This window comes from Schistocerca piceifrons, chromosome 5, assembly GCF_021461385.2.
Source record: "Schistocerca piceifrons isolate TAMUIC-IGC-003096 chromosome 5, iqSchPice1.1, whole genome shotgun sequence".
NCBI classification, from domain to species: Eukaryota; Metazoa; Arthropoda; class Insecta; order Orthoptera; family Acrididae; genus Schistocerca; species Schistocerca piceifrons.
The window spans coordinates 156,783,245-156,855,333 of NC_060142.1; the positions used below are offsets into that span (position 1 = coordinate 156,783,245).

Here is a 72,089-nt window from a genome sequence, read left to right on the forward strand (position 1 = left end):
GTATTTGTTAAATGTCAGTGTGAATACCTCAACTGCCAGATGGTGTTCCCAGTAAAACAGAATACTGCAAAAGCATATGTAAGAGGAAGAGTGCTTCATGATGGGTATGGCAAACAGAATGGAACACAGGCTTTTGGAAAACACAGGAGCTCATGTGTCAGTAGCTAGTCTGGACCTACTGGGCAGGAAGAAAGTGAATTCTCTACAATATACATAAAATGCAATAGTTTGCAATGATGTGGCATCACTGGGGCCAGCATGCTCAATTTCTGTATTGGAGCAAGAAATTTTTGGGAATATGTGGAAGTGTTACTCCCTGTCAGTGAAGGGTACTGTGCAGTCATAGTCTTGGACTTTCTGAATAAGCAGAATGCAAAACTGATCTCTTTATGAGGTGGAATCCAAAATTTTCGGGACTGGTGCCATCATCTGGAAAGTAGGAGCTGTGTATCTGATGAGTCAGTGTGCGGAGCGGCACTCAGCTGGGAGCACGTGTTGCATGACCACAGTGATTTGAGTAATACTCTGTGTTTGGTGTGTGGCAATTTTATGATGGATCCGTGAACAGAACAGTGTGTGTGTATCAAATTCTGTGCAAATCTCGGGAAAAGTGCTACGGAGACCCTTGCAATGGTTCGACAAGTGTTTGGGGGACAGAGCATGGGCGTATGTGTGTATTTGAGTGGTGTGCTCAGTTCAGGGTCGGCCATACAGATGTCTAAGATGATGCTCACACTGGAAGTCCTATTAGCCGCACAACGCCAGACATTGTTGTCGAACTTCAACAATTGGTTCATGCGGATCAACATCGAATCATTCAAGACCTTGGGGATGAATTGGGCATGCATCGTGTCACTGCAAAATTTGTGCAAAGGATCTTGACTGCCGATCAGAAAGCACACTGTGTTGAAGTGTGTACAGACCTTCATCACATTGCATCTGATGATCCTACCTTCTTGTCACGGGTTATCACCGGTGACAAGAGCTGGATTTGCAATTAAGACCCAGAGACAAAGCAACAGTCGTCCCAGTGGAAGAGCCTGGGCTCTCCAAGACCCAAAAAAGCGAGACAGGAGAAGAGCAAAGTGAAGAGCATGATCATCGATTTCTTTGATACCAAGGGAATTGTGCACAAAGAATTGGTCCCACCCAACCAAACAGTGAATTCCACATACTACTGTGACATTTTGCGATGGCTCCGTGAAAATGTGCGGCGACGACAGCCCGAACTTTGGTGTCAAGGGAACTGGCTGCTGCATCACGACAACGCGCCCTGTCACACATCCTTGCTCACCAGGACCTTTTTGGCATAAAACAACATGGCGGTTGTAATCCACCCACCATACTTGCCAGATCTGGCACCTTGCGACTTTGCACTATTCCCAGAACTGCAACTCAAGTTGAATGGCCATCTGTTCGACACTCTAGAGAGGATTCAAGAAGCATCGTTAGTGGTGATAAACACCTTCAAAGAACAGGACTTCCAGAAAATGTTTTACCAGTGGCAGAAGCACTGGGACCGGTGTCTACGTGCAGATGGGAACTACTTCAAGGGTGATGGTGACCATTAGTCCAAAGGTAAGGTTTTCAACAGATGGCAGCACCAGTCCCGAAAATTTTGGATAGTACCTCGTACTACTGAATTCATCGGATGTTGTTCCAGCTGGGAATGACATCTGCAAGTGGTATCTTGTCACCAGGTTCGCTGATCATGAAGGTGGAACTGAGTAAACTACAGACATGTTCATTAAAGCTCAGTTTACATGATAATGTGCCAAGAGTACAGGAAAATTATTCTGAGGGAATGTTTGTACTGACCTACTGAACAATGTGTTGTGTGTTATAGAGCCACTGCAACACACTGACAAGCTGGATACTTTGCTTTATTTTGTGAATAGAAGTGTGGCATACATGTTGGAAATGGATGGATGTTACATGCTTCTGCTGAAGTGGATCTGCCTAAAGGGTTAGTGGCTGCTGAGTTAGATGTCTTATAAGAGGACAATTTGGATAGGTCAATTGGAGATCTTTTCCACAAGCAAACGGTCAATGTATCTGCATTGTGCAAGAAAGTAAAGCAATTAAAAGGAAGGGATGGGTCAACTATGGAGGGTTTGTTAATATGCTTTGCAGATTTGTTCAGTCCTAGTCGACTATTACCAGCAACACCTGTGACACACCATAAAACCCCTACAGAGTATAAGCCTCCAGTCTACAAGAAACCACACAGAATTCCCAGGCACCTGGAACCTTTAAAGGAACAATTCATCAGTCAGCAGTCATCTGATAGCATTATTGGGGGAAGTGACAGTCCACGGGACGCAGCCACCATCATTTCTCCATATCTATAAGCCAGAACAGTCATAGATGCAAATCGTTTTCTGAACATAACAGTGACTTTAGACAGCCTAGTGTAATGGAAGTACTTCTTCATGATAGATTTAAAGAGTGGGAGCAGTTCTAGAAGACTGTCCAAGGGCCAAATTTACCACTCCATTGGGACATTATCAGTACTGATGGATGCCATTTACGCTTAAGAAAGTGCTGGCCACATTTCAGAGAATATTGGATGGAGAACTGAGGGGTGTGGTCTATATGTTCGCTGCGGAAAGACACCACAAGATAAGCATAAATTACATATATCTAATAAAGGAGAGAGTATGTGTCTTGCTGTTATTTTTATAATATAATCTGGAATATCATCAATTTCAATTGAATAATTACTCTTCAGAGAATTGATGGCCTTTAGGAGTTCTGTTGGGCCTATTAGACTGAGGAACGTGTGTTTTCTAGAAATCAAGAGGAACCTACACAATAACTGGAGGTTAAGTGATTGTGCTTGGAATGTTTAATACACACATCAAAAAATTTTTTTATTATCTCAGTTCCGAGATTTCTGGAACCTGTACAGAAAATTGGAATAGAGATCAACATAAACATCATTTCTGGCCTTTTTATTGCTTATTAAAACCACACACTGCATGTTGTACCACGATACAGCGAGACCTTTGGAGTTGGTGGTCCAGATTGCTGTACACACTGGTAAATTTAATACCCAGTAGCACCTTGTCTTGCATTGATGCATGTCTGTATTCACCATGGCATACTATCCACATGTTCATCAAGGTCCAGATTGTCCCACACCTCAACGGCTATTCGCTGTAGATCCATCAGAGTGGTTGGTGGGTCACATCGTCAATAAACAGCCCTTTTCGAATGTTCGATAGGGTTCATGTCTGGAGAACACACCACCCCAGTTGAGCGATGTCGTTATCCTGAAGGGAGTCATTCATAAGATGTGCACGATGGGGGTGCAAACTGTCATCCATGAAGATGAATGCCTCACCAGTATGCTGCCAATATGGTTGCACTATTGGTCAGGGGATGGCAATCATGTATTGTACGGCTGTTATGGCGCCTTCCATGACCACCAGCGGTGTACTTCGGCCCCACATAATGCCACCCCAAAACAGCAGGGAACCTCCACCTTGGTGCACCTGCTGGACAGTGTGTCTAAGGTGTTCAGCCTGACCAGGTTGCCTCCAAACACATCTCCGACGATTGTCTGGTTGAAGGCATATGCGACACTCATCAGTGAAGAGAACATGATGCCAATCCTGAGCAGTCCATTCGGAATGTTGTTGGAGCCATCTTGTCATGGTTGCAAAGATGAACCTCGCCAATGGTGTTGGGAGTGAAGTTGCGCATCATGAAGCCTATTACGCAATGTTTGAGCTGTAACATGACGTCCTGTGGCTGCACGAAAAGCATTATTCAACATGGTGGCGTTGCTGTCAGGGTTCCTCCAAGCCATAATCCATAGGTAGCAGTCATCCACTGCAGTAGTAGCCCTTGGGGGGCTTGAGTGAGGCATGTCATCAACAGTTCCTGTCTCTCTTATCTTCACCATATCCGAACAACATCACTTTGGTTCACTCCGAGACGCCTGGACACTTCCCTTGTTGAGAGCCCTTCCTGGCACAAAATAACAATGCAGACACAGTCAAACTGCAGTATTGACCACCTAGGCATGGTTGAACTAAAACACGAGTCGTGTACTTACTTCCTGGTGGAATGACTGGAACTGATTGGCTGTTGAACCCCGTCCACCTAATAGGGGAATAGGATTGGCGTCATGTTCTCTTCACTGATGAGTGTCGCATATGCCTTCAACCAGACAATCGTCAGAGACGTGTTTGGAGGCAACCTGGTCAGGCTGACCACCTTAGACACACTGTCCAGCGGGTGCACCAAGGTGGAAGTTCCCTGCTCATGCATGGTTGTTTACATCTTTGGGTGGGTTTAGTGACATCTCTGAACAGTAAAAGGGACTGTGTCTGTGATACAATATCCACAGTCAACGTCTATCTTCAGGAGTTCTGGGAACCGGGATGATGCAAAACTTTTTTTGATGTGTGTATTAGATATTGAAAAGTGTCACTATGTCTCCAGAGATAAAACTATCTAGGTCATGAGATAAGCCAAGATGGCATGAAGACTGACCCAAGGTTGATACGTACTGGCTGTGATTTCTTACCATCATAAACAAGAAGACAACTTTAAGCATTTTTGGGCCTATGTAATTATAGAAAATTTGTCAAAGGGCTTTCTGAAATTGCTATATCACTGACTCATCTGTTAGAAAAGGATGTGAAATTCCAGTGGTCAACCAACTGTCACACACATTCATGAAACTGAAAGAGGTGCTAATAACTAGCCCGGTATTAATATTTCCAGATTATGAGAAATAATTCATACTGTTCTGTGACACAAGTAATCAGGTGAGTTGATGCATGTTCGCTGTGGAAAGACTGACTCTGATATAAGCAACTGGGGAATCCATTGTGTCAAGTGACGGATGAATGGGAAAGAACACCCAATGGCATATGCTTCAAGACAGCTGAATAAAGCTGAACAGAATTACTCAGCCACAGAGAAAAATATGTTGAGTGTTATATATGGTATTACCTATTTCTGTTGTTACCTGTACAGTAGGAAATATAGTATTCAAGAGGTTGTTAGGACTAAACAATCCTTCAAGTGAGTGAATTTGAGTATAAGGTAGTACACAAGTCTGGCAAGAAACACAGCATTGCCGAGGGCTTGAGCAGAAGGATTAGAGTCGTATAGGCACTTTGGCAGAAGCCTTGCAGAATTCCAAGCAGTGTAGACCACTGACACAGACAACCAATTATCTAAGACCCAGCTGCAGTTCACTGTCACTGATGGGCTGTTGAGTAGGATGACAAAATTTGAGCCATGTCTTTTGAAACCTGCAGCTTTGAAAGGCAAAGTGTTAAAGGACGTGCATGATGATATGTTAGCAAGTCACTGAGGGCAAAGAACAACTGATTGTTGAATAGCTGAGCAATATCGGTGGAGGGTGAGGAGACCAGATGTTGGACACTAAGAAATTGTGTACCACGTGTACGACATGGTGGTCTTAGTCATCATCGCAAACTACAGACAGATTAAAATACTGAATTACATCAGGCATTAGAGTATCATGCAAAAGAAAACAGGAACTTTATCTGCTCTCAAAAACTGACAGCAGTCCAGAATTGTTTTGTTATTTCAAAAAATACAAGTTAGTTTTGAAACATGTCACAAAAGAGGCAAAAATTAAGGAAAATGACAAACATATTATGAAGCCCTCCAATAAAACTAAATCCATGTGGAAAGCTGTGCAGGATCTTATGAGGAAGAAGACAACCCACTAAAAAAATTGTGATAGCGCACAATGGCAAGATGTCACTGATCCTAGTGTAGTGCTTCGAGAATTTCGACATAAATTCTAGAACCACTCGGCCTTCCACCATCTTGAACACACAATATTTTAGATGTGAGTGGGGAGAAATGAACCCTATCTACTGCACGTCACCTGTCTTGGTGTGCAGGTCTGAAGGTTATCATGAGAAGAGTGTAGACACGGTGGTCAAATGGCACCGATAAGTACTGGTCGGTTGGTCCATGGAAGTCATAATGAAAGTGCACGGCAGAACCAAAGAACTTCTGTGTTATTCTGTGCTGTTTTGAACTGTGACTATTGTTAGTGATGAACAACTGAGTGAAAAAAAAGATTTTTAATAACTTTTAACTTGAACTTGCTGGAGGCAAGACATGCTTATGATTTCTGTGGTTGTTAAACCATCTCTGTAGTAAATATGTCTTAATTGTGTCTAATGTGAGATGACACAGGTGACTTACAAGAAGTCAAATATTTATGTGAGAAAAGACAATTTGTTCTTATGAAAGTTGAAATATACCGGCAGTGAACTAAAATTATTCTTGGAGTACCTACTTATTTCACAAGTAAAGAGAGAGTCTTATATATTCCTTTAACTAGCATCATTCTTCAGAGAAGAAGTTTTTGGAGGCTGACGTAACTGGCTATCCAGAGAAGAAGATTGGCTGTGCATAACAAGTAAGTCAACGTGTGTAAAAGAAGTGGGAAGGTTGCAATCCAACTTCACACATTCTGTCGTCAAAAATGTTATGACTAGGGCAGTTGCAAACTACTTCAATTCTTATTATGCAACTGTTGCTGGAAAATCAGTGATGGAAAAATTTGATAATCCACCTAATACAGCATTGAAAGAACGTTCATCTATTGAAATAAGTAATATATCCATGTTCCTCATTCTAATATGTGCAACAGAGCTCCTAAATACCATCAATTCACTGAATAGTAATTATTCAACTGATATTGATGATATTCCAGATTATATTACAAAAATAACACGAAGACATATACTCTCTCCTTTATTAAACATATGCAAGTCCTTCTTATCATGTGATGTCTTTCCACACCAACTGAAAATGATGAAAGTAGTACTCATGTATAAAATAGGTGATCAACAGTGTATGGGTAACTAAAGGCCTGTGTCACTACAGTCAGGGTTCTTGAAACTTACTGAAAAAGTGTTTCTTTCACAACTAACAATATTCTTCAACAAGAATAATATTACTTCTAGACATCAACATACCTTCAGACTACAGTAGTCAACTAAAACAGCCACTTCCAACCTGATAAACCATGTCTTAAACACAGTGGACAACCACAAAAAAATCTCAGGTTTATTCTTGGACATAACAAAAGCTTTTGAGAAAGCTTGAACAGTATGGTGTAAGAGGTGTGCCAAATCAGTGGAATAAATCATATTTGGAATATCACTCTCAGGTAACTGAAATTAAGTGCATGGAAGGAAATGAACTTCAGGTACACATTTCAAAACGATGCAGACTAAGTCATGGTGTTCCACGGGGCTCTATTTTAGGTCCCTTTCTTTTTTTGGTATACATTAATCATTTCCCATTACACGTTAGGGATTTGGAACCAGTATTGTTCGCAGATGACACCAGTCTATTGATTGAAGGAGGTAAAGAAGAAAATCTTACTGCCTCTGCAAAAGATATTACGAAAGAAGTGTCAATGGTTTACCAGAAACGGGCTAATAATTAATCCCGAAAAACATTACTCATGAATTTCAGCACAAATCAAAATAGAAATGCACTAAACCAGTAACATGTATAGATAATCAAAACATTAGTGCTGTCACTGAAACTAAATTTCTTGGGATTCATATCCAGCTCTATAAGACATTCCTAAATTCAAAACTAGCAAAAATGATCTATTTAGTAAGAATTCTTTGCAACAATACTAGTGCAGAAACAGTTAGGCTGCATAATTTGCTCATGTACGTTCAATACAGAAGTGTGGTATTATATTCTGGGTAACGTACACTAGGCCGTAACAGTTTCCAGCAAACAAATAGCAGTTATAAGAATAATGAAACAAGTGAGCAGCATAAAATCATACAAATCTTTCTTTAAAGATTTTACCCCTTCCCTGCATTTATGTACTGGAAGTAGTCATACATGTCAAAAAAATTATACTGAGATAAGAAAACCTTTTTCCTCAAAACAAGTGTCCATGATTACAGTATGAGGCCAGACAGTGACATACATGTTAGTCAATTTAACATCACATTATGCCAAAAAGGTGTCTATCGTGCAGATTATCAAGACACATAAAATCTCTTCCTGAACTGCAGAACTTCAAAAAGTCTGTGACAGTCTATCTTCTGCAAAACTGCTACATTCAGTCTCACAGTATCTTATGCTACGAAAAATGTAATTCGTATATTTAATTGTATAAATAAGTTATAAATATACAGTACTTAATCAAATTTGTAATTATTAACTTTGTAGATCCAGTTTGTTATAAAAATTTAAAGAATGTATGTTTGATGTTTGTAAAATCAATAGTTAAAAAGGTTTCCTGTCAGATAGCCTGCGTACGATATATGTACTGAAAAAGCGACTTTTAGGGACAAAATAAACAAACAAAAATAAATCACTCCAAAGATTACCAGAGGCATCCAAGTCATTTAAATAATGCAATGGTCACTTTGGGTCCATTCAACTTAACACTGACAGGTAGGCACTATGTGTTAACCATCAAAGACCAATTTTACCATTATGTCACAATCTTGGCAATCCCAAATCAACAAGCAAGTGTTGTGGCACAGGCCATGGTGAGCAATTGGTTATTAAAGGTTGGCATTCCCAACACAATAGTTACAGATCAAGGCACCAACTTTATGTCCGAGTTGACTAAGCAGATATGCCACATACTGCAAATTTGGAAGCTAAAAACTAGTCCCTTCGACTCTAAATTAAATGGAATAACAGACCATGTCCATTTTACTATCAGTAAAATGTTAACTTGTGTGTCAACAATCATCATATCGCACTGATCTGCGTCTCAGAGTATCAGGGTTGTGACTCTGATATAAGCAACTTGGGAATCCATTGTGTCAAGTGACGGATTTAGCACCACATACATTGTTACTATGGAAGAGGGAATGGTTAGATGAAGGCAAATCAGGTACTAAATAATACAAAAAAATGGTTCAAATGGCTCTGAGCACTATGGGACTTAACTGCTGAGGTCATCAGTCCCCTAGAACTTAGAACTACTTAAACCTAACCAACCTAAGGACATCACACACATCCATGCCCGAGGCAGGATTCGAACCTGCGACCGTAGCGGTCGTGCGGTTCCAGACTGTAGCGCCTTGAACTGCTCGGCCACTCCGGTCGGCCTAAATAATACACTGGTACAAGTAAGAGGAGTAACAGATACTGACAGAGCATCTGTGGAATGGCACACCACACAGTTCAAGAAAAATGTGTTCCTTAACACCAGAGTGATACAGAAATTGACCACAGAGCTAACAGGATACATGAAGATGAGTATGGGAATAATTAATTGAAATCTGGACAAAGCACAAACTCGATGTAACTTACTGGATGGGAGAATGGCTGTAGCAAAGTTGTGTGATCCTTGGCAGACAGCCTAGGTGATGCGAAGGTAGAGGTGACAGCATTGCAGGAGGCAATACATCATGTGATACATGGACAACTAAGTCCCATGTTGCTACCCCCATTACATTCCTAGTGGCAGGCAATGGCCTGTGCTGGGAACTGCATGTAGACAACTTAGTTCCTTTGCACCACAGGCCTACAGGAGGTGTAGCAGGAATTAATGGCAGAGCTGCAGCACGTAGTAAAACCAACAGAACACAGTTTCTCATTGTTGTATCACATGTCAATCATCAAGATTAATGCTGACAGAGCTAAGTTTTGTGTACTGGTTCAGTTCCACATGACAAGTGTGAATGCACATTACTAGTACTTCATGATCTACTCTCATCTGGTGAAATGGAGAACCATGTGCAAATTTTTATGCAGGATCTGCTGATAGTCTCCTAAAAGAGAGGGGAAACTATATATTGATGCCAACAGATGAGCTACACTTGTGTTGGAGAGAATCGTGAAATGCCCATCCAGGATGGTCCAGACTGGCACATGAACATGTGAAATGCAGTTATTCTTGGGTAAAACAGTAGTGATAGGGTGCCAGAGGGAAGTGCTGATATCTCTCTCTCTCTCTCACACACACACACACACACACACACACACACACACACACACACACAGTGTTGGTGTACATTGGGTTTACTCTGTGTTTATTCTGGAGGTAGCGACAGTAAGCTGTTGCAAACAGGGATAACCCAGAGGAATACAAGGTTAGAATCACAGAATAGTGGAATGCTAGTCAATGCTATGACCTGTGACAGCAGGTATGACATTCCATCTCCCCCTCACCTACACTGGAAAAAACACAATAAACCTGATACAACCTTTGTTGTATTGGTCACAAAGGCTATTAGGCACACATACAACCCAGAATCTGCCCTATTTACATGACACCTTGAAATCAGATCTCCTAAACTCGGATTTTACAGCTTTGCAGAATGGACATACTAGTGCTGAGCAAAGATTTCAACATGTACAGTAGTATCATGATAGGCAGCACAGTAAAATTAAGATCCCAAGTGTCTCACTCTCTGGTATGGGAGTGACTCTGATTTTGCTTTGTGTGACCTTCACTTACCTCTGGAAGAAAACGACACAGCCCCGTGAACTCCCACTTCATCATCTACCAATGGACTGGGTAACCCATAGGGAATGTAATAGAATTTAATAAGCTACCTGGTAAACAAGGAGGGATATGAAGTATGAGGAATAATTGGTTGGAACTATTTTCTGTTAAATGATTTGTTAAGGGAATTTGCCGAGAAAGAAAAGTTTTGGTGATTTTATTGTATTAGTGTTTTACACAACATAACATACACTAAGGAACAGCCAATGTACCATGTGGCCAATTGAGTAAGACAGAGAGGAGGAAACTTCTATACTTTTGTATTATTATGTCAACTTGTTAACTTCAGTGTTTTTGTCCAGACATTTAAAAAGGTACAAATCCGGAGGTCAGATTTCTTCAGAGAGTAGTGCCACACCCCTACACTGGAGCACTGAACTGCCTGGCACCAAATCAGTGAAATGACATCATTGGGAGAGAGGTGCTATCCTAGTGGTGACCATGCACTATGAAGTAAGAAGACATATTCAGAGTACAAGAGCACTCTTTCAGGAAGCTGACAAAGCTAGTCAACACATCTTAAGGGCAAAGTTGGAGAACACAACAGCTCTGGCTGAACTGCTTCAGGGGCTGTCTTAACTACATATGAAGTAATCACCACCCAATGGGGACACCAAGCTTCTAAGGCCTGTTGTGTCTTTCAGGGTGGGGTGCTGCTACTGGAGAAGTACTGGCCAGGAGACAATCATAATTACCACTCCACATCAGTCTCTCATTCTCAGGTGTTTGCTTATGATCTCTGTGCACAACCAAATCAACATGTGTTCATGGCACCAGCCACCACTGACTCCATCAGCTGCTGATTTTGAGATGGGACTACTGCACAGCTGTAAGAAGTATCCAGTTATCTACCAAAGGACCTCATCTAAAGTAGCAGCAGGTAATCACCTGTGCTAGGGTCAGTACGCACAGGACTTAGCACCTTCATACCACTGGGTCTCATCTGACTGATACACAGTGCTGGTGGCCACCTCTCTGGTGGGATGACTACATACTGCTAGTGACCATCCCTCTAGCAGGGCACCTGTTCAAGCCTGACATGGGGTGAACCGTTCTATCTGTTGCCGTGCACCAGTGTTTGAAGGCTTGCATTGATGCTCATGACCACACAAGGTGAGAATATGGCTCAACATGAATCGTGCTGCAGGCTAACGGTCTGATTATCATATTTCCTGTGCTGTATTCAGCAGCTCAAGGTGGGCCAGCAGCCTGGACAGGGCTGTCATACATTAGTCATGGCACATACTCTTACCGACTATGATTGTCCAGCTGACAGACGCACACTGCTGCCCAGGTGTACCTGCCGAGTTCTGTAACCCACTAACATTACACAAGTCTTGACGGATTCTCCTCCAGCAGTGACCACAATTCTGTATCATCCACGAATAAAAGTCTGATTCAGTCAGGGATGTCTTATTAATTGTCCGCCAATTGCTTCCAGTCACCACCAACACACTCAACCTGCGTCCTGGCAAAAGTGGTGGCATTATTTCCTGACTCTCACATAGTGGTTTCCTCCACCACAGGAAATATCACATCCCCAGCCTTGACAGGGCTGTCATACATTAGTCATGGCCTTTAGTAAGCCTCTGGCTTTTACCGTTTCCTCTTCAGTGCCCACATCTGTGTGTTTCCAGTTAACTACATTCATCTTATTACTTCCTTTCTACCTAATTGTCCGTCCTTTGTCAATGTCAACAACACAAATTCCTGTATCTTTCGTCCTGCTCCAGGTGTATCCTGACTGTGTTCTCTCTCCATTCCTATACATCTTTAAACTATCAACATGTCTAAATCTCCTCCTTTCCACCTCCCACAGTAAGCTGGTGACACCACCTACCCTGCAGATATCCCACACTCCTTACAGTTGCATGCCAACCAGTTCACCTACTATCGCAATCAGTGGCTTCCCAAGATGAATCTTCCAAAACAGGGGCAATTATTATACGATATATCAACTGTAGCTTCTACCACTGCGGCTTTTACTTAACCACCAATGTACAAAATATCTAATTAATTAACACGCTACAAATACCTAGGCCTAATCCTTAAATGGGAAATAACATGGAAACCCATCTACTAACTATGCAACACAAAACCGAAATAGGTGAAAACTGTTTACACTGCTAACAGCCCAAAATGGGAACTGTACCACTCTACCAGTCATCACCCTTACAATGCCTTTCTTGGATGCATCTTCACTTATTCCAATGTCACCGGAATACCTCCTCCTCTTAAATCTATCACTCCTTCCTAATCCCTGAATGACTCATGTGTGACACAGAGATAAATAAAAGAAGACAGTATTAACTAGTTTTGGAGCTCTGGCTCTTCCTTTGGCATGAAGACAAACATTCATACACAGCCACCCAAATGCATGCTACCATAGCTGCGGTGACACTGATTATTAGAGAACTGATAGCCTATTTTAGATATTCTGTTATATAATTAGTATGTATGGTTGTCATGTTATTTGACATTTGAGGATTACCGGTAGGTCTTTGTATTTTAGTGTGTTAATTAATTATATATTTTATTAATTGATGGTTAAATAAAAGTCACAGTGGTGATAGGTGAACTGGTTAGTACAGAGCTATAGGGACTGATTGCCACTCTATATCATGATAACCAGCCAAAGAAACATCACAGTTTGTCTTGTAGTCCTAACATGGAAGTCTTCTGAATCCCCAGATCTACTTATGAATAACTCTGTATATGTAACACCATACACGAAGAACAAGTGACTTGTTGGCTCACTGGTACAGTGCAGACTGTGCATCCTAATGTCTTGTGTTAAATCCAAGGTCATTTCTAAGATTTTCGTCAATTACTGATCACTTCCTTCACCTCTGGCAACATTTGTGTTAAAGATAAAAATATCAAATTGCACTGAGGTTTGTAGTTCACTTTTAAACTGTAGATCCACCTATAACTGGCTAGGTAAGTCAGTTCAAAGGTTGTAGGAAGACAATGTCATACAACCTCCAGTAGGAATATGCGTAGTAAAGTACTGTGGTGTTCAAACCAACCTTTGGGTTGATGATACCTTTACGTGAAGAGCAGTCACTGATTAAGGAAAACATGAAGGTAAAATTCCTTTTCATTTCCTACCTGTCAGAAACTGTCTTTACATTAACATCACAATTTTGTTAGGTGCACATTTATATGTTGATATTTCAACATCAATCTTTGTAAGTACAGTTTAGTGGAAACCACAGGCAATCTTTGTTCAGACATTGGTGGAGGGTGGGGGTGGGGATGGGGTGGGTTTGGGGAGGGTTACAAAAGTCAACCTTAAATCATAAAGATATTCAATCTTTCCTTCTTCTTCTTCTTCTTCTTCTTTTCTCTCTCTCTCTCTCTCTCTCTCTCTCTCTCTCTCTCTCTCTCTCTCTCTCTCTCTCTACAGCCCACATATTGTCTTACCCTACATGAAGTTAGTAAAGGCAACAATGGAAAATCATGGATGGAATAATGACAATATGGAAAGTGGAAATGATAGACTGCTGCTCACCATGTAGGAGGCATTGAGTCGCAGACAGGTACAATGAGAAACAATGCTAGAAATATTCAGATATCTGACTACGTCTTTCACCAGATGTAGAAAAAACACATTCACACAAATGCATCTTACACACATATGGCCATTGTCGTCTCCAGACTCTAAGGCCCAAGTGTGGCTGCATCTGCAGTGATCAGCAGCCTTTGGTGGGGTGGGTACTAGGGATGTAGAAGAGGTGGGGGCACAGAGAGGGGGACAGGAAAGTAGAGGCGGGAGCATGCAGGAATGTGGTGGAGACAGGATAGGCTTGCTAGGTGCAGCATCAGAAGGATGTGATGAAGTGGGAGAGAAGAGTGAGGGGGGGGGGGGGGGGGGGGGGAGAGGAGAAAAGTGGAAATGTCTATGCAGGTGCTTTGGCAGGATAGTAGATGTGTGCAATATTGGAGTGGGAACGGGGAAGAAGATAGGCAGGTGGATGGCAGGCATTAGTGGAGGGTGGGACCTAAGGAGATACGGGATCTAATGATAAGTTGTGGGGAGAGTTCCCACCTGCACAGTTCATACAAGCAGGTGCTGGGGGGGGGGGGGGGGGAGAATCTACATGGCACAGGCTGTTAAGCAGTTGTCAAAGTGAAACATACTGAGTTGGGCAGCACACCTAACAACTGTGTAGTCCAACTATCTCTTGGACACAGTTTGGTGGTTGCCACTCATGCACACAGACAAACAGTTAGTTGTCATGCCCATGTGAAATACAGAACAGTGTTGCAGCTAAGCTGGTAGATCACATGGCTGCTTTCAGAGGTGGCCTACCTTTGATGGGCTAGGAGATACCTGAGACAGGACTGGAGTATATGATAGTGGGAGTATGTACAGAACATGTCTTTCATCTAGGTCTATTGCAGGGATATGAGCCATGGGGCAAGGGGTTGGGACAGAGGTTGAGTAGGGATGGACAAGGATATTGTGCAGGTTGAGTGGATGGCATAATACCATTGTGTGAGTGGTGGGGAGGATGGTGGGTAGAATATTGCTCATTTCAGGGAACAATGAGAGGTAGTCAAAACCCATGCAGAGGAAATGATTCAGTTGCTCCAGTCCTGCATTGAAGTGAGTTATGGGAGGAACGCTTCTTTGTGAGTGGACAGTGGGTATATGGGGGAGGGTAAGTAACTGGGGAGACAAGGTGTGGAAGATCTATTTCTGGACAAGGTTTGCAAGGTGAGACCCTTAGTATATTTGGATAGGGACTGCTTCCAGCTGTGACAGTTGAAGTATTGTTGGTGCTTGGTAGGTCTGATGTGGACAGAGGAAGTGATACAGTCATCCTTCAAGTCGACATCGACATTGACAAAGGTTTCTATTAACAGTAATAACAAACACAATTTAATTAATTAGAAACACTCACTAAGATTTGGAGATGGATTGGATGGATACAAATACTTACAAGAGAGGGGTCATTTAAGAATAAATGTTATCAATGACATGATCAAAATCAGTGTTTTCTTTCCTTTTTTATTAAGCATACTCTAAATGATAATGACATTCTGTATAATTTTTTTCACAAGCACAGTTCAATGACAAGTTGTATAGAGAGGTATGATATAAACTCAGTTAATAGACTGCAAATATTTGGAGAAAATGTCTATTAACTATAAATGTCACATTACAGCAGTCTTTTGTTACTTTCTTTTTTCTTTGTAATGATTAATTTTTATTTTACATTGACCAAAGAAACTAATAATTGTTTAGAATAACAAAGCAACATTACATCTCTAGTTCAATACAAAAGATATATACTCAACTGTATATATTCTATTTCACAGATATCTTGTTATTTAGAAAACTAAAGGATACTTTTAACAACATGAGAAATAGCGTACACATTTCTTTAACAATACGCTCAGCTTTTCAAGTTTTCAACCTCTTTACGAATATTTTCCTTTGCCTGTGCTTCAAATTTTTCACGAAACTCCTTTGTGGCATATATATTTGGGATCAGCAAGAAACTCTGAAGAATCTAGAAATAGTAAAAGTACTATCAGCAATATAATCATATTTAATTGGGAACAAATGAATAGATAATTAACATTTCAGGACACACTCCTAATATATATAATTTCTGCGATCAGGCTTGCAATGGTACTGTTATCAGTAATCAATAGCAGTTCAAGGTGCAACTGTAACTCCAAAGTAAGAAAATGTGTTATTTCTGAATTATAAAAAACTCTTTCCAGTAGATGGAGGAGCAACAGCCCGGATGGCTGGCTGACCTGGACTCATAATGTTAGGCAAAATGGCCTTGTCATGCAGCAATAGGAAATTACAAAGAATGTATTTCATGGTGGTATGCAGTAACAGAGATTCAGTAAGAGAAATCTGTCTTACAGCTCTTGACTTGTAAATTATGTAATAGAACGTTCTGATCAATAAAAACATCATAACTACTTAGATGAATCTAAAGACTGTGTCACTTTCATCAGAGACTACTAAAATTGTGTTGAATACTACTGTAAATATGTAATTCTTAGGTGATAAAATAGTTTTAACAGTACTGTGAGTTTGCACCCAAATTCATCTGCAAAGAAGCTTTGAAGTCAGAAACTTTAAACACCTAAATAACTTACACATTCATTGTACTTATGTTGTATCGGCATTGACTAAGAGCAATAGAAGGAATCACTGATGGGCACTCCATGAAATATTCAGGACAGAGCAGGGCAGGCTGGGTGTATAACAGAACTGCAGGCAGCAGATGAAGCACAAGGCATTTAGCAAGTGAACAGGCAGATTACTGATAATGATGCAGTGACAACAAGGCAAATAGCAAACATGTTTAAAGCAGTCAGAGGGTTACATTACTAAGCTTCCAGATTAAAGGAATGTATTTGATCTTATCTAACATGATATAATTTGAAAGTTATTTAAGATAAGATACGAGCTTTTATTGTTTACATATAATCAGAGTAACAAATTATGCTTAAATACTGTTCTAAAAGGATGTGGTTAATTAACATTTAAAGACATACGTATAGCTAAGAAGTATGAGGAAATGCCTGTAAATTATGTTAGTATAAAATGTGTGAAATAAACCTATTTAAATAATTTCTGAAGTACTGGTAAAATACACCCCAATTTGTTCTACAAACAGAACCATGAAACATGGAGGGAACAGAATTTTAGAGTAGTTATGTGCAGTAGAATTATTTTATTGCAACCTGACTTCTCTGGAAGATCTATGGCCTCCTTTACAGTACCCTTACAGTAATTTTTTTCTCATACTGCCAATAAAATAACTGCTGACATTTGAAACTGTGTCAGCATTGTACTGTATAGCAACAACTTATTTCTTTATTAGAATCACACTCTATTCTTGTCCCAGTTTCCCTTTTAAAATCCCCAAGCATTTTTCCATTGTTGTCAAGAGTTGTCTATTTAATATATGGTGTATAAGGTTTTGAAGATTTAAAAACTCGTTTTAAAACAATACAATATACTCTACAGCACTACTTTTTACAGGATTTTCAGATAACCATGATGATGCAGAAAATTCCTTTTTCATCCTACAGGATACTGTGATGCCTTTAGTAACCCATGGTTTCATTCTGGTAGCCTCAGGATAGTTTCTTAGTAAATACAGCTTTCAATATGACATATCATCATTTGTGAACAAGTTGAATTTAATATTTATGTCCCTATCTGGAATGCTGCTTTTCTGTCAGTTCCATCCCCAAAATGTAGAGCTACTTCCTCATCACATGGTTTACACTCTTTGAGTCACACTTGCCCTATGCACATCCCTGCTGGAATACTAGAAAGACTTATTTCATCAAAATGCAGAGGAAGATAGAGATTAGTAGATGATTCACCAGTACTCAACCACTTATTATTTATGTCAAACATTTTGAGAACTACTAAGTTGTCAATATAACTGTATGAGGTATAGGGCCTAAAGACTGTTATTCAGCAACCATTCATTATTACTGCCTCATCTCCTAAGGAAAACTAACATCCCTAAATCCTGATGGTTCGTGTTGGGATATATAAGTTGTTACTGGCCAAGTTGTCACCCATACTGATAGTAAATATGAATATCACCTGCTTTCTGTACCTTTTAAGTCACGTACCAGTATTTAAGATGTTTTGTTAACTGAGTAAACATACTTGCACAAAAGACAATGAAATATGAACTGCAAATGACAAAAAAGGAATTATATACAGTGAATAATTCATACCTTCAGTCGCAAACTTTTGTACGTATTGTCTGGTAAAAATTCATATTCTTTGCGAATGAGACTAGTATACTCTGCATAACTTTCTGGATCTGTTCCAAGGACAGCTACATCTATGTCCAGAAAATAGTGACAATCCTCATTACCATAGGTGCCACCTGTTTTATGCGCTTCTGTGCTGTGTGTTGCGGCAGCTTCTAACAAATTCAAGACTTTGGCTCTCAAAGGAGCATCCTGAAATAAAGTATAGGTTATCGAACTACACCACTGAATATTTCATTTGCATACCTATAGCAATAAAACCTTGTTTACAAATTATTCAATTAAATTAGGCAGTTATGAAAAATAATTCAGTTTGACATTACAATGCTATTCTCAGTATCACATTATGAATATTGCTTGCTTCACTTTCTGTCAAATAGTAAAGCATGGTGATATAGGTCCAATTTTTAATACTTCTGATTATTTTAAAGGATACTTAAATAAAGTAAAATTGTTTTTTTGTTTGTCACCAATAAAATAAGGTACAATATAGTTGCCAGGTTAACATAGACTAAAACCGATATCTTTATTCTTGAAACTTCCTGGCAGATTAAAAGCATGTGCTAGACAAAAGATCATTCATGTTGCTTCCATAATGCAATTAAAGTAGCACTTTAGAGATAAGTTCGAAAGACTAGCTTATATTACATGACTTTTTGTGACTATAATGATGAAAATATTTGAAGTTGTTAAAAGCAAAAAAGTCTAAGTGACAAAATCATGATTCTGAGTAAATACGTTCCAAAGTTTGTATCTAAATTAGAATTTATGTCTATTTTTTACACTGTCTACAATAACCATCACGTGGAGTGATTATTAATGAAGCTACACACATACAATATAAATGAATTAAATTCAGAATGTTGTGCTCAGTAATGTTTTTCCCAGTAGCAGTTACACCCCTCTGCCTCCAAGGACATCACTTGCATTCCTTTGAACCTCATTAATATTGGGTATAAAATGAACAACAATGTTATACAATATTTTGCCCCATTTTCACGTATTACATTAATCCATACACATAACTTTTACTGATTATACGTATAATGGAGAGGATAACGCAAATGAATAAACACTGTTGTTACATGCAGAAACACAAATTTCCAAGGAAAGTCTTAGGTCATACATATACAAAGACTCCCATTTAATTTTATTACAGGAAATGTCTATTTCGGTATAAAAGTTTCTCGGCTCACTTCTCATGCCAAATTCCGATAAAATTCCCAGCTTTTGATGATATCCTCCATTAGCTTTGTCAGTTTTGGTCCCTGATGAAGACAATGGAGGATATTATCAAATCCCGAACTTTTATCCGAATCTGATGCAGCAAGTGAACCGAGAAATTTTTATGCAAAGATATCATTGCAAAAAGCTTTTTAACCATAATGTATAATCTGAGTCCCCTATGGCATCATCAGAAGGCACCACATTAGTAGATTGTGCACTTGGCCATCCACTTGCTGGTGATCTACTGTATTGTTTGGAAACAGATGTTTTTGATTTGTGCTTGATATTTGTAAATGTAGGATGGTAAATTGGAGGCACAAATGGTATTAACTGCTGCATATTCTCACATTTCTCTGTTGATATGGCAGGTGGTAACAGCACATTCAATTGTATTATCTCTGAGATTGGGCATCTTTGGTTTGACCGTGTTAAGTCAATGGACTCAACATTCGTGTCATCATTGACAACAGTCTTAGGAAACATACAGGAGTGGCCTGAAGTGAGGAACTTGTGGCCAGTAGTCTTCAGTGAGATGTGCTTCATGATATACATCCACAACATACTGATGTTTTTGTTCTTGTTCTGACTCCCTGCATTGTCACTAAAAGCAATGAAGGTCATTACAGATAGAGGAAACTGTCATACATACTTCAGCAAACTATTACTATTAGTATTTTTACTGTCTGTCTGTTCATTACCTCCATCCTTCTTGATATGCTCAACTTCTTCCATTCTTCTATTTTAATGTTTTGAATGCAAAAACAGCTTCAAATTCACCAAATTTTAATGTACTGAATCACCTGATCACAGCAGTTTGCAAAAAATTTGGAACCAAAGAGTTTTCCTTGTGACTCAAAAGTTACTATCTGCTGAGAGTAGCTTTTTCATCTTTAAGATCTAAGAAATCAATATTCTGATTATAAACCTACAATGAAAGTAACCCAGTCACAACACTGTCAATCCATTATAAATGGCATTACGCACAATATAATGATGAAATAAGTAATTTGCAAACAAATTAAATTGACTATCCATTCTTAATTATTGTTCAAATTCTACCAGACCATTCAAAAAATACAGATAAACTCATATTATGGTCTAGAAATCTATAACTGAGTATTACTGTGTCATCCACCACAAAATACTCACTTTTGGTATTTCACCTTGATTTGCAAAATTCTGAAAATGTTCCACATTTTTTTCGGCAGCATCTACTGATTTTGGGTTGTATTCAAAGCTGAAAAAAGTTAAAATTTTATAAATAATTTGGGTTTACAACCCATCTGAACACATAGAAAACAAATCTCAATATAGAATGAAGTGATACATACAATACTAAAAAAAAACATATTTCAAAATTTATGTAATACTGTTACTATAAGGGGTAGTCAAATGAAAACAAGACAGATGGAAAGAACATAACTGAACTGTTTACTGTTTCAAAAGCAGCTGCCATAATGACTGTTAATACATTTATCCCACTGTGAGACAAGATGATCAATGACTTCATGGAAAAACATTTGTGATTGCCTACAGAACCGTGATTGTACTAATGTGTGCACATCTGCAGCTGAATGAAATCAGGCAGGCTCGCATGTTGCCAAGGTATTTCGAGTAAGTTGCAGAAATTTTTCTGGGAAGTCCTTATGCATCCTCCAAACAGTCCATATCTCTCCCCATGCGATTTACATATTTTTTAGACCTGAAGACACAGATTTGTGGCCATCAATTTGCTTCAGATGAAGAGGTGCACACCTGGGAGCAGCCACGACTCTGTGGCCAAGGGCAAACATTTTTCCATGAAGCCATTAATCACCTTGTCTCTCAGTGGAATAAATGTATTAACAGTTGTGGTGATTATTTTTGAATTTATAAATATTTTACTTACTTTTTCCCATCTGTCTTGTTTTCATTTGACTACCCTTTATACATCTTCCTACATGATAAAATTAATTCCAAATAAATATTATGATACCAATTTATTTAACTATACTGCATTAATTTTTCGGCTGAGACTATGCAAGGCATCAACTTAGGTTCACAATTTTATTTAGAATTTTCTACTATTGTAGTGTCTTGAGGTTATTAGCGGCACTCACTGCCTGTCATCACCAGTCTAACACAAGCATAAAAATAATTTAATAAAGTGTGTTATGTTTCACAGTATGCATGTATCATGTTACTACAAAAATAGTATTCTTTCCCTATCAAGCGACAGGTGAATGCAGGAGACTGTGAATGATTTAGAAGATGGGCCACACTACCATATACAGCTCATCACTAGCCACCACATGCTGAGGCGTAACACTCATTGATGTTTATGCACTGTCCCTGTGTGCTCCGTGTAAATTATTCATTGAAATTTGTATCCTGACACTAGTTACGATGTGTAGCATCTGTTCTGATGTTCTAGAGATGTTACACAGTTTTCTACTAACAAGAAGGTAGAAAGAGAGCTGGAAATATTATTCCATATTCTATTAAAAAGTACTGAAACAATTTACTAATATTTAAATGAAGTAATTTTATCCTACAGTACTTTAGTTTCGCAGCAGAGGAGGGAGAAAAGGTATTTACTGAGCATGTGTATGTTGAGAACGATAACTTTTGAATGGGGTCAAGTTTGATGTACATGAGGAAAAGAGTGGATTAATAATTCTGAACATTATGTTGAAGTTCTAGGCTGCTCAGCAGTGACAGTTATATTTGGTTTACTTGATGATAGGTTATCAAGAAAATTACCTAGAATCATCACCTCCTAGCATTTTGGTCATTCTCATGCACTTAAATGCCAAAGCTAAAACCTGAAACTAAACTCCAAAATCAAGTAGACATCACAGAGCTGTCACTCTTTACAACAAAGATGAAATTACATGCTTCACTACATACAGGACAGTAAATCTTACCAAAATTTCACAATAAATTATGCCTTTCAAATACATAAACTGCAGATAAGATACAGTTAGAGTGCCCGATTGCTGTGGTTGATTTAAGCAAGAGAAGACCCCTGATATTTCCAATGGCCAGCAACCATCTGTTATTCACAGTTGAAAGCTGGCAACAGCACTGTCAACTGTCAGGTATCCTCTCCCGCCAACTGTACCACAGCTCCGCAGATGGAGAGATTGAAACAATACATGATGGGATAAAGAAAATTATTTGGACTGTTAAAGAAGATGATAATTTAATCATGATGAGTGAGTGACATTTGATAGTAGAAAAAGGAAGAGAATGAAACATACTATGAGAATTTGGACTGAAGGAAAGGAATGAAAAAGTAAACTGCCTAGTAGAACTTTGCACAGAGCTCTCAGTTTAATCATTGAAAACATTTGGTTCAAGAACCATGAAAGAAGGTTGTGTATATGGAAGAGACTGGAGACACCAGACAGTTTCAGATGGACATAGATTTTAAATTCCAGAACATTTCCAGTGGCAGATGTGGACTCTGCCATTATTTCTTGATTATAAATTGCAAATTAAAACTAAAGAAATTGCAGACAGGTACTAAATTAAGGAGATATGGTCCAGTCATATTGAAACAACCAGAATTGTTGAGTGTTTCAGAGGGTGCATGTGGCAACCATAGACTGAAACAAGGGAAAGATATACAACAGAAGACTAATGGGTGGTTTTGAGATAGAAACCTGTGAACGCACCATAGGATCAGATAAGCAATAAGACAAGACCCAGTAAAAAATCTTTGGATAACATGAGATATTGAATCTAGTTTATGAAAGCAGAACATATAATAACACAGATAGTTAATTAGGCCAAACAAGATACAGACAGCTAGAAAATGAGATTGACAAAGCGAAAAATGGCAATGCAGGGTAAAGGACAAACACAAATATGAAGAATTATGAATGATTATGGTCAAAACAGATGTCAGAAGAATTAAAGAAACTTTTCAAGGAATGAGAACCAGCTGTGGGAATATCAAGCTTAGATGGCAAGCAAGTACTAAGCAAGGGGAAGTCTGAAATGTGGAAGGAATATATAGACAGGCTACATAAAGGAAAGAAATTTGAAGACAATATTATGGAAAGGGAAGAGGAAGAAGATGAAGATGACGCTGCAGATGTTATAAGTTGGAGGAATTTGATAGAAAACTGAAATTTCTAAACTGAAACAAGGTATCTGGAGTAAACAACATTATCTCAAAATTACTGAGAAGCTTGGGAGAACACACCATGACAAAACTATTCCACCTAGTATGCAAGATATATAAAACAGATGACAAACCCTCAGACTGTTGTGTGTTATAATTCCCGTTCAAATGAGGGAAGGTGCTTAGAGATTTGAATATTACCCTATAATCAGTTTAATACACCATGGTTGCAAAAGAATGAGGCAAATTATTTACCCAAGCATGGATAGACTGATATAAGCTAAAGTTGTGGAAGATCAGTTTGGGTTTTGGGGAAACATAGCAGCATGTGACGTGAAACTGATCTGACAATGACTGGAATACACTATGAAATACTGAAGGTAACAGGGATAAAATACAGAGCAGCTTGTACCTGTGCAATTAAAAAGAGGCAAAGATTGTGAAAGGGGAGCAGTAGTTGGGAAGGTAGTGAGACACAGTTGTTGTCTACCCCACATTACTCAATCTGTACACTAAGCAAGCAGTAAAGGAAACAAAGGAGAAATATGGAAATAATCAGAAATAAAAACTTCGACATTTGCTGACAACTTTGTAGTTCTGTCAGATGGAATGGACAATGTCTTAACAACAGGTTAGAAGATGAACATCAACAAAAGAGAAACAAGTGTAATGAAATGGAGTACAATTAAGTTATGTGATGCTAAAAGAATTATATTAAGAAGTAGGACACTATAAGCAGGAGTGAGAGTTGTTATATGAGCAGAAAAAAAACTGATGATGGTTGAAGAAGAGACAATACAAAATGTAAGAAAAGTATTTATGAAAAGGAAATATTTTAACATGTAATGTAAATTTTTTGCACTCTGAAATGCTTTCTGAAATTAATTACGTGGATTGTAGGCTTATATGGGAATGAAATGTGGACAATAAGCAGTTTAGACAAGAAGAGTGTAGAAGATTTTGAATTGTGGTGCTAATAATAATAATAATTGCAGAAAATTCAACTACTGAGGAGGCACATCTAATTTTACATCACTATTCTGATACTCACACTTAAATGTTTGTCAAAGCGTTCATGGAACCACTTAATGCCCCACTTTCAAATAATGTGTAGGAAAAATGAAAATGCAAATATTTTCATGCAAGCTCTGATTAATTTTATTATGGTGGTCATTTCTCCCTATGTAGATGCGAGTCAATAAAATAGTTTCACATACAGAGGAGAAAATAGGTGAATGAAATTTCGTTAAAGGATTTTGCTGCAATGGCACATACTTTTATTTTAAAGATTGCCACCACAAGTTGTTTATCATTTTCATGATTCTTTTCCCAATTTCATGATAATGCACAATGAGCTGCCCTCCTTTGAACTTTTTCAATGCCCTTCACTTTCTTATCTGGTAATTCTGCACAGCAAAATTTCATAAGAGAATGGACAAGTATAATGTAGGAAGTCTCTTTAGCAGATTTATTGCATCTTCTAAGTGTTCTGCCAATAAACACAGTCTTTGGTCACCATCCCCACATTTTCTACATGATGATTCCACTTTAAGTTTTTTGAAATTGTAATACCTAGGTATTCAGTTGAAACTATTACCTTTAAATTTATATCATTTATCATGAAACTGAAATTTAACTGAATTTTATTAGTACTTGGGGAACCTAAAGTATCACTTCTGTTTCACTACATAATATCCTGTCAGTTTCTACAAACTGTGATCTTTGTGACAAGAAATCTTGAATCCAGTCGCACAACTGACGATACTCCATAAACAGACAATTTGGTTAGAAGCACCATGCACAACTTATTCATCATACAGGATGCATCAAGGTCAGCCCCTACAGTGCATATGACATGGAACTTTGCAGCCCCACATCTTCGTGGCCAGGCCAACAGAGGAAAACAACAGCACTCCGACCAGGTCATCAGGCGACATACACGGAGATGATAGATGTCATTGGCAAACCACACCTCTTCACGCATCTTCCACACCACACACCGAAATAGGCCCGCGCTTATCACAAAATGAGAGAGCCATTTAGGCCAGGGCATGACCTCTGGAGATCAGTTCTGTTGCAACCAGCAGCCTGAAGATTTCCATTGCGCCGCACCAAGGACTGGACCATTGACTTCTGGACAGTGCACTGCATTCTCAGCTGTGATTCTTAAGTGATCAGTGACATGTTCATTGGGACTTCATATAATTGTACTGTTGTTCTTCTAGCTGACAAGATCGTGTCAGGCTGGAAGTTTCTATCCTTGTCATACCTAAATATTCAATTACTGTCGGCTCTCAATAGTACTTCAGTGAAGTACATCATAAGAGTTGTAAACTGTTTATTTATCTTGATTTAAATTTGTATTTGGACTTCAGTTTTAAACTTGAAGTGAGAAACTTACTTTTCCATTTTAACTTAGAGTTATTAGGACTTTAAGACTCTGCTCATTATAGAGTGTCTGATTATGGAAACTTAAATTACTGTTTTTAATGTGAAACTGCTAAGAATTTAAGATTTTCATTTAAGTGTGTGACTCTTTTCAAGTATCCTGGAATTTAATTTATTTTCTCTGTGAGTAGAATCCTAAGTGACTCCATTGTTTATGAGCCTTCACTTATTTTGATTCACTTAGTGGAAGTTCACTTATTGAAGAACCACCCAATCTTTTGTTTCACTGTGGAGAATATTTTAGTGGAAACTGTACTTGATCAACTTTTGTTAGTTCCCTATACCTGGGCTGTTTACTTGTGTCCACCAGTGCAGAAAACATCAGAAGCTACTTATGATGCACAGTGTCAAAAGCCTGATTGAAATCTAGAAATATGGAATGAACTCGAGATCCCCTGTCGACAGTATTCATTACTTCTTGTGACTGAATTGAATTGGGGAGGAAAGAATGCTATGGCACAACCTGATTAAAAGAAGGGACTTGTTGACAGAACACATCGTAAGGCCTCAAGGGGTAGTCAGTATGGTTACGGAGGGAAGTGTATGGGGCAAAAAATTACTTTACGAAAGCGTGATTACAGTAAGCAGCTTCAAGCGAATGTAAGTTTCAATAATTAGGCAGCGATGAAACAACCTGCACAGGATAGACTAGTGTGGAGAGTTGTATCAAACCACTCTTCAGACTGAAGAGAACAACAACAACAACAAGTTTATGAAGATAGGTCATTATCCATCAAACAAAAAGGTGATGAGTAGTGGATAGGCACATAAAAAGACAGGTAACTGTTAAACTTCCAAGCAGTCTAGATGGCATTCCACTTTCCCTACACAAGCTTGGAAACTGTTCTGGCAACATAATATTTCACTCATACAGTCAGCCTAGTCTCAGTCTCCACTAGTACCTGTTCACCAAATGCAACCACCCCTCTCTCCCCTGTTCCCACCCCACACCACAGTCTTGCCCCTATGCAAACCTCTCACTATCTCTGTTAGCTTTCTGCTCCACCCTTCATTACCTAAAGAGACAGCTTACACTACACTCGTTCGTCCTCTGTTAGAATATTGCTGCGCGGTGTGGGATCCTTACCAGGTGGGATTGACGGAGGACATCAAAAGGGTGCAAAAAAGGGCAGCTCGTTTTGTATTATCACGTAGTAGGGGAGAGAGAGTGGCAGATATGATACGCGAATTGGGATGGAAGTCATTAAAGCAAAGACGTTTTTCGTCGCGGCGAGATCTACTTATGAAATTTCAGTCACCAACTTTCTCTTCCGAATGCAAAAACATTTTGTTGAGCCCAACCTACATAGGTAGAAATGATCATCAAAATAAAATAAGAGAAATCAGAGTTCGAACAGAAAGGTTTAGGTGTTCGTTTTTCCCGCGCGCTGTTCGGGAGTGGAATGGTAGAGAGATAGTATGATTGTGGTTCGACGAACCCTCTGCCAAGCACTTAAATGTGAATTGCAGAGTAGTCATGTAGATGTAGATGAAACTTATCATTACCTCTTTCTTCCGTTCTAGATGCTCTGCTATCCATCTGTTTCCTTCTTTTTGTCCTAGCAGCTCCATGACCTACCCTGTTTGCACCTACATAGTCCACCCCTGCATTATCTATCCTGATTCCACCCACACTGTTCCCTCTCCACGTCCCTATCCCTTAAGAACACTCCTTCCAATTCCCCACCATCCACTGCAGCTAAGATCACTGCTCAAACCTGTCTCAGCGGCAGCATTCTCTCTCTCTCTCTCTCTCTCTCTCTCTCTCTCTCTCTCTCTCTCTCTCTGTGTGTGTGTGTGTGTGTGTGTGTGTGTGTGTGTGTGTGTGTGTGTGCGTGCGTGCGTTTATTTTTGTTGCACATGGGGGTGGGGGGTGTTCATGCCTGTGGAGATTTCCAATCTACTGGGTGCAAAAATTGTACAACAGTAGTTATGACTGTCATGTTCCTTAACTCCTACAGTAGCTTAACCACAAAGTTGGAGGGATTCATAGATGTGAAACCATCATGGCGTCTTCTTTTCTTTATTTTAATTTTGTTACAATTTAATTTTCCATCAAGAATAATGTAATCACAATGAAGATCGCACAAGTGCTATTTCACTTATGCAGATGTTATTGATAGCTCATTTGTTTATATGAAATATGAAACACAGCACATTCCTGTTATGTTTATAGCTGTTGTGTTGGTGGGGTGGGGTGGGGTGTGAGGGAGGGACTGTCTATGCAGAACATCCCAACTCCAAGGTTATGAAAACACAAGAATTTTCACATATCACTTTGTCAAAGATGTGCTGTGAGTACTCTGATTTGCAGAAACAATAATCTGCAACAACTGTCGATACACATTAGGGCAAACCAAAGGCAAAAAATGAGTATGTCAAAAACCACAGGAGGCTGTGTCTCTCATTTGCTGACAGGTGATATATGGGTGGCTGATAGGTATAACACTGTATCTCTCTGGTGAATGATAGAGGAATGCACTGCCCAAGCAGTTGAATCTGTTTCTTTGCCTACAGTTTGGCAAAGACAATGCAATACTCCATTCCACCATAGTGGTGACAGCTCTATGAGAAACAGTTGACAACGAGTGCTTGTGTGACCTCCCAAGTCACCTGACCGATAACCCCTTGACGCCACTGAGCAAGATGTGAATTCATTAGAACCAGTCTTGCTAATCTCTATGTGTAAAAACAAAAATGATGTGACTTACCAAGTGAAAGTGCTGGCAGGTCGACAGACACACAAACAAACACGGTGTCTGTCGACCTGCCAGCACTTTCATTTGGTAAGTCACATCATCTTTGTTTTTAGATATATTTTTCCTACGTGGAATGTTTCCCTCTATTATAATCTCTATGTGTTGTTGACTGCAGTTATATTGTTGTGGATCGGGTTGACTTGATGTGTCAGTGGTGTCATAAGGTAAGAAAGTGCTACAGACTACACTGTAGATGTACCTAGTTAAATTACTCACGAGGGAATGTAAGAGGGTGTATATTATACTCCTGTGATCAAAAAATTTAGATTGATCTGAATCTACATTTTTTATGAGTCACACACATTACCTCAAATTCCTGTAAATCTTTGCAAAATCTGTGTTATGCCACAGATTTCATCAAGGAATTATCTAAAAAAAGAGAAGCCAATCACAAAGAATTAATCTGTACACAATATTAAGAATAAAATGTCCTACACTGCTTATACTATTTGCACATATATTAGCTAAATGTAGCTTAGTAAGTTAGAATGAAAGCTGCTTACTTGAAAAAACACATTTCTTCCTTAGTTACATTAAACAGCTGTGATAAATGGACCAAAAAATAAGTTCCTGGAGCTTACATTCAATATATAAAGCATTAAAAATAGACCGTCTGAATGATGTCTGAAACAAACTGTTCAGGAGCCAGCATTGACGGGACAGACAGACGCATCCTTTTTGGTGTTGTTCATACTCATAATGGAATCAATGGAACTGGTGCTACAGTAGCAATGATTGGTAGTATACCTGATAAATGAAATGCTGATATAAATTTTTCATGTCAACTATTTTTGGAATCATGTCATCCATAAAATATCCCAAAACATACAAAACAGAACTCTGCTTTCAATTTGGAGTAAATGAGAAGGCTAAGGTATTATGTAGGAAATGATCCGCGATCAAGAACATGGGGTGATGAAAGGGTTGTTATTAGTGAAATGTCACCAACAGGCAAGACTTTAAATTCTGAAAAGTTAATGTGACAGACAGAAGATAATATATTAGACCTAAGGTAAGGGTGCAGTGGAAACTGAACTGCAGAGCGGGTAATCATGGGTGTCAACAGAGATAAAGCCAAAGAAGTTGAAAATAACCAAAAGAAGACAAACCAATGAAGATACAAATCAATGAAGATACAAATAAAAGAAGTCACAAAACATATAACAGAGATCACCTTCATCTGCAAACTGAGTCAATAATTGCCCTCTGTTTCTTCCATGATCACTACACAACAGACCTAACGCATATTCATGAACAAGATGTCACTATGCCATGCCATGCAATGCACCTGTCATCATTAGTCGCATAAACTTTCTCAGAAGCAATAATTTTAACTATAAATACTTGAACTTTAAGAGTTATTCGTAACAAACAGTATAAGTAACCATATAAGTTTCTTAGACTGTTGATTTTTTTCAAGAAGTCACTTTCCTCATACCCCAAAACTAATGTTAAAGACATCATCTGCAACTTGTCCAGCATGCCACATTTCTCATCAGTAAGTAGGTACATAATACTTCATGAAAGAATGCCTTTACTACTCAGTGATTTTGTTGTTTGTACTGCAGTCCTAAATCTGTACTCACCTTGAGATGATAATCTTGACCTAATTTTCCTTTAGCACCTTTTATACATCCTTTGTGATACACTAACATGCAAACACATGGAAAACAAAAGAAAAATCAACAGTTAATAACATAAATATCTGTAATCTAGAACACAATGGGGAAATTGTTACAATCCAAAGCTGCAAACCAGATAATAAAAATAATAGCACCAAAAAGCAGAACTGATCATCAATGTAAATAAATCTTAAAGGCACTGGCATACAGACTGCTTTTATAGTGCAGCTAAGAATTCAACACTAAAAATTCAATACTGAATTTAAAGGGACAATGGTGCCATATCTGTGGGAGAGGGGAAGAAGCATAAGAATTGTTGCAAAATGCTGCTGAGCAGACAAGAAATTGTGACTTTAACAATAACTTAAAAAAGAATCACTGTCAGACTTCGCCATTCGTAAATTAACTAAATATCTAAATTATAAGATTTAATACTCCTATTAGTACAGTATCTACAAAAACACTTGGAAAATAAATCTTAATGCATTGTATGGTTAAACCTTTTTTGTGTGTGTACATGTATGTATTCCTGTGGATCGTGCACTTGTATGTGAACAATAAGTAAATAAAATAAGTGGAAAAGCAGCATCATAATTGAAGGTAGTATATTTTCTATAACTGACCAAGATATTAATTGTGGCTCATTTCAAGTACACCTAGGGAAAAGGAAATATAAGTCATCTGTATTGCATAGGCAGAGCTATCATCAATGTTACTAGGTAGCTAACATAGCAGAAGCAGAAAAAAGGGTTAAAATTTAATCTCCTGAGGTCATGGAGACCACTACAGGTGGAACACTATGTTCTGTTTGACAAGAATGGAGGAGAAAAACTGGAAATGACTTTCACAGATTTTCCTGATCTGAACAATTGAAAGTCTGAGCAATCACAGAAAGTACTAACAGAGTAATTTTTCTTCTTCTATATGATTACTCTGCTATTCACAATAAAGTGCCTGGCAGAGGGATCAATAAACCACCTTCATGCTGTCTCCCTACCGTTCCACTCTCTAACAGCACGCGGGAAAAACGAGCGCTTAAATTTTTCCGTGCAAGTCTTGATTTCTCTTATTTTATTGTGATGATCATTTCTCCCTATGTAGGTGGGTGCCAACAGAATGTTTTCGCAATTGGAGGAGAAAACTGGTGATTGAAATTTCATGAGAAGATCCCATATTAAGATCTACCATGAAGGAATTTGTGAATGTGTAGAATGGTCTGTGAGTCAAAAAGCTATTACGGAAGTAGAACTGAAACGCTGTTTAAATGTTGTTGTCATAAATGTGATATACTATTATGTTATGAGCTAACTTCTAAATTAAAAAATATATAAATAAATCAAATTTTAAAAAAACTCCAAATGTAGGAAGGAAGGAGATAGGTCTAGAATTAGAGGTCGCTTGCTTGTATAATAGGGTGTTACTACTGCTTATTTTAGTCTTTTAGGAATTAAACCTCATTGATTGCTTGCAAAGGTAAATCAAAAGTGCACTAGTACATCACCATAAGAATTTAGTACTTTTGTTTAAATACACAGAAGAGTTACTACTTTTCAGTGACATAACAGTTTTTTTATCTCTCAGTTCATCTGGCAAACTGATGTCTGCCATGATGGAGCCTGCAACATCTGCTTAAGCAAATCTAATGGTCATGTTTTCAACGGTCAGTCTCCCTCCCTCCCCCCCCCCCCCCCCCTCTTGTTTTCAGTTACTGTTATGAATAACCTACTGGCTAGAAATTTGAATTGAAAATAATATTTCTCTGCTGCTATCATCAGAGTGCTGAATATCATGTGCCTAACTGCAATTCACCATGATCCAGAGTAAAGGAAAACTGGATTCATAATGTTCCTATGAATATTTTAAAGAAAAAATTAAATTTGTTAATCTCATAAATTCGCTGAGAATAGTGAGAGTTAGCATTTATGGAGTTGTAAACAGCATTTTTCTTGTTAGCTGGAACTGTTTCATAGGGACACTATGGCTGGCATCTTACCATAGAGTTCAAATGAAACTCTTATTACAAGGCTTAAATCCATTTGATCAATTACAATTTTAACTATTTATCAAAGCCTCTTAGTCTTCAAGGCTATAAAGGGTGTTACAAAAAGGTACGGCCAAACTTTCAGGAAACATTCCACACACACAAAGAAAGAAAATATGTTTTGTGGAAATGTGTCTGAAAACGCTTACTTTCCATGTTAGAGCTCATTTTATTATTTCTCTTCAAATCACATTAATTATGGAACGGAAAAACACAGCAACAGAACATACCAGCGTGACTTCAAACACTTTGTTGCAGGAAATGCTCAAAATGTCCTCCATTAGCAAGGATACATGCATCCACCCTCTGTCGCATGGAATCCCTGATGCGCTGATGCAGCCCTGGAGAATGGCGTATTGTATCACAGCCGTCCACAATATGAGCATGAAGAGTCTCTACATTTGGTACCAGGGTTGCGTAGACAAGAGCTTTCAAATGCCCCCATAACTGAAAGTCAAGAGGGTTGAGGTCAGGAGAGCGTGGAGGCCATGGAATTGGTCAGCCTCTACCAATCCATTGGTCACCGAATCTGTTGTTGAGAGGCGTACGAACACTTCGACTGAAATGTGCAGGAACTCCATCGTGCATGAACCACATGTGTCGTACTTGTAAAGGCACACGTTCTAGCAGCACAGGTAGAGTATCACGTATGAAATCATGATAACGTGATTCCATTGAGCATAGGTGGAAGAACATGGGGCCCAATCAAGACATCACCAACAATGCCTGCCCAAACGTTCACAGAAAATCTGTGTTGATGACGTGGTTGCACAACTGCGCGCGGATTCTCGTCAGCCCACACATGGTGATTGTGAAAATTTACAATTTGATCACGTTGGAATGAAGCCTCATCCGTAAAGAGAACATTTGCACTGAAATGAGGATTGACACATTGTTGGATGAACCATTCGCAGAAGTGTACCTGTGGAGGCCAATCAGCTACTGATGGTGCCTGCACACGCTGTACATGGTACGGAAACAACTGGTTCTCCCGTAGCACTCTCCATACAGTGACGTGGTCAACGTTACCTTGTACAGCAGCAACTTCTCTGACGCTGACATTAGGGTTATCGTCAACTGCACAAAGAATTGCCTCGTCCTTTGCAGGTGTCCTCGTCGTTCTAGGTCTTCCCCAGTCGCGAGTCATAGGCTGGAATGTTCCGTGCTCCCTAAGACACCGATCAATTGCTTCGAACGTCTTCCTGTCGGGACACCTTCGTTTTGGAAATCTGTCTCAATACAAATGTACCACGCCACAGCTATTGCCCCGTGCTAATCAATACATCAAATGGGCATCTGCCAACTCCGCATTTGTAAACATTGCACTGACTGCAAAACCACGTTCGTGATGAACACGAACCTGTTGATGCTACGTACTCATGTGCTTGACGCTAGTACTGTAGAGCAATTAGTCGCACGTCAACACAAGCACCGAAGTCAACATTACCTTCCTTCAATTGGGCCAACTGGCGGCGAATCAAGGCAGTACTGTACATACTGATGAAACTAAAATGAGCTCTAACATGGAAATTAAGTGTTTCCGGACACATGTCCACATAACATCTTTTCTTTATTTGTGTGTGAGGAATGTTTGCTGAAAGTTTGGCCGTACCTTTTTGTAACACCCTGTATAAACTACACTGCAGCATTGGCTCTTGGGGGACTGATGAGCTTCGCTGTTTAGTCCCCCCTTAAACATCCCAACAATCACCACCATTGGCTCTTTTGTGGATACATAAACAACGATGAAGTTAGATGGGTGGTAGTGTGTAGAGGAACAGAGCACGTTTTTCACTAAGGAACCTTTAAGAGGTAGGAACCAAGAAAAGGCTCAAAACTTTCTTGGTAATTTCTGATGTATTACCCCCCACCCCGCATACACACAAAAACCTACCAGCATTACAACAATATAAGGAGGAAGATAGACTGATACTCACCATACAGATGACATGTTTAGTTGCAGACAGACACAATGAAAAGACTGTTACACATTTTGCTTCCATCCGAAGCCTCCTTCCGAAAAGAAAAGCCACACACACACATTTATTCACACACGAAGGCATACTTCATGCACAGAAATGCCATCACTAGCAGCTCATACTGGAGTGCAACTGTCACATTGAACAGAAGCAGTAATCTGGAGGGTGTGGGGAAAGTAAAGGGATAGCAGGGTACTTGACGGGAAAAAAGAGCATTGTCTGGTGGAGCATGCAGGGACTAGGAGGCTGCATGGCAGGACTACCACTAGGCACAGCGTCGGGAGGCTATGGGGTAGGGAGATGGGGCGAAACAGGTAGTGCGAAAGGGGAGGAGCAGGGAAGGGGAAAGACGAGGTGGGTGCATTGGCAGATGTTGACGCATGAAGAGTGTGGGTGTCATGAGTAGAGAGCAGGTGATAGGACAGAGGGGGTGGAAACTATTGGGTAAAGGCAGGAGGAGGGGGGGAGGGTGGCATTAGGTTACCTTAGGATACGGCCGGGTTAATTTCGGGAGTGGGTAACATGTTGTACAGATGACTCCCATCTGCCCAGTCTAGAAAAGCTGGTTGTGGAGGGGAGGATAAATATGGCCCAGGTTGTGAAGCAGCCATTGAAATCAAATATGGAATTTTCAGCTGCATGTTGTGTCACAGGGTGGTCTACTCTGCTCTTTGTCACAATTTGGAGGAGGCAGTTCATCCTGTTGGGCAACTAGTTGGTAGTCGTACCAACATAAAAAGCTTTGCAATGATTCCAGCAAAGCTAATAAATGACATGGCTGCTGTCACAGGTGGCCTGGCCTCTGATGGGATTGGATAACTGTATGTTAGGAATGGAATAGGAAGTGTTGGGGTGGATTGGTCCTACCTACACTACAGCTTGACTGGTTGCATTGTAATTGATGCACACTTTCAGGGAGGAGGGGAGAGAAAAGTTGTGGGGAGGAGGGGGGGGGTGGAGATAGAACAGAGGAAGAGAGAGACTACGGAGATGAGAGTGTAACTGTAAAAAGGGGAAGTAGGGGAGTAGGGTAGAGGACATGAGGACAATAGTGGATGCGGGATGAGGGTTAGCAGAGATTGAGATCAGGAGAGGAATGCTAGATCGAAGGATGTGGTGTAAAGACAGTTGCTGCACATGTAGCACAGAGAAACAGATTAGGGGGGAGGAAGGCGGGGAAGGGAGGGAGGAGGTTGGGATCAAGATGGCACAGGTTGTGGAGCAGCCACTGTAGTCAAGCAGATTGTGTAAGGTTGAACAGACAGCTAGTTGAGAGTCATGCTCACAAAAACTGTCCAGAAGTTGCAAGTGAACTGGTCCGTGATATGATTGTTTTCATTTCATTAATAAATAGTACATCTATAAGCAAAACAGCATTTCTCAAAGTAATATTCAGGGGCAAAGATGACACGTTGAATTGCAGTGTGTGTGTGTGTGTGTGTGTGTGTGTGTGTGTGAGAGAGAGAGAGAGAGAGAGATTATATATATATTAGATTAAGTTTAACACGGTGGCTCTATTATGGGAAAGTAATTCTCTCGTCAGGAAGAAACAGTCTTACATTGCCAATTGGTGGGGCTATATTAGAAGAAACAATCAAAATTGCCATTGCCTGCTACATCTGCTAAACATCTTGATGGCCACTTTCTAGAGGTTTTGATTAACCTTCTCTGCCTTTATGTAGCATGTATGTTACACTCAACTTTCATTTTTTCCTAGCTCAGAGAATAAACCAAGCTTTCTGTGCCTGATTGTGGCATATACTCTACATTACACTCTTTCTGTGCACTACTTCATTTGTATCTGCATAGGCATGACAATGCTGTGAACTGTCACTATTAACACAAAATATTAAAATATTATTATACCAGAAGATGGTGGTTCGACTACAAGCTCAGGGAGCTGAGCCCGGGAAGTGGGAACGAAATTCAATATCTGATTCAATCTACGAAGGAGCAGAGCGTCCAAATACAATCGAGAGACACAAACACAATGAAGTGTGAATTGTGTTTTATTCATCTCATGACGTACATTTGCAATCCATTTGGTTTGCATACAGGAGACATGTCAAAAATTTATAATACAGTTACAATTATTTTTACATTAATAAATAATAGCACTACAGTAAATACTAACACTATAAGGATGTTTCTTGGAATGTGTAACACACAGTATCCACCTCAAATTTCCAGTTTGTCCTATATGAATTCATCCACTGAGTAAAAACACTTCAGTGCCAGGACCTCATATAGTTTTCTTTTAAGTGAACCTAAATTCATCTGCATCAACTTGTTCTCTTTTAATTCATTACAAATTTCCATGCCCATGTATTGAGGTCCCTGGGCATACAGTTGGAGGCAGTTGCTGGGGAGCATAAAATTTTCTTTGTTTCTAGCATCATGTGAATGGACAAAATAGTTTTCCTCAAATAATTCATGTCTGGTGTACGAAAATATAATAATCTCTTATATGTATAAAGATGGCAGAGTTAATATTTTAAGTTTTCTAGATAATGGTCGACATGGTTCTTTGAGTAACAGAATAAACTACGCATATGGAGAACAGAGCATACTGGGAGGTGAAGACCAGGTCCAAGGCAGTTGGCATCCATGTAACAACTGCCGGTCCAGGCCTACTGCCACCAGCCAGCAAACATCTGAGTCAGTGCACCCACGACAGCATTCTGCACTATTCCTATGCAATAACAGTGCCACCTCATCTGCATCCATCTCAGTATCTCCTTGCAGTGATCCCAACCTCTTGTAAAGGCCACATAGGGCAGAAAATGGCCAGGTTTGTGTCACAACCTCGAGCACATAACTGGAGAGGGCACAAGATTTTCCTACAGCGTACTGACCACTGAAGGAGACAATGCTGATGCAGCTGGTTCTGCTGTAGGGACAGAAGATTGCCAAGGCCAGGGTAATGGTGAATCTGCTGGCATAGGCCACTGCAAGCCCTTATCCAATGGCAAGTGGGGGAAGAAGGGCGCTTGTTCAAATTCTGTGCACCCAATTTAAGTACTCATAAGAGCTGACTCTGACAGTACCCTATTCCGCAGTTGAAGATAGGACAGCAGAAGCTGCACTGAGAATGTTAGCGTGTCAACACACTATTGCAATTGGAAGCCTCCCACCTGAAAGACTAATCCTGCCACCCATTCGGTTCAGAAATGGCAGCATTGATGGTCCGACAGGCCGTGGGCGCAACTGATTGGAATTACAGGTCAGCTCCTGACCAACATCCACCACAAACAAACGCTGGCCTTTATGGCCAACTACGGCGCCTGGCACCCATCTCTGCTGCCAGATGAAGGACCGGGACCAAATTGCAGTCCTGCGAGAAAAACATCGGGGGTTGTGATGGTCCAGAGCATGTGAGTTGGGGTGCAATGGACCCAGAGACCCCTCACCTGGTGTTCATGCCAATGTTCTGATGGACAGCACACATTAACTAGCATTGCACATATTCCTCTACCTTTGAGTTAGGAGCTGAGTGAAACAGGGGGATAGTCAGATGCTGGATACCATCACAAATGCAAAAATCTTCAACCTCTCATCGGACCAATTGCCAATTGTTACCAGAGATGAGGATCTGGGAAGAGCCCATTATATAAAAAATGACTGACAATCTGCAAATAATTGCAGTTGACTTCATGGAGGATGACGCATAGACCACCAACAACCAGTTGCTTCGCAAAAAAGGGCCCACAAACTTGACATGCACACTGTCGCAAGGGTGCTTGGTTACTGGCCAAAGAGAAAACTGATGCAGTGGCACAGAAAGGTTCTGCGCAAAGGCCATGCAAGGCCCACAAAAGACATTTGATATATCAGCTCATCGCCAACCAGTAGATGTGATGCCACATCAAAACCTCCGAATGGGGCGTATTCCAGTGTGCCGCATGCAGCTTTTCTCCACTATGGCCAGCATGAGGATCCCTAAACAAAGCTGAGCTGATTCCGCAGCAGCAAAAACATATGCCACACTGAATATGCTCCCAAAGGAGCACACTCTGCCCATCCTGTATGGAATACTAGAACAGTTTTCTGGAAAAAGCAGGTTGGCGGCCACAGTGGCCACAACATTTTGCCCTGTCAAAGGAAAACCCAGTGCTGTCTATGGCAAGGTAACACACAATGTGAAAACTAGTGCCTCCTGTCATGCAAACTCCAGATTGGATCCTGCCAGCAACCACAATTGCATGTCTGCATTACAGAATGCTGGGCAGTGAACCAGTACCAAATGTCATCGCAATAATTAATGATGAAGAGGGCCCACTTCTGCAACTGGTGGGCACGTGGATGCAGTATCTTAGAGCAATGGACCATACAAGGAAACCAGAGGCTTGTGTTTTGGTAATGAGCAGAAACTTTGCTCCATACAAAATAACAAGATAATTTTTAATGTTGCGCCTCCTTTTCTATCTGCAAGCAGTTATTTTGTGCTCCAGAAAGTGTCTTTGAAGTGTACGTGATGGGCTGCTCGGTGTCAGCCGAGTTCAAATGCAACAGAACCTCATCAATGACAAACTGGGATGCATTGGCAGCCAGGATTAACATTAGCTGGCATCTGGGAAGCCAAACTGGGAATGGAGAACAAACGCTACTTGAGAGACTGGAAAGACCATTGAACGTCCACAGCTTACATGAATTTCACACCCTCTTGGTCTTTTTGGTGTAGCCAGAAGATGGCAGATGTGCATGGGTTGAGGAATGACATTTGCATAATAAGAGATCTTGCCCAAAATAGACTGGATCTCCTTTAGGTTCCTGGACACTGGCAGGTTGGCAATGGCTTTGATGTGCTTGTCCAGAGTTTTAATCTCACAAAGACTCATTTCAAACAAGCAAAAATGACCTGGTAGGAGTAAGCACCAGATGCTAATGTTAATGGTCACACATTGAATGAAACATTGAGTCTGAAGTACATTGGTGTGTGACTGGACAAGAAATGAAAATGGAGTTAACACATGGTAAACTAGTCAAGAAGCTCAGTTCGGATCAACTGAAGCCTTTAATAGTGTTCTGCCAACTCACAACCAAACTGTCATCTATGACCCTAACCTGGGCCTAAGCTACACTACAGATCAGTATGCCACAACAACAGATTAATATTCTCATTCATTGGCTAAAAAGAAAGATGCAAAAGTAACAATGTCAGTGTTCTGTGCTATTCCTGTTGACACATATGTGATGTCATATGCCACATCATCATTATGGTACAGGAATGAAGTCAACATCTGTTATCAGTAGATTCGGATGATATCGCAATTCAGCATGTTTTACCTGGTTGGTTGGTTTGGGGGATTAAAGGGACCAGACTGCCATGGTCATCGGTCCCTTTTTCCAAAGACAAAGAACACCCACAGAGAATAAAAACAAGGAACAGAAGATATCACAGACGATACAGAACAAGGGATACTGAGACAAAGACAAGACAAAACAAACTAAAACCACACAGAGTGTGACGGTGGTTGGCCGACCATAGACATAAAAAAAGGAAAGGCCAGCCACTTAGAAACACATTAAAAAATCAGTGTAAAACCATAGGTCAAAGGCCAGAATCAACACAAAACAATAAAATACAACAGAAACACTCAGATTAAATGATAAAATCCCCCTGCCCGAATAAAACGTAAAACTAAGTCAGCCATAGCGGAGTCGTCTGTTAAAAGGGCAGGGAGCGTATCAGGCAGCGCAAATGTCTGCCTGACCACAGCTAAAAGGGGGCAGGCCAACAGAATGTGGGCCACTGTCAAAGCCGCCCCGCAGCGACATACAGGAGGGTCCTCCCTGCACAGTAAATAACTGTGTGTCAGCCGGGAGTGGCCAATGCGGAGCCGGCAAAGAACTACCGAGTCCCTGCGAGTGGCTCGCAGGGATGACCGCCACACAGCCGTCGTCTCCTTGACAGCACGGAGTTTATTGGACATTGTCAGTTCGCGCCATTCCTCGTCCCATAGCGCCAAGATTTTGCGGCGGAAGACTGCCCGCAAATCAGTCTCAGGGAGGCCAAGGTCCAGAGATGGCTTGCTGGTGGCCTCTTTCGCCAGGCGGTCAACATGTTCGTTACCCGGGATACCGACATGACCGGGGGTCCACACAAAGACCACAGAGCGGCCGCAACAGGCGAGAGTATGCAGAGACTCGTGGATAGCCATCACCAAACGAGAACGAGGGAAACACTGGTCGAGAGCTCGTAAACCGCTCAGGGAATCGCTACAGATAACGAAGGACTCACCTGAGCAGGAGCGGATATACTCTAGGGCACGAAAGATGGCGACCAGTTCAGCAGTGTAAACGCTGCAGCCATCCGGCAAGGAACGTTGTTCGGAACGGTCCCCTAGAGTGAGCGCATACCCGACACGACCAGCAACCATCGAACCGTCAGTGTAGACAATACCAGAGCCCTGATACGTGGCCAGGATAGAATAAAAGCGGCGGCGGAAGGCCTCTGGAGGGACTGAGTCCTTCGGGCCCTGTGCCAGGTCCAGCCGAAGGCAAGGGCGACGAACACACCATGGGGGTGTATGCAAAGTAGCCCGGAAAGTAGGTGGAACAGTAAAAACCTGAAGCCCAGAGAGAAGCTCTTTGACGCGGACCGCTATTGTACAACCAGACCGGGGCCGACGATCTGGCAGATGGACGACCGATCGCGGGAACAGGGGACGATAATTTGGATGCCCGGGCGAGCTTAGAACATGGGCAGCATAAGCGGCCAGCAAACGTTGGCGTCGGAACCGCAGGGGAGGTACACCTGCCTCCACTAGTACGCTGTCCACGGGGCTGGTGCGGAAAGCACCAGTGGCAAGGCGTATCCCGCTGTGGAGAATTGGGTCCAGCACCCGTAACGCAGATGGGGATGCTGAGCCATAAGCCAGGCTCCCATAATCCAGACGGGACTGGATTAACGCCTGGTAGAGCCGCAACAGGGTAAAGCGGTCGGCGCCCCAGCGGGTGTGGCTCAAGCATCTCAGAGCGTTTAGATGCCGCCAACACGTCTGTTTAAGCTGCCGGATATGAGGCAGCCAAGTCAACCGGGCATCGAAAACCACCCCCAAAAACCTGTGGGTCTCCACCACAGCAAGGAGTTCGTCGGCAAGATAAAGCCGCGGCTCAGGATGGACTGTTCGGCGCCGGCAGAAATGCATAACGCGGGTCTTGGCTGCCGAAAACTGAAACCCATGGGCTACAGCCCAAGACTGCGCCTTACGGATAGCACCCTGTAGCTGACGTTCAACAGCTGCAATGCTGGGAGAGCTGTAATAAAGGCAGAAGTCGTCAGCATACAGGGAAGCGGAGACAGAGTTTCCCACGGCCGCAGCAAGACCGTTAATGGCAATTAAAAACAGACAGACACTTAAAACGGAACCCTGTGGCACACCGTTCTCCTGGACGTGGGAGGAACTATACGAGGCCGCGACTTGCACGCGGAAGGTACGACACGACAGAAAATTGCGGATAAAAATCGGCAGAGGACCCCGAAGACCCCATGCATGGAGCGTAGAAAGAATGTGATGACGCCACGTCGTATCGTACGCCTTCCGCATGTCGAAAAAGACAGCGACCAGGTGCTGACGGCGGGAAAAGGCAGTACGGATGGCCGACTCCAGGCTCACCAGATTGTCGGCGGCGGAGCGGCCTTTACGGAACCCACCCTGAGATGGAGCCAGAAGGCCCCTAGACTCCAGTACCCAATTCAAGCGCCGGCTCACCATCCGTTCAAGCAACTTGCAAAGAACGTTGGTGAGGCTAATGGGACGGTAGCTGTCCACCTCCAGAGGGTTCTTTCCAGGCTTCAAAACGGGGATGACAATGCCTACCCGCCATTGCGACGGAAACTCCCCCTCGACCCAAAGACGGTTGTAAAGATCGAGAAGGCGCCGCTGGCAGTCCACTGAAAGGTGTTTCAGCATCTGACAGTGGATGCCATCTGGCCCAGGAGCGGTATCAGGGCAAGCAGCTAGGGCACTGCGAAATTCCCACTCACTGAATGGAGCATTGTAAGATTCCGGGTGGTTGGTGCGAAACGAAAGGCTCCGACGTTCCATCCGCTCTTTAATGGAGCGGAAGGCCTGGGGGTAATTCGCAGAAGCGGAACTCATAGCAAAATGCTCTGCTAAGCGATTGGCAATGACGTCGGAGTCAGTACAAACTGCTCCATTTAGTGAGAGCGCAGGGACGTTGGCAGGTGGCCGATAGCCGTAGACGCGTCGAATCTTGGCCCAGACCTGCGAGGGAGTGACATGGAGGCCAATGGTGGACACATACCGCTCCCAGCACTCCTTCTTGCCTTGGCAGATAAGGAGGCGGGCCCGCGCACGCAGCCGTTTGAAGGCGATAAGGTGGTCGAGGGAGGGGTGTCGCTTGTGACGCTGGAGCGCCCGCCGGCGATCTTTAATCGCTTCAGCGATCTCAGGCGACCACCAAGGCACAGCCTTCCGCCGAGGGGACCCACAGGAATGGGGAATGGCAGATTCGGCGGCAGTAACGATGCCGGTGGTGACCGATTGAACCACCGCATCAATGTCATCGGTAGAGAGAGGCGCAAAAGCGGCAGTGGAGGAGAACAAGTCCCAGTCAGCCTTATTCATAGCCCATCTGCTAGGGCGCCCAGAAGAGTGGCGCTGTGGTAGTGACAAAAAGATCGGAAAATGGTCACTACCACACAGGTCGTCATGCACACTCCATTGGACAGACGGGAAGAGGCTATGGCTACAGATTGAAAGGTCAATGGCGGAGTAGGTGCCATGCGCCACACTGAAGTGTGTGAAGGCACCATCATTTAACAGCGAGAGATCGAGCTGCGACAATAAATGCTCAACGATGGCGCCTCGACCTGTTGCCACTGACCCACCCCACAGAGGGTTATGAGCGTTGAAGTCGCCCAATAGCAAAAAAGGTGGCGGCAATTGGGCGACCAGTGCAGCCAGGACATGCTGCGAGACATCACCATCCGGTGGAATGTAAACACTGCAGACGGTAACAGCCTGTGGCGTCCACACGCGTACAGCGACAGCTTCTAAAGGCGTCTGGAGAGGGACAGACTCGCTGTGCAGAGTGTGAAGGACATAAATGCAGACGCCACCAGACACCCTTTCATAAGCTGCTCGGTTCTGGTAATAACCCCGATAGCCACGGAGGGCGGGGGTTCGCATCGCCGGAAACCAAGTTTCCTGGAGAGCAATGCAGAAGAAAGGGCGAAGGCTGAGAAGTTGGCGGAGCTCAGCTAAATGGTGGAAAAAACCGCCGCAGTTCCACTGGAGGATGGTATTGTCCATGACTGAGAAAGGCGTGAAAGGACTGGGAAGGCAATTTACGCCGCTTGTTCACTCACTGCCACCGATTCAGTACCCGGACGAGAGGCATCCATGGCGTCTGAGGGACCAGCGAGATCAAGGTCCTCAGCGGACGCTGGAATCTCGACTTCATCCTCAGACGCAGAGCGCGAAAGGTGCGGTGGGGTTGGTGCCACCGCAAGTTCTTTAGCCTTAGAGGTCTTTCTCTTGGACTTCTCTCGCTGAACCTTGGGTTTCACTGGCTGGGAAGGCTTCACCGATTCAGTCTCCGGGACAGAGGAGGATCGTGAAGCCCTACGCCCGGCTGCTGGCGAGGACTTATGCCACTGGTGGCCGTCATCCTTCCCGCTGGGGGAACCCTGGGAAGGGAGCGTCCCAAGGGAACTCTTACGGGCGAGAGTAGCTGAAGAAGTTAGGCGCTTCTCCGGCTGAGAAGCGGGGACGGACGTCCCCGACGGGTGGGAGGAGGTTGCTCCTGAGGTAGGTGGTGCAGGAGCAACCGGATGGGGAGAGCCCCCCACCGGCAAGGGGGCAGAAGGAGTCGTACTGCGTATCGAGCTGGCTGGAAGTCTCGACACTGATGGAGCTAGCACAGTTGTTGTAGCAGCTGCATACGAAGATGTCATTCTCACAGGGTGGAGTCTGTCATATTTCCGTTTGGCCTCAGGATAGGTCAGCCGGTCCAGGGTCTTATATTCCATGATTTTGCGCTCTTTCTGAAAGACTGTGCAGTCAGGCGAGCAAGGTGAATGGTGCTCCCCGCAGTTGACGCAGATGGGAGGCGGGGCACATGGAGTATCGGGATGAGACGGGCGTCCGCAATCTCGACATGTGAGGCTGGAAGTGCAGCGGGAAGACATATGGCCGAACTTCCAGCACTTGAAGCACCGCATCGGGGGAGGGATATAGGGCTTGACGTCACATCGGTAGACCATCACCTTGACCTTTTCCGGTAACGTATCACCCTCGAAGGCCAAGATGAAGGCACCGGTAGCAACCTGATTGTCCCTCGGACCCCGATGAACGCGCCGGACGAAATGAACACCTCTACGTTCTAAGTTGGCGCGCAGCTCGTCATCAGACTGCAAAAGGAGATCCCTATGGAAAATAACACCCTGGACCATATTTAAACTCTTATGTGGCGTAATAGAAACGTTAACATCCCCCAACTTGTCACAAGCAAGTAACCTGCGGGACTGGGCGGAGGATGCCGTTTGTATCAGTACTGACCCAGAGCGCATTTTAGACAAGCCCTCCACCTCCCCAAACTTCTCCTCTAAATGCTCTACAAAGAACTGAGGCTTCACGGACATAAAAGATTCCCCGTCAGCTCTGGTACAGACGAGATACCGGGGCGAGTATCTTTCGCTCTCATTCATAGCCCTGCGTTCCTCCCATGGTGTGGCCAGGGAGGGGAACGATTTGGGGTCATACACATTAGCCTTGAATTGAGCCTTGGAACGCTTAGAGACTGCTGACGGCTGGCCGCCAGCAAGAGATGATGTACCACGCTTCATTGCGGGTCATCCGCCCTGATGCCACCTACTCCGACCAAGGGCCCTCCCCACGGGCGCCACCCAGCCACAGCAAAGGCCACCTGGCAGGATGGCCATTGCCGGGAGTCCCGATGCCCCAGGGAGATGGGCATCTACTCCTTGGTATACGTGGGGAGTGAACGGCGCAGGCATCAGTAGAGCGATCCCTGTGTTGTCAGGGGGCTACAACCAAGAGGGTACATGGCGACCCCACCACAACGGACTGGCTACCGTGCTGGATCTTAGGTGCAAAAATGGCCAAGGTCGTCGTCACAGTTAAAAGAAACACTGCAGAGTGCAGCGTGGTAATCGCCCATGAGATCGAAAACGAGCGGGACACCATCGCAACGACGAGAAAGACGGCAATAGGTCTAATTGCACGAAGGATACAGTGCACCATGTAAGGTGCCCTTCCCCAATTGGCTCGCTCTTCGGAATAATTTGGATAGATGGAGGTCAAACCCGAGAGGGGACCATCACATAAGGCCGAAACGTTTGAGACTCCTTTTAGTCGCCTCTTACGACAGGCAGGAATACCGCGGGCCTATTCTAACCCCCGAACCCGCAGGGGGACATGTTTTACCTGTAGGGGCATCTCATCTCACTGTATTGACCTATCATTTAACCTTTTGTTGTCTTATGGGATTTTCTTCTGGAAGAATGCTCCTAAAGTAAATAAAGTACTTATTCAGCGAAATCAAACAGTACTGATAGTATCTGGTGCAGCAAAGGTATTCAACAAGCATTCATCTAACATAAAGCAAGAAATTGGGAATCACAACCAGTTCACAAGAAAACTATAAAACACACCATCAGCCATACTTTCTACAAATTAATAAAATATCTAGATTACAGGATTAATAAACTCTATACACTACATTGCAAGTAATAGCAGTAGTTGTAAAGTTGTAGTCAAGTATTAAGAAGTGTAAGACCAAGTATTAAATCAAAGGAAATTAGGCTTAAAAAGTCTGCTGTATTGAAAAAGATTTTGAATATTGTTTATGTGAACTAACAGATAGTAAAATTATAATTTCATGTTTATATAGGTCCCCTTCTGTCAATTTTGAATTATTCTCTGAAAATTTGGAAAATCTTCTGAACTATCTAATCAGTCAGTCAAATTACATTAATTGTGCTTAGCGATTTCAATATTAATTTCAAGGGCAATTGTGAAAAAGGGCAAAAATTTGTTAATCTACTAAAACCACACAATATGGACATGTGTGTAGAAGACACCACCAGATACAGCAGCAGAAGTGGAAGTGTTATAGACCAAATATTCATTGACAAATCAAAATGTGGCTTTAAAACTGAGGTATTGGATACAGGTTTTTCTGATCATCAAGCAGTTAAATTGATTTTAGATAAATCTCATGAGAAAACTGACAACAGGAGATACATTGAGAGAAGATTAATTAATGATGACAGCATTAGGGTCATTAATCTAATGTTAAAAAATGTTAGCTGGGACTTGGAAAGCAATAGTTCTGTAGATATAAAATTCAACAAGTTCTTGTCAAATTATAAATACTGCTACGATATTTCATTCCCTCTGAAGAGAATTAAAATAAACAAAAAAATCAAATTCATGGAAATCAAAGAGTCATCAGAAAGTCTTCGAATGCTATATAAGTGTGCAAAGCAAAATACTATCTTGAAACCATATGCCAAGTGTTATAGGATAAAGCACAGGGAAGCTATAATTGCTGCAAAAAGGAAGCACAATGATTCATATATCAGAAAGGGTAACAACAAAATGAAATCTATGTGGAAAGTTATTAATAATCATACATTCAAACATGAAAGTGCAAATACAGTAATAAAATCACTATAAAACACAAAAATGAAATTGATGATGATCCACTTCTAATAGCTAATACACTTAATGATCATTATATTCATGTAGCCCAAAACCTGATCACCACTAAACATAATCCACAGACAAAGGTAACAACTCCAATAAATGAAAGGACAATGTATCTATATCCCGTAAAACCCAAAGAAGTACAATCGCTTGTTAGCAAACTAATGAGTAAAATGACATGTGGATTTGATGGTATCCCTGACAAAATTATTAAATATATTACCAATAACGTTGTCTCTCAACTTGTGGACATAATCAGCGACTCCTTTGAAACTGGTGTGTTTCCAAGTAAACTTAAGCAATCAACAGTAATACCAGTTTATAAAAGTGGTGACAAGTTTGACAAAAAATTTTGGACCTCTATCATTATTATCTGTATTTTTGAAAAAATTTGAAAGAATAATGTATGATAGCCCGAGGGGGAACCTGTTCCCCTACCGGGCGCGTCCCCAGGTGGCGGATAGGGGAAAGCTCTACAGATATGTAGGGTAGGTGGGAAATAAAATACCACCCGTGGACCAACACAGGACCAGAAATCCAAAGGCGACTGTCTCACATTGGGCGGTCTTTGGTCAGCGTCTGTTCCCCAGGTTAGGGGCGGCTGGGAAAAACCTCCAGGGCTAACAACCGTGGTTGTAAATTTGTGGCTCGAAGAGTCACCCCTTACATAATACTATCAATCATGGAAGAGTGTAATGTGAAACAAATTACCCCAGGTGGACAATCCACCGCACCAAGGTGCGCAAGCAGACTATCGGATTCTGGGGAGTCTGCAGCATTGCACAGAGATGAATCGGGACATGATAAGACATCAAGCAAATTGAAATGTAAAAAAAACAAGTTACATAGCTACTTTCAATGTAAACTCTCTTTTAAAAACAGGAAAATTAAAACATCTTACAGATACCCTCAAACATCATAGAATACTCATAACATCACTACAAGAAACTCGATACATAGATGAAAACAATTTTGATTCCGGAGGTTTCAGAATATACAAAGGAAAGGTAGGCAAAAGAATAATGAAAAACACATCCCACCTCGGAACGGGCTTTATAATAGATAAAAGTATTTTAGACTCCATTATCAGCTTTCAATCACAATCGGAAAGACTCTCCACACTCACTTTTAAATCTGCTAATAGAGTATACACAATTGTGAACGCACATGCCCCCATAAATGAAGATAATAGGAAAAATAAGGAAAAGGTGGAACGTTTTTGGGAACAACTAGATGACGCGGTGCAAAAGATCCCAGACAAACACAACATCATACTTACGGGGGACTTCAATGCTCAAGTAGGAAAAGAGAAGAAATACAAAAATATTGTTGGAAACTACCCAGCACACAATAGAACTAACCAAAATGGAGTCAGATTAGTAGAACTCTGCCAAGCGCATGGCTTGATCCTGAAATCTACAGCCTTTAAGAGACTACCCAGAAAACAGAAGACATGGACCTCACCAAACCCACACTTGGGTGAATTTCAACTTGATCATGTGGCGATAAAATGGAAACACCATACAGAAATACAAAATGTCAAAGTACTCAGAGGAGCAAACTTGGATTCTGATCACTATCTTTCTAAAATAAAACTCAAAATTATCCCCAAAAGGAAAGATAGAAACAGTAAACCCAAAAGCAGAAGATACGATCCAGAAAAGATAATGAATTCGAAGGAGTTTCCCCTCGCGACTCAAGATATAAGGAACCAAAATTGGGATCAAATGAAGGAAAGCCTACTAACCAAAGCTGAACAAATAGCACCTATAACCAAAATCAAAAAACACGCATGGTGGACAGAGGAATGTGACAAACTTAGTGAGCAAAGAAAGAAAGAAAGCATGGCAACAGATGCAATCTCAGAAAAATGAATATAATAGGCAAAATTTCCTGAGTGTAAGAAAACTAGTGAGTAAAAACCTCAAAAGAATTAAAAAAGCACAAGAAGATCAACTCCTTTTGCAGATCAACGAAGACTTCAACAAAAACAAGACTAGGAGCTTTTACAGAACTTTTAAACAAAAAATAACCAAGTACAGCCCACCGACACTCCAATTACAAGATAAAAATGGTAATATTGCACACAACAACACGGATAATTGCAAAATTTTGAGGGAATATTTCAGAAACCTTCTCAACTGTAAAGAACCAATTGAAAAAATGGATTTCAGCAACTCAACTTCAACAAGTCCTAACTCAGAACCACCCACCGTCGAGGAACTACAATCAATCATTTTGAATCTCAAAAACTATAAGGCTTCGGGAGAGAACCAAATTACAGCTGAACTGTGGAAAAATGTCAATAGAAATGCCATAGAATCTCTCCAAAACATATTTGAAGAAATATGGAAAACAGAAAGAATTCCGGATGAATGGAAGATGGCCCTCATTCACCCAATTCATAAGAGGGGATCCAGAACAGACCCCAACAATTACAGAGGGATTTCGCTCCTTGACGTAACATACAAAATACTGTCTAAAGTCCTTTTGAACAGAGCAGAACCCCAGCTAGATTGTCAACTTGGAGAATACCAGGCAGGCTTCAGAAAGGGAAGATCCTGCCCAGAACAAATTCTAAACCTCAAAAATCCTATGGCCTACCAAAAATCGAGAGCAAAAGCGTATGTCATCACATTCATTAACTTTCAAAAGGCGTACGACTCCATAGACAGGGAATCTCTAATCTCCTTATTAAAAGAATTGAACCTAGACAATAAAACTACAAACCTAATTAGAGAAACCATCACCAACACATACTCCAAAATTAAATTTATGGGAGAACTCTCAGACCTATTTGAGATAAAAACTGGAGTACGACAAGGTGATGGACTCTCTCCATTGTTATTTAACTGTGCCCTAGAAAAAATAGTAAGAGAATGGAACAAGAAAATCAATAGTGGAATCCGACTAGGAACAAAAAACAAAGGCATCAAGGTTAATTGCCTAGCATTTGCAGATGATATGGCCCTACTAGCTGAAACATGGGAAGAAGCCAAAGAACAGATCCTCGAATTACAGAAACAAGCAGAGAAAATAGGCCTTAAAATTTCTTTTGAAAAAACCAAAATAATCACAAATATAAAAAAGCCAATGAAATATCTTAAAGTAAGAGACCAAAAGATCGAAATTGTTAAAGAATTCAAATATCTTGGTGAACGGATTAGCTGGAACGCCCTTGAGAAAAAAGCAATAGAATTAAGAAGAAACAAAGTTGAACTAGCCTTTCAGCTTACTAAAAATACTTATAATAAAAAGTCCCTCTCATGGAATTCAAAAATAAAACATTACAACACTGTCATTAAACCAGAAGCACTATATGCAGCTGAGACATTATCTATCACTAACCATGGCCCAATTGAAAGGCTAGAGATCAAAGAAAGAAAAATATTGAGAAAAATTTTAGGCCCCAAATTTCATAACGACAAACTAATTCATACCAAAAATGAAACACTCTACAAAACCACAGAAAAACTTTCGGATACAATGAGGAAAAGAAGAATTGAGTTTTATGGGCACATTCTCAGAATGAACCCAAATAGACTTACAAAAAGAATGTTTGACTACTTCAGGAATAAAAAATCCAAACCAAATTGGTTTATCCAAACAGAGAAAGACTTAAGAGAACTACACATCACAGAAAAAATGCTCACAGACAGGACCGCAAAAATGATAAGCAAAGACAGAAAAGAGGGATTCCAGCTCCAAAATAGAAAGAAAAGAACGATCGTCATCTCTGATGAGGAAAGAAAAGCAAGATCAGAAAGAATGAAACAGTACTGGGCGAAAAGAAAGGCACAGAACACACAGAAGTGATTGATTCAACGTACCCCAAAGTTGGGTGAAACGAAGAAGAAGAAGAAGAAGAAGAAGAAGAAGAAGAAGAATGTATGATAGATTGTTAGACTTTCTAAACAAAAATTAAATTCTTGTAAATGCACAGAATGGTTTCAGAAAAGGCAAATCCATACAAACAGCTCTCTTCAGTTTCCTAAAACTTGTTTACAAAGGTATTGAGGACAAGGAACTGACCTGTTGGTTCTTTTTGGACCTTTCCAAAGCATTCGATCTTATAATCTACTGCTCTTAAAACTGTATAATTATGATGTCCATGGTATTTCCTACGAGTGGTTCACGTCATATTTAACTGAAAGGGTGGAAATTTGTACCATTCTGAATATAAAAAAGTTAATTATGGAGTGCTCCAGGACTCAGTATTGGGACCATTGTTATTCTTGATATTTATTAATAACCTACCTCATCAGTTTTCAACAGCTGATACCATATTATTTGCTGATGATACCAGCTTCATTATAAAATGGAAGAATGATTATGAGATGCAGCAAAAAATCGACAAAACAGCAGAAGTGGCAGAAAAATGGTTTAAAGATAACTGTCTACTTGCCAATGACAAGAAAACAGTATGGATGAACTTCAACCATATAAGGAACAAAAATAGGGCCAATGTAAAATTCCCATTATCGAATAGCCAAATTCAGCAAAAGAATCACATAAAATTTTTAGGATTATGGGTGGATGAGCATCTAAGATGGGAAAAACAAGTAGAAATGCTTAACTAAAAATTAAGCAAGTACCGTTACATATTAAGAGTGCATTAAGATTGCTGCAATACCGAAACAGTGTTAAGTGGTTATTACGCTTACATGCATAGTCTACTGAAGTATGGAATAGTGATCTGGGGAAATACTTCTTTTGCAAAGCAGTCTTTTAAGCTCCAAAAGAAAGCTATAAGATTAATAAGTGATGTTGCTTACAGAGCTCCATGTAGAGGTATCTTTTAGGAATTAAAAAACGTGACTTTGCCATCTAAATTTATATTTGAAAGCACATGCTTCATTAAAAACCATCAAGTTTCATTTTGGAATAGCGAGATCCACCATTATCAAACACGGAAGAGGGATGACTATCATAGGGATGTGCACAGAAAATCAATATATCACGACAGTGCGGTTTACAAACCAAAAATTCTGTGCAGTGCATTGCCATATATAGCATAGAAAAATATCAAACAGTAATACATTCAAAAAAGAACTAAAAAAAAATCTTCTAATAAACAACAGCTTCTACAGCATTAAATACTTGGAATTTTGCTCAACTCTGTCGATCTACTTCATAGCTCTCCAAACAGAAATTCATAATTATCAACCGTACCTAGATAAAACCAAACTTCTTTCATCCATGTATGTATGTAATTATGCACCTAGCTTTTGTGCTGTATGTTACTACGCTTAGTTAACTAAAGTACTAGGATTTTATAATTTTAGTAAAATCAACCGAGGGGTTTCACAAGCTTTTCTTCTGTCTGTATGTACATAAGCAAAATAATGTTTTTGTTATAAAGATGTGTTGATGCCAATGATAATATTTTGTACATGATGTAAATATGTAATATTTTATAGTGTTCTATACGTTGACAAGTCCAATATCATTAATATGATAATACGGGCACTAAATAAATAGGTAGTAATATATTGGATATAGTGCTCTGTATTAATACAGATAGGTACTGATTTCCTTTGAAAGATACCAATGTATTCATGTAAATACCAAGAAACAAACAGGATCTAAACAGCATCTATCTATTAGAAGTGAGGAGACAGCAGCTACTTCTTCTGCATTTAAATTTAGCTAGCATGAGTGTGGACAGCACAAAGCAGTACAGTGATTATTTATTTTTACTTCAGACACAGATTAAGTTTCTGTAATATACTCATCTTTTCCATGTGTACCTCGATTTATTTCACATCTCTGAGTGGTTCACTGCTTGATGCTGTCTACAGAGTGTGACGAATGCATGAATGAATGGTTGTATCCAACTGGCCTCTTAAGTTTCTGTTACACTATCAAATATCTTCGGCCAACCTTTTGCTAAAAGCTAGGAGGACACTCCAGCTTTTACAATAGGATGATAAAAATACACCACAAAACCTTTTCTAATAGGTCTTTTACACAATATATCTCACCAACTGATTTTACAGTGTAATGATTTTATTAAGGCAATCACTTTGCCTTTGTTTCTGCCCGTGTACACTGCTTGTAACATATTCACAGATGTGTTTTATTTTCAATGTTTTCTGTTTAGTTTGAAACTACCTAGAAATACCATAAATACTTGCAACGATAGACATGTGACAGTATGTAAATCACTATTGTTCCATGTAGAAACAGTTGGATAATGAAATAGAATGGAAGAATAATTAATGCCACACTCAAAGTTTAAGTAAAATGCATTTTTTGAGACACTGACTAAACATTTTTCCAGCACTGAAAATTCATTCAGTTACGGCATGCGAATGTATAGGACTTCACTGTTCACTTTATACAGTCCACCCCATTAGTAGTTACCAAAGCAGCATTTTCAGATAGATCGTTTAATTTTTGTACAAAATTTAGAAAATAGTTTCTCATCTTATTACAATACAATCTATTATGAAGCAGCGTGCGGAAAATTTACGCTACATTCATGATGCTTGATTAACCATCACAAAATTCACCAGACAAAATAACGTAGAATCGTGGTGAACCTACAACTCAGATGGATGCATACTGCAGTTAACATTTTTAAATGGTTTGTCAACAAAACAAAAATAACGTTAAAGGTATTTAACAGCTAATACTTAATTTTGTTATACTTTCTCAATGACAGGTGACGATATATATTGTTCGCAACAGATACTGTATTTAATATATTAAAAAATTGCATCTATACATTCAAATATACAGAAACATTGCAGCAAATACAGCAATGAAGATGATCTATCATTAAGTGACGTGATAAATTGTTCGCAAGGTACAGAATCTCGCAGACCGTTGCAAAAGCTTTAAATTTATAGAACGAAAATTTTTGTGTGTCGTACCGGGCATAACTAAATAAATTAAAAAGTGTATGGTTTAAAGTGGTAGGTCACTGCCGCGACTACCAGATACAAAATTCTAATTGCTACAGAGACTTAATTTTGTGTGGTTTCTAGCCAATGTCGCAAAAATAACAGCGCCCAGCAAAACATTTAAACAAATATATTAAAGAGACTTACTACTGGAAAAACAGTGCTAACGCTACAGCATCTGGGTCTCTCAATATCGATTTAACTTTCTCGTAATGATGGAATTTCTCTTGAATATTTTTAAAATTATGGTAATATCTATGTTCTTCACTAAACTGTTTGAGGATTTTGCTCCACCACTCATCCACAACAGATTTTGGCATGGAAGACGTCACGCATTTCCAAATTAATTCAATTTCTGATGACATCTGTAACAGCTACCACCGGCGATCGATTAGCCTGAACATTTAAAGAAAGCGCATGTATGCTACATTTTGACACGCAGGTTAGCCAACATAGAACTATAGTACAGCTCTAATAGCCTTCTACAATTTTTCCCCTCCGTTTCTGGGTAGCCAAGTAATCGGTCAAGATACACATGACGAATTTACAAAGCACAAAATGTCTAACAAGCAAATTCACACTTTAAACACGAAGCTATGCGTAATAAACAAAATATATGTTCTCGTTTTTAATTAATCAATTTTCCTGTTAAGTTATTCTGTAGTAGTTGTAGTTGTATTCATTTTCGACCTCTCTTAGAGGGATACTGTCGGGTAAGATAAGGTAATTTGGCAGTATTTCCAATAACATGTAATTTTTATTAGTGCAAAATAACTTTTTTATAAATAATTTTATGAAGAAAGTTTTTCTTATTGGCACTATTCATAATTATAAATAAAATTGAAGCATACAAAGGAACTTAATTTTACGGTAGATAAGACATGAGATTCTGTTGTAGTGCCATGGTAACTATGCAACACAAAGTTTCATTCTCTCAGTCTAATAATGTGTTCAACAAATACCTGAGCTGGTAAAATTAGAGTTAAAAAGTATGTAACTATGAATATCATGAGCAAAAATTTGATGTGTCTCCTGTACAATGCAATCACATGATCTGTAAAATGTATATTAGGAGACGAATACAAAGACAATACAGTTAGATTAGATTTACTTCATTCCAATTGATCTGTAGTGTGGAGGTCCTCCAGGATGTAGAACATGTCAGAAAAACAACAATACATGACAAATATTTACAACTAAAACAAATAAGCTAATGTACCATTCCACAGGTCCCAAATTGAATGATCGTCATTTTTTTAATGAACACTATATGAAAGAGTCATTTTACAAATACTAATGCACTGAATTTAAAATAAAAAGGTTTTTTTATTTATAAGGTAATAAACGTGTAGTAAAACTACTATAATACTTATTTACAATGAACACATTACTGCACTGAAATGGTGCAGAAGTTAGATTGTACTTACACACAGACACACACACACACACATATTTACAATGAACACATTACTGCACTGAAATTGTACATAAGCTATATATATATATATATATATATATATATATATATATATATATATATATATATATATATATATGTATCAGTTGGTTTTACTGAGAAATTCATCAATGGAGAAGAAGGAGTTGGCCACCAATAAATCCTTTAGGCTTCTCTTAAACTGAATTTCATACAATACTCTACTTCATCAGTCCTGATCTTCAGAGCTGGAATGTTCACGATTATCACAAATTTGGATAGCTTCTTTTGTCGTTTGCTTTTGAAAGCTGTCATGGTAGGGTGTTGAGCAAAAAGAGCTTTGGCCCATTATACAACTAGCTTTTTTTTCTTCACATCAGGTGAGAAAGTCTTTCAGCAACATCACAAATCTAATCGTCGCCTTTCATGTTGTCTGGGCATTGTTGTTTGGATTAACTTGTGGAAACTATTGGGGCATTGTTTACAAGAGTGTAATTGTATTTTGATGGAATGTAAACTTAAATGCTTTCAACCATATTAAGAAGCCTCTAGCTATACTCTGCAAACCACTGTGAAGTGTTTGGTACAGGGAACAATCCACTGTTAACACTTTTTAGGTCTTTTTCTAGTTCCATTCACGTATGGAAAATAGGAAAAATAATCATTTAAATGCCTTGGTGCAGGCTGTAATTAGCCTAATCTTATCGTTACGACCCCTACGGGAGTGACATACATGGGGGAAGTTGCCAACTTTTTTTTTCTTTTTGCCAAAATAATGGAGACTTCGGCCTGACAGAATGAATAGGCCTAATGCAATATTTTAATATTTGAAAACAGGTTTGTTGCCTCACCGAATCAAAAAAGGTCTTTATAACAATTACAAACTGACAGCCTACAGCATTTTTTACTTAAAACTATATTTGATTACATTTTTTGGAGATCATTCTTTACAAATTTAACAAATTATTCACATATGTAACCAAAATTAACACTTATTAGTAATTTTGCTTTTATTAAGTCCACATACAACGGTTCCTATCACCAGATTTTTTATTGTTTTGCAGAGAAAAAATTCTTTCTGTGTGAACACTAGATGCTGCTACACCAAGGACAAAGCAAAGGATCTTATTTATCTCCCCGGATTTAATTCCTTTGGGTTCAACCACAATCATCACAGATCGCCACTTTCCCAATGTGCTACCATCAATGGCAATTTTATTCTTATTATGCGGAACGAAAATGAATACGACCACATTCTAGGAAGAAACAACGAGAGAAGGGCAACGTGAGTTGTGACGCGACGCCGTGTTAAATATAAATTGTTTTGTATTCAGTACATATTTACGCATTCATTGTATTAACCTTACTTCGCCATATCGATTAATCGATGGTCAAACGATCATCCAAAAACGCGATTTGAAAAATATGCAGCAAATTTGCTGTCAAGGTCAACTCACTCTGGCTGTCATGGCACTGTCACATCAAGAGCACCGCACGTCAAGTCAATTCAAGTCACTTGATTTCAACTCTTATGTCTGTCCCCAACTGTTGTTTTCGCGGGGACAGCGATCTAAGCAAAATGATTTTCAACTTCTTTAACTCGTTAAGTCCACATACAAAATTAGGTACCTTATTTACATTGATGCTGGAGTCGACATTTGTATGAAAATTAAATATATTGGACTCAGATGATTTGCAACTTGGAGGAATAGTTCGTGTATCAGAGCAGGAAGTCAGAAGTGCAAAACAACACAAAACTGTGTGGATCCGAAAAATGTCATTATATAGTACAGAAGGAGAATTTCACACACTATGTAAGGGGCTTGAGGACGAGGAATCTGCGTTTTGTAAGTATTTTAGAAAGTCGAAACACCAGTTTTTCTATTTGTTACATGAAATTGCACCCAGAATTACTAAAAAGAACACAGTGTTACGAGCTTTCTTCACATTCTATAAATTTTTTTGTTTAATATCATGTTTAGCTGTCAGCCCAGCACAAAATTTTTGTGCAATAGTCATATCTCCCTCCATACCTATCTCTTCAAAATTGATGGGTTTTCTTTAGATCTTGTATTTTGCTTTTAATAGTTCAAGCACCTTATTTGTACTCAGTTTAGCTAGTGAAACCATAAAAATATTGAACACTGATGCTTGCAAAACCGTGAGCTACTTAACAATAAATAAGCCTGCCACAAATACATAGTTAAACAAACAACTCTAACACATTACTTGATCTATACTTGACAAAAAAGGGGTATTGCCAATGTTGCAGTATCTGCATTTTTCAGTCCATTTCTCTAAGAAACATTGCAAATGTCGGACAACATGCAAAGACATTCTACTTACTAATCAAACTCTTTCTATCCACAATACTTTTTCACTTCAAGTTGTAGCGATATTGCAGTCCATTTCATTGCAATATATTAATTACGATACCAGTATGTATAAAACCAACTTCATAAATGTACCAGATGGCAAGTAATTAATTATCCTCATGTCATACAGTTCAGCTCATTGCTTCAATTAATCTTTCGTCATTTCTTAGTTAAAACTTCAGGGCTGAGAGGCCGTGGTCGATCTGTAAAATTTCTTCTTACTGACTGTTTGTTGGCAACTTCTAAGATGACTCAACGACAGGCTGCCAGGCCGTGGAGGTCCCATTTTTATAGAGCGCATAGCGGACACCATCACACATCACGTGGGGCCAGCTGTCAGTTTTGATGTGATATCACTGTTTACCATGGTTACTGTTGACGAAGCTCTTTCATACATAGTTGATATGTTTCCCACTGATGTAGTAGCTCTGTTTCGACATTGCCTGTCCATGACTTATTTTCAGTGTGATAATGAGTTTTATGAACAAACTGAAGGAGTGTGCAGGGGCAGCCTTCTGAGTCGAGCTGTTGCTAATCTATTCATGGAGTTTTTTGAACAGCAGGCGCTGCAGCCTGCCAGTAAAACATCTTTGAAGTACGTGGATGACACTTTTGTGGTATGGAATCATGATGGAGAAGAATTGTATGGCTTCTTGATGCACTTAAAAAGTATTAATCCAAAGATACAATTTACTATGGAGAAAGAGAGTAATGGACAACTAAATTTTTTGGATTTATCAGTAATTAAACGGGCAGATGGGAGTCTAGGGCATCAAGTATATAGAAAAGATACACACACCGACTATTACCTCTATAAGGATTCGAACCATCATTCTAGCAGAAGAGAGGTGTCATTAAAACATTTGTGGACAGAGGTAATAAGATCTGTGAGCCAGATTATTAGCAAGATGAATTAAATCATTTGTGACAGGCTTTTAAGAAAAATGGATACGCTGACAACGAGACAGATCGAGCACTCCATATCAGAAGAAAAGTGTCTGACAACATTCAGCAACAACAACTGTCAGCTGGAAAAGTTTTTCTTCCATTTATTTACAATATTACGGACCATTCTGGGTCAGTTCTGGCCAAGTTTCAGTTTGAAACGATCTTTAGACCCACCAAGAAGATGAGTGAGTGTTTAAGATCGGCGAAAGACGCTCGACACCTCTTAGCAACTCCTTGTGTGTACAAAATTCCGTGTAGCTGTGGGAAGTTTTATATTGGAACAACAGAAAGAAGTGTCAATACCTGCTTAACCGAACACAAAAGGAAGTGTCGACTGGGACATACCGACAAATCAGCTGTAGCGGAACATGTTTTTAAAGACGGTGGTCATGAAATAAAATTTAGTGAGACGAGCGTGCCAGACCATCGCATTATTTTGCACGTACGTATAAAGAAACTATAGAGACTCAGACACCATAATAATTTTTGTAGAAAAGAGGAAGGCTTAAACTTAGATAAGATATGGCGGTAGACTTTGCACAAAGATGTGACAATCGATTACCTTCAATCGAGAATAATGGTGTTAGTCAGAGAGAGACTTACAGTCGGCCCTACGTGACATATGGCGGTGCTCAATATGTGCTCTATATAAACGGGACTTCCACGGACTGGCAGCCAATAGGGACCTCCCTTCGTCTAACGAAGTAAAGTATCTACGCTTAAAGATAGATTTCAAACTGCTGTGGAACTCCCACATTACTGATGCGTATAATAGAGGTTTGGGCAGCATTTACAACTCATACCCACTGCTAAAAGGCAATGACCTGACCACTAGGACTAAACTAAAGATATGGAAGTCACCACATTCATTCAACAAAAAACCCAGTCATTCTACACATGTTCTGAAAATTCTCCACATCATCTCATATCTTCACTCAGTGTAGAACCATTTCACATCAACTACAGACATCCGCAAAACACGATAACTAAACACTTCAGAGTGTAGCACACTCACAACACAACACTTCAGCCGGCTGGGGTGGCCGAGCGGTTCTAGGCGCTTCAGTCTGGAATCGTGCCACCGCTACGGTCAAATGTTCGAACTCTGCCTCGGGCATGGATGTGTGTGATGTCCTTAGGTTAGTTAGGTTTAAGTAGTTCTAAGTTCTAGGGGACTGATGACCTCGGCTGTTAAGTCCCACAGTGCTCAGAGCCATTTGAACCATTTTGAACAACGCATGTACAAACACAAATAACTCAAGCAAATAAACCGTCATTTCAAAACGCCCTAGATCATGACAGATGCTACTGAGCAAGAAATGTCCGACATGATATGACGCCGCCGCCGGCAGCCAGTCCTTGACTCACCTTGGAAGATGTTGCCTGCAGTAGACAACGAAATGTCAGTCGACCATGGCCTCTCAGCTAAGAAGTTTTAACTAATGAAAACGCCAGCTGTGAAAACCTACACGTTATAATTTCATCATTTATTGTAAGATTATAAATTTTAACGAAAAATAACGAGACGAAATAATTTGTGACGAATAACAAAAGTAATGAATAACAAACAACTATTAATCACGAAAACCATGATGAAACGAAATATGGAAATGTGCGCATAACCATCTATCGTGAGTAAATGAGCTTGGGGGTTACATGCTCAACAACAGACAGATGATGTCAGTCATCAAAACTTTCTTTCCAAGCAACCCCGATGGTGACTTGGCGTGACGTGACGTGATGTGACGTGATGGGATGGACAGTGTGGATGTCACCATTTGTAAAAGCATTGCAGAATGCTTTGAAGGGATGTGATGTGACATGACATGATGGCCATTATGAATTGGACTTTAATAACTACTTTTTTAAATTTATTAGCAACTGTTTCGTTTCGATATTTCTTTCGTTGAAATTTTTAGTTTTACAACGAGAGACGAAACATTAACTGAAGCAGTGAGGCACCTGTCTGAATTGTATGACACAAGTGTACTAAATTACGTGCAGTGTGCTACATTTATGAAGTGGTTTTTTACACACTGTTTAATATTTTATGATGATATGGACTGCAATATGGCTGCAACTTGAAGTGAAAAAAGTACAGTGGGTATAATCAGATTGATTAGAAAGTGGAATTTATTTGTATGCTGTCAGACATTTGTAAATGCTGCAAAAACATATGGACAGAAACGTGCGGACTCTGTAACAGAGCGAAAATGGTTTTTTGAAGTGTATATCAAGTAATCAAGTAATATATTAGTATTGTTTATTTAAATTTGTTTCTGTGGCAGGTTTATTTATTGTTAAGCAGCTCTATGGCCTGTATGTGTGAAAAGTTTTGCAAGCACCAGTGTTCAATATTTATGTGGTTTCACTAGCTAACCCCAAAACAAATAAGGCACTTGAGCTATTAAAAGCAAAATACAAGGTGCAAAGAAAACCTATTAACCTTAAAGGCAAAAGTATTGAGGGAGATATGACTATTGCACATAAATGTGCATTGAATTCGCATTTTAGTACCTGAATAGTGTAAAATCGCGTAGTCTCCTTCTGCCGTCGAGCAGTGTGTCAGCAGTGCGCAAGTAGCAGCATTACTGCATTTATTAGGCAATCTTGTATTTTAATAACCGTTTAAATTTTGTGTCGAATTGTTTGTGCTCTCTGTAGATTAGTTCAGACGTTCTTTGCAAAATGGTTCAAATGGCTCTGAGCACTATGGGACTTAACATCTATGGTCATCAGTCCCCTAGAACTTTGAACTACTTAAACCTAACTAACCTAAGGACATCACACAACACCCAGTCATCACGAGGCAGAGAAAATCCCAGACCCCACCAGGAATCGAACCCGGGAACCCGTGAGCGGGAAGCGATAATGCTACCGCACGACCAAGAGCTGCGGACCGTTCTTTGCACAACAGTATTTAGCATGGATAGGGACTGTGACTGCTGTGTTCAGGTGTGGGCTGAGTTGGCATCCCTTTGCTCTCAGCTTCAGGCAGTGTTGGCTTTGAGACTGTTGTCAATGGGCATCACTGTGGGGGTCCGGATGGGGGTTTGTCGGGGATGGCCAGCTCGTCCCACACATCCCCCGATTGGACTACGGCTATGGCTGTCTGGGATACTGCCCACATTGAGGCTGACCCCTCACCCGTGGTAGAGTGGGATGTCGTCTCGAGGTGTGGCAGGGGGGGCGAAAGACATTTCGGAGGGATGAACGGAAGGCCCCGCCAGTTTGTCTGACAAACCGGTTTCAGGCTCTGTCTCCAGCTGATACTGATCTTCGGCCGGACATGGCTGCTTGTCCTGTTCCCGAGGTTGCCCCTCAGTCTGCAAGATCTGGACGGTTGCAGAGGGTGGGCTTACTGGTAGTTGGGAGCTCCAACGTCAGGCGCGTAATGGGGCCCCTTAGGGATATGGCAGCAAGGGAGGGGAAGAAAACCAATGTGCACTGCGTGTGCATACCGGGGGGAGTCATTCCAGATGTGGAAAGGGTCCTTCCAGATGCCATGAAGGGTACAGCGTGCACCCATCTGCAGGTGGTCGCTCATATCGGCACCAATGATGTGTGTCGCTATGGATCGGAGGAAATCCTCTCTGGCTTCCGGCGGCTATCTGATTTGGTGAAGACTGCCAGTGTCGCTAGCGGGATGAAAGCAGAGCTCACCATCTGCAGCATCATCGACAGGACTGACTGCGGACCTTTGGTACAGAGCCTAGTGGAGGGTCTGAGTCAGAGGCTGAGACGGTTCTGCGACCCTGTGGGCTGCAGTTTCCTCGAATTACGCCATAGGGTGGTGGGGTTTCGGGTTCCGCTGGATAGGTCAGGAGTCCACTACACACAGCAGTCGGTTACACGGGTAGCAGGGGTTATGTGGCGTGGACTGGGCGGTTTTTTATGTTAGATGGCCTCAGGCAAGTACAGAAAGGGCAACAGCCTCAGAAGATGCGGGGCAAAGTCAGGACATGCGGGGACCAAGCAGCAATCAGTATTGTAATTGTAAACTGTCGAAGCTGCGTTGGTAAAGTCCCGGAACTTCAAGCACTGATAGAAAGCACCAAAGCTGAAATCGTTATAGGTATGGAAAGCTGGCTGAAGCCAGAGATAAATTCTGCAGAAATTTTTACAAAGGCACAGGCAGTGTATAGAAAGGATAGATTTCATGCAACCGGTGGTGGCGTGTTTGTCGTTAGTAATAGTTTATCCTGTAGTGAAGTAGAAATGGATAGTTCCTGTGAATTATTACGGGTGGAGGTTACACTCAAAAACTGAGCTAGATTAATAATTGGCTCCTTTTACCGACCTCCCCACTCAGCAGCATTAGTGGCAGAACAACTGAGAGAAAATCTGGAATACATTTCACATAAATTTTCTCAGCATGTTATAGTCTTAGGTGGAGATTTCAATTTACCAGATATAGACTGGGACACTCAGATGTTTAGGACGGGTAGTAGGGACAGAGCATCGAGTGACATTATACTGAGTGCACTATCCGAAAATTACCTCGAGCAATTAAACAGAGAACCGACACATGGGGATAACATCTTGGACCCACTGATAACAAACAGACCCGAACTTTTCGACTCTGCAAGTGCAGAACAGGGAATCAGTGATCATAAGGCCGTTCCAGCATCCCTGAATATGGAAGTTAATAGTAATATAAAAAAAGGGAGGAAGGTTTATCTGTTTAGCAAGAGTAATAGAAGGCAGATTTCAGATTGCCTAACAGATCAAAACGAAATTTCTGTTCCGACACTGACAATGTTGAGTGTTTATGGAAAAAGTTCAAGGCAATCGTAAAATGTGTTTTAGACAGGTACGTGCCGAGTAAAACTGTGAGGGAGGGAAAAACCCACCGTGGTTCAACAACAAAGTTAGGAAACTACTGCGAAAGCAAAGAGAGCTTCACTCCAGGTTTAAACGCAGCCAAAACCTCTCAGACAAACAGAAGCTAAACGATGTCAAAGTTAGCGTAAGGGGGGCTATGCGTGAAGCGTTCAGTGAATTCGAAAGTAAAACTCTATGTACCGACTTGACAAAAAATCCTAGGAAGTTCTGGTCTTACGTTAAATCAGTAAGTGGCTCGAAACAGCATATCCAGACACTCTGGGATGATGATGACATTGAAACAGAGGATGACACGCGTAAAGCTGAAATACTAAACACCTTTTTCCAAAGCTGTTTCACAGAGGAAGACCGCACTGCAGTCCCTTCTCTAAATCCTCGCACAAACGAAAAAATGGCTGACATCGAAATATGTGTCTAAGTAATAGAAAAGCAACTGAAATCACTCAACAGAGGAAAGTCCACTGGACCTGAGGGGGTACCAATTCGATTCTACACAGAGTACGCGAAAGAACTTGCCCCCCTTGTAACAGCCGTGTACCACAAGTCTCTAGAGGAACGGAAGGTTCCAAATGATTGGAAAAGAGCACAGGTAGTCCTAGTCTTCAAGAAGGGTCGTCGAGCAGATGCGCAAAACTATAGACCTATATCTCTGACATCGATCTGTTGTAGAATTTTAGAACATGTTTTTTGCTTGCGTATCATGTCATTTCTGGAAACCCAGAATCTGCTCTGTAGGAATCAACATGGATTCCGGAAACAGCGATCGTGTGAGACCCAACTCGCTTTATTTGTTCATGAGACCCAGAAAATATTAGATACAGGCTCCCAGGTAGATGCCATTTTCCTTGACTTCCGGAAGGCGTTCGATACAGTTCCGCACCGTCGCCTGATAAACAAAGTAAGAGCCTACGGAATATGAGACCAGCTGTGTGGCTGGATTGAAGAGTTTTTAGGAAACAGAAGATAGCATGTAGTTCTCAATGGAGAGACGTCTACAGATGTTAAAGTAACCTATGGCGTGCCACAGGGGAGTGTTATGGGACCATTGCTTTTCACAATATATATAAATGACCTAGTAGATAGTGTCGGAAGTTCCATGCGGCCTTTCGCGGATGATGCTGTAGTATACAGAGAAGTTGCAGCATTAGAAAATTGCAGCGAAATGTAGGAAGATCTGCAGCGGATAGGCACTTGGTGCAGGGAGTAGCAACTGACCCTTAACATAGATAAATGTAATGTATTGCGGATACATAGAAAGAAGGATCCTTTATTGTATGATTATATGATAGCGGAACAAACACTGGTAGGAATTACTTCTGTAAAATATCTGGGAGTATGCGTACGGAACGATTTGAAGTGGAATGATCATATAAAATTAATTGTTGGTAAGGCGGGTGCCAGGTGAGATTCATTGGGAGAGTCCTTAGAAAATGTAGTCCATCAACAAAGGAGGTGGCTTACAAAACACTCGTTAGTCCTATACTTGAGTATTGCTCTTCAGTGTGGGATCCGTACCAGGTCGGGTTGACAGAGGAGATAGAGAAGATCCAAAGAAGAGCGGCGTGTTTCGTCACAGGGTTATTTGGTAAGCGTGATAGCGTTACGGAGATATTTAGCAAATTCAAGTGGCAGACTCTGCAAGAGAGGCGCTCTGCATCGCGGTGTAGCTTGCTGTCCAGGTTTCGAGAGGGTGCGTTTCTGGATGAGGTATCGAATATATTGCTTCCCCCTTCTTATACCTCCCGAGGAGATCACGAATGTAAAATTAGAGAGATTCGAGCGGGCATGGAGGAGGCTTTCTGGCAGTCGTTCTTCCCGAGACCCATATGCGACTGGAACAGGAAAAGGAGGTAATGACAGTGGCACGTAAAGTGCCCTCCGCCACACACCGTTGGGTGGCTTGCGGGGTATAAATGTAGATGTGGATATAGCTAAACTTACACCAACAAATTTTTCATGGGGTGTAGTGGCAGCTCATAATACTGTGTTCCATTTAGTAACTCTGGGTGAAATTTGACATAACAAATAAACAAACTGATGCTTCAACTTTCTAAAATACTTATAAAATTCAGATTCTTCTTCCTTAAGCACCTCATATAATGTGTGAAATTCCCCTTCTGTACCATGTAATGATATGTTTTTGGACCCACACTATTTTTTTGTGTTGTTCTGCACTTCTGTTTTCCTTCGGTAATCTACAAGCTATCCCTGTAAACTGCAAACCATTTGAGTCCAATAAATGTCATTTTCATACAAATGTGGACTCCAGCGACCGCTTATGTAAACTACAGCATTGTGTAAGTGCACTTCATGTATGAAAAGAGATGAAAGTCATATTGCGAATATCGCAGTTCCCACAAAAAAAAAAAAAAGTTGAGGACAGCCAGATGAGTTGAAATCACATGACTTGAATTGACCTGAGGTGCTCTGCCGTGATCGACAGTGTGAATACACCATGATGTGATGATGTTGCGATGTGATTCTGCTGGGATGGCCAATATGAATTAGCTTAATTCAGGAGAGTTGAAACCCAATAGAGGATTGTAGTATGTTCCTAAAGTCATCATTTGAAGTGGGTTCTTGAAACTTTGTTATTAGACTTCCTTGGGATAGTTTACATCTGTCTGCAAGAATCTGACAGTTCAGTTCTTTCAGCATCTCAGTGATACTCTCCCATGTGTCAAGCAAACCTGTGGTCCTTCATTCTGTCCTTCTCTGCGTACATTCACTATCCCTTCTAGTTCTGTTTGGTATGGGTCCCACACACTTGACTAATATTCTAGGATGTGTCACACAAGTGATTTGTAAGTCATCTGCTTTGTAGACTGATTGAATTTCAATAGTATTCTACCCATAAACCGACTTTGCTACAGCTTTACTCACGACTTAACCTATGTGATCATTCCACTTCATGTCCCTACCAAGCATTGCATCCAAGTATTTATATGAGTTTATAGATTGCAAAGTGACTCATTACTATTATACTCATAGGATACTATTTTTCTTCGTTTTGTTAAGAGTACAATTTTACAGTTCTGAAAATTTAAAGCAAGCTGCCAGTCATTGTTCCACTTTGAAATCTTGTAAAGGTCTGACTGAATATTTGTATAGCTTCATTCACATTCTATTTCGTTGTAGATAACTGCCTCAGATGTGAAAAGTCTGAGGTTACTATTAATATTGCCTTCAAGATCGTTAATATACAATATGAAGAGCAAGGGACCCAACACACTTCTTTGGGGCACACCCAAAGTTACTTCTACATCTGTCAATGACTCTCCATCCAAGATAACACATTTTGTCTTCACTACCAAGAAATCCTGAATACAGTCACATATTTCATCTGATACCCCATATGATTGTACTTTTGATAATAAGCATAGATGTGGCACTGAGTCAAATGCTTTCCAGAAATCGAGAAATACTACATCTACCTGAATGCCTTGATCCATGTCTTACAGAATATCATGTGAGAAAAGTGCGAGTTGGGTTTCACATGATCTTTGTTTTCAAAATCAGTGCTGGTTGGCATGGAGAAGGTTGTTTTGTACTGCTTATAATACGTACTAAGATTCCACAACAAATGGATGTCAAGAATATTGTGGATCACTTCTGTTACCCTTCTTGTAGATGGATGTGGCCTGCGCTTTTTACTGTCTAAGGGCACATTGTTTTTGTTTGATGAGATCTACGATAGATTATAGCTAACAGAGGGGCTAACTCAGTCACGAATTTTATATGGACTCTGATAGTGATTCCATCGGGCCCTGGGGCCTTGATAAATTTTAACATAATGTTAGGAAGAACTCCGTTTACAGCTGGTAAAATTGTTGTTTATTAAAACACGACCAGTTTCGCGACTTTAAGTCGCGTTATCAGGTGAACAATGTTAGAAGATCATAGGTATACCCATCGGTGCTACTCAAAATGTACTATCATCAATACTACGATGAGTGAAAGGTAAAGAAGACGTGCCCCATTCTTTAAAATTTACCTGCATCAGTATGACAGCAGGGTAGCTCAGTGCAGGACAAGGCAAATTTGAAAGAATGGAGCACGTCTGAAGTTACTAATATATGTTGCTGAAATAATGCAGAACTTCTTGAGAGTGTTACTTGGCTTTTATTGTTTGACTGCATCCACAAAACACAATCAAATTAGCAATAACACAAAAACTCACAAAATAATTCCAGAACCAACACGAAGCGGTCAAATACAAAAACTAAGAATAATCAAGGAACCAGAGGGGTTCTGTACGTAGTCATTCTCCGCTGCGTTGGAACGTCTCTGCTTTCAGCGTGACCACTAGAAATCACTGTCGTTCGCCACACAGCCTCCCTGCTGAAAGCGCGGAGCACGCAGGACGTATGGGTACTTGAAGCGTACTACCTGCCGACCTGCTCGTGTATGTCTATGTGGTACTTGCTCGGGCGATGTATGCTGACTGGACGGTGGAGGCACAAGAGAAATTGTTTCCTCCGATATCCTCGGTGCTGGCTTGTTTGCTGGGTGACGTTCTTCGTTACCGCCACCAGGCATGTAAGCTGGCTTGCCCCTTTCTATTGACACCACTGTTGACTTTCCACTGTAGGAGATTTACATCGTATGTGTGTTTCGGCACAAAAATGCGTAAGGCCCCGAATACAGTTGTTGCAATGGTGGTCTGACGATGTCTGATCTCATCATAATGTGGGTACAACTGATCAAGTCTTTGTGCATGAAAGTTGGTTGATGTCCATGCCTAGTGCCTGGAATTGTGCCCAGAGTCGACACTTGTTGTCGTAACTGCGCTATGAATGTAGGTGCTGCATCAAATTCTCCTGTCATAGGACTCCTGTCTTCAATGAAGACCGCTGGGGTATGGATATTCCGGCCATACGCCATTTCTGCGGTAGACGTGCCTAAGTCAGGCTTGTAAGCAGTGTGCAAACCAAGTAATACCAAAGGCAGAGCCTGTGCTCATTTATCTTCATGCACATAAGAGCTGCTTTTAAAGTTCAATGCCATCTTTCAACCACACCATTGCTCTTGGGATGATAACTAGTAGTTTTGTGGTGGTTCATTCCTCACAGCTTGGCTAACTGTTGAAATAAAGTTGACTCAAACTGTCCCCCTCTATACGTGATTACATGTACAGGACATCCAAAACGTGCTATCCACACGCCGATAAAAGTCTTTGCTGTCGTTTCTGCTGAAATGTCCGGTATCGGAAGGGCTTCCGCCCAGCAGGTAGGCCTATATCGATCAATTACCATAAGAAGGTAGCGGAAACCAACTGAGGGCGGTAATGGTCCCACCAAGCCAAGATGGACATGAGCGAATCTTTCGCAGATGTCAGGAAAAGTCCCCAACGGAGGATGGGCATGATGACCCACTTTGCTTCTTTGGCAGGCCAAAGACTCTTGCGCCCATCTCATGCATTCTTTGCTTACCCCGGGCCATATGAAACGTTCTGTCACCAGGCGGACCGTGCTCCTGATGCCAGGATGGGACAGATCGTGAACACTATGGAACGCTCGTCTGTGGTAGTCTGTTGGTACAAATAGGCGCTTTCTGCCTGTAGAGACGTCGCACCAAACTTTGAGACTCGAGTTCAGCAATCTAATTTGCACTAGACGGAGACCCATATTTTCGTTCAAGAGGAAATGCTGCAACTCTGCATCCTTCTCTTGTGCCACTGCCGACTCGTGAAAGTTAATAGTTTGGGATATGCCATTTATTTGGGAAAGATAATCTGCTGCAAATTTGTCTGCCCCTGCTATATGCCGTATGTCGATTGTGAATTGAGCTATAAATTCAACCTGTCTGTGTTGCCTTAGAGAACTGTATTTGCCTCGCTGTTGAAAACAAACGGTAAGGGTTTATGGCATGTGAAGAAGGTGAAGTCTTTGGCCTCTAATGACGTTCTGAAATATTTGATTGCCTCAAAAACCGCTAGCAACTCACGATCGTATGCACCCCAATTTCTTGGCCACGCATTTAATTTTTTTCGAAAAAAATGCCAAAGGCTGCCACGCATAAGTAACATATTGTAGCAGGACTGCGCCTATGGCTGTCTGACTTGCATTGACAACAATTGCCAAAGGTGCGATCGGATCAGGGTGTGCTAGAAGCGTTGTGTCAACTACACTTCGTTTCTCTGCCTCGAACGAGCGTTGCACTTCCATAGACCACTGAATACCGCGCTTACCTTTAGCGTTGGTACCTGCTAGTGCTGCTGTCAATGGTTCCTGTTTCTCCGCCGTCCCTGGTAAGTACCACCTGTAGAAGTTTACCATTCCTAGAAATCTTCGTAATTCTTGGTATGTGGTCGGGGGTGATACTTGCTGTAACGCTTGTACCTTCTCCAGCATTTGAGTAATTCCTACTGCGGTAACTAAATACCCTAAAAAAGTCACTTGGTTTTGCCCTAGGACACACTTCTTGAAATTAATGGTCACACCATAATCACTGAGACGTTGAAAAACCTGTGTCAGATGATCCTTATGCTCGGTTGTAGTTTTAGTAAATACTCGAATGTCATCAATGTAAGCGAAACAAAAATGTAGGCCACGCAAAACCTCGTCGATAAACCTTTGCCATGTCTGGGCTGCATTTTTAAGTCCAAAAGGCATATACATGTGTTCTAAAAGGCCAAATGGGGTAGTTATAGCTGTCTTTGGGGCGTATTCTGCCGCCGCTGGAATTTGCGTATAAGCTTCCGCACAATCCACTACACTGAACACGTGTGATCCCGCTAGCAAATTGTTAATCTCCTGTAAATTCGGAACGGGTACTTATCTGATATTGTCCCTGCGTTTAGTGCCCGAAAGTCGCCACAAGGTCTCCACGTTTTATCTTTCTTGGGAACTAAATGCAACGTCAGACGGATGGATAATGTTTTCCTTCAACAATTTCTCAAATTCTTGTTTTGCTATTACTAGGCGGTCAGGTGGTGATTTCCGTGGCCGTGTAGACACTCGTGGACCTGGTGTGGTTTTGATGAAATGTTGCGTATTATGTTTTACGTCTTACTTCTCGTATTGTGGTGTAACAATCTCGGGAAAGTATTGAAACAGCTGCGTAAACTCATTTGTGACGAATGCTTCTCGCACCTGTTTCATGGGATAAGGTGCCTGGGTGCCTCTTGTACTGCAACCGGAAGTATTGTCTGTTAGACAGCCATTCCTGACATCAGGCAGCAAGCTGAAATACGCGAGGAAGTCTGGTTCTATTATTGCTTCTGCTCCATCAGCTACAATAGACTGCCACTGATATCTCTTCCCCAGTTCGAAATCTAACGGCAGAGTTATTTCACCACATGTCTTAATCACGGAGTTGTTTGCTGCGGAAAACTGTAAGGGCATGGGCTTCACACGAACACGTAACATCTTGTGCGGGTATAAGGAAGCATCCGACCCTGTGTCTATGAGGAACTTGCACCGCGAAAGTTTGTCTGCCACAAAGAGTCTGTGCGAGAATGAATTGTTTTGTTGGCGCTGTAAGTAACTGCCGCAGTCGGTCGCGCCTATTCCCGGCCGCTCGAGAAGTTTGGGTAATGGAACGGTGGTGAGCATAGCGTTGTACGTTCACCAAAACGTTCGAAATACCATCAAAATTGACGTCGATGTGGGCTCGGACTGTTGCTTCTAGTTGGTGATTGAGAAAACATTTTCCGACGTCTCTGAATTTTTTTCTCTTTATCGTCAACTTCCGTTTGCTCATGCGGCACTGTTAACGCCTCTACTTGGCATGACAGCTGCTGTACTGCATATGACGAATGTTGCAACTCGTCCTATATATCTGTATGGTACTTCCGCTGTGTTTCTGCGGCCATCTCTGTTGACGCTGCTGAATAATGTCGTGGAAGCTCTATGATTGGTGGTAGCGAAAGTGAAATTGTTTCCTGTACTCGGTCAGCCATCTCTGCCAGCTTATCTAAATTCCATGCGTGAATGTACGATGATTTGCACTGATACAGGTAGGCGACTTGTCCACAGCACTCGCAGCATTGTGTCTGGCATTTCCGTGTCCGCTACGGGGTTTCTCAGGCGTCGAAGAAATTGCGAAGGCGTCTTGTCTTCCATCTCTTGATGATGCAATAAATGTAGGATTTGTTGCTCAATCGACTTGGAAACACGTTGTATTAACGCTGACTTCAGGTGTCGGTAACAGTTTTCAGATGGTGGGCTATATATATATATATATATATATATATATATATATATATATATATATATATATATATATAAAATGTCTTTTGAACACTATTAAGGTAAATACATTGTTTGTTCTCTATCAAAATCTTTGATTTGCTTAGTAAGCCTATCAGTAGTTAGTGCCTTCAGTAGTTCGAATCTTTTATTTAGCTGGCAGTACTGGCGCTCGCTGTATTGCAGTAGTTCGAGTAACGAAGATCTTTGTG

The 72,089-nt window shown here is 40.9% G+C and overlaps 1 protein-coding gene across 2 annotated transcripts; it reads right to left on the minus strand.

Annotated features, from left to right (window-relative positions):
• Window positions 1-15,535: 15,535 nt before the first annotated feature.
• Window positions 15,536-54,518, minus strand: LOC124798386. 2 transcript variants are annotated; one of them, XM_047261759.1, is made up of 4 exons: window positions 54,356-54,518; window positions 20,663-20,750; window positions 18,248-18,478; window positions 15,536-16,032 (listed from the first exon to the last, which is right to left on the minus strand). In XM_047261759.1, the coding sequence occupies exons 1-4, from the start codon at window positions 54,445-54,447 to the stop codon at window positions 15,916-15,918; spliced, it is 528 nt and encodes a 175-aa protein (XP_047117715.1). In that variant the 5' UTR covers window positions 54,448-54,518; the 3' UTR covers window positions 15,536-15,915. The 2 variants fall into 2 exon arrangements, with proteins under 2 accessions (XP_047117715.1, XP_047117714.1); XM_047261758.1 differs by having other exon boundaries at window positions 54,230-54,518.
• Between the last annotated feature and the right edge of the window lie 17,571 nt (window positions 54,519-72,089).

Bases quoted from the DNA above. Each gene is read 5' to 3' on its own strand.
- LOC124798386 (XM_047261758.1), bottom strand. From the start codon at position 54,447: ATGTCATCAGAAATTGAATTAATTTGGAAATGCGTGACGTCTTCCATG. The intron at 20,751-54,229 runs GTAAGTCTCTTT...AACTTTTTTCAG, and splicing joins TTAGCACTGTTTTTCCAGTA to CTTTGAATACAACCCAAAAT. The intron at 16,033-18,247 runs GTATGAATTATT...TACTATTTCTAG, and splicing joins ACAAAAGTTTGCGACTGAAG to ATTCTTCAGAGTTTCTTGCT.